The sequence below is a fragment of the Schistocerca cancellata genome, chromosome 11 (assembly GCF_023864275.1).
Source record: "Schistocerca cancellata isolate TAMUIC-IGC-003103 chromosome 11, iqSchCanc2.1, whole genome shotgun sequence".
In the NCBI taxonomy this organism is placed as follows: Eukaryota; Metazoa; Arthropoda; class Insecta; order Orthoptera; family Acrididae; genus Schistocerca; species Schistocerca cancellata.
The window spans coordinates 27,180,474-27,252,562 of record NC_064636.1 but is presented as its reverse complement, the minus strand read 5'-3'; the positions used below and the strand labels follow the sequence as shown (position 1 = coordinate 27,252,562).

Genomic DNA, 72,089 nt, shown 5'->3' with positions numbered 1-72,089 from the left:
ATATATAAATAAAAAATTGCAAAAATATGTTGTGAATTTTCATTACAATTGAATAAAAATCATCTTTAATAACTGAACTAAAATTTTGTAAAATCCCTGTGTTAAGTTGTAGCCCATATTCCAATAAATAATCTGTAAAAAGTTCAACTTCCTACCTCAAATACTTTGTGAGGAAAGATGTAATTTATAAGCGTTATTTTAACATTGCAAGTATAGGGCGTTCCGGAGCCCCTTAAAAGATGCTCTGAACGTTCTAAAACACGAGGAAAGAATTCGAATTCCTGAAAAAGCATTGTTCTGTGGAACTCTGAGCTCCTTCTCTAGCGCCTCGGATGACCCGAAACTGCGCGCCTGCACCAACTCGATACCACCCGTGGTGTCTGCGTATGGCTAGAAGCACTCCACAGCCACAATACAGAGTTATTACAAATGATTGAAGCGATTTCACAGCTCTACAATAACTTTATTATTTGAGATATTTTCAAAATGCTTTGCACACACATACAAAAACTCAAAAAGCTTTTTAAGGCATTCACAAATGTTCGATATGTGCCCCTTTAGTGATTCGGCAGACATCAAGCCGAAAATCAAGTTCCTCCCACACTCGGCGCAGCATGTCCCCATCGATGAGTTCGAAAACATCGTTGATGCGAGCTCGCAGTTCTGGCACGTTTCTTGGTAGAGGAGGTTTAAACACTGAATCTTTCACATAACCCCACAGAAATAAATCGCGTGGGGTTAAGTCGGGAGAGCGTGGAGGCTGTGACATGAATTGCTGATCATGATCTCCACCACGACTGATCCATCGGTTTTCCAATCTCCTGTTTAAGAAATGCCGAACATCATGATGGAAGTGCGGTGGAGCACCATCCTGTTGAAAGATGAAGTCGGCGCTGTCGGTCTCCAGTTGTGGCATGAGCCAATTTTCCAGCATGTCCAGATACACGTGTCCTGTAACGCTTTTTCTGCAGAAGAAAAAGGGGCCGTAAACTTTAAACCGTGAGATTGCACAGAACACGCTAACTTTTGGAGAATTGCGAATTTGCTGCACGAATGCGTGAGGATTCTCTACCGCCCAGATTCGCACATTGTGTCTGTTCACTTCACCATTAAGAAAAAAATGTTGCTTCATCACTGAAAACAAGTTTCGCACTGAACGCATCCTCTTCCATGAGCTGTTGCAATCGCGCTGAAAATTCAAAGCGTTTGACTTTCTCATTGGGTGTCAGGGCTTGTAGCAATTGTAAACGATAAGGCTTCTGCTTTAGTCTTTTCCGTAAGATTTTCCAAACCGTCGGCTGTGGTACGTTTAGCTCCCTGCTTGCTTTATTCGTCGACTTCCGCGGGCTACGCGTGAAACTAGCCCGCACTCGTTCAACCGTTTCTTCGCTCACTGCAGGCCGATCCGTTGATTTCCCCTTACAGAGGCATCCAGAAGCTTTAAACTGCGCATACCGTCGCCGAATGGAGTTAGCAGTTGGTGGATCTTTGTTGAACTTCGTCCTCAAGTGTCGTTGCACTGTTATGGCTGACTGATGTGAGTGCATTTCAAGCACGACATACGCTTTCTCGGCTCCTGTCGCCATTTTGTCTCACTGCGCTCTCGAGCGCTCTGGCGGCAGAAACCTGAAGTGCGGCTTCAGCCGAACAAAACGAGTTTTTCTACGTATCTGTAGTGTGTCGTGACCATATGTCAATGAATGGAGCTACAGTGAATTTATGAAATCGCTTCAATCATTTGTAATAGCCCTGTACGTTAGCTTTGCGTCAGCAGGCGTCGGTACGTGTAGGAGAAAGATAATTCTTTCGCTTCGAATCTTGGTTCTTGTGTGGAGTATTGTCTTTTGCTTGTTTATTTGTGATCCTCTATTATACAGTTCTGTATTTCAAGTAAGAACGAGTGCAAGAAAGTGTACTCCAGCAGATGAGGGACGAAGAGATCGTATCGAATGCGGCCTCGAAGCAGGACGGCATCAAAGCGTTCAAAGAGCAGACGTGAGGATGAGAGCAGTTCGGAAGGAATCAGCGGTTCTGCTAGGAATTTGAAAAGACAGTGACGAGGATTTTGATGTGAATTACGGATTGAGCTACACGATTATAAATTTTCTTGCCTATTCCTCCGTTATTTCTCAACACGTGAAATGTAAAGCACTTCACATTGCAGTAACGAAGTCTTCGAGATTTTCGCTCCACGATAATTATTGCTTGTTCAAACTGCCAAGAAGTTGTTATACCAAGTAGTTAGTTTACGCGGAACGCGTATGAAATCAAGCGCCGAATCGTCCTAGCAATGTACCTACTTCGCGGTAGGACTAAACGGAATTGAAAAGTTTTTTGCGTTCATGGAAGTGGCACGACCGATATTTCAAATGTTCTATGATAAACTAGTGAGATGATTTCGCTCGCAACGGCAACCGTTCGACAGGGCAATCCTGGGATAGCGGATTAATGGTAAGAATTTTCCAAAAGTAGAATTTTTTCACTTCTTCGTGTATATAACACATTTCAAAACTTCAGGCGCGTTTTTCTCGGAATATGATTTTTCAAAACGGCACGCAGCATGACTGCGACAATTTTCAATTTTCTCATTTGAAAACTTAACGACAACTATGAAATTGCATTCCGAAGTGAACCACGTAGAGGATTTTCGTGTAGTTAATTTAAACAGCGCTTATTCCAAATGACTCTCCTTTTGTTGGTGAAAATTGAACGACTTGATTCAAACACTCTCCAATTGCACAAAAATCAATATTTTTTACGAGGGGAAGTGAAAAAGTAAAGGGACATTTCAGAAAAGAAATGTTTATTCTGTTGATGGGGAACCGAAACGTACATTATTTTTCTTTATAAACCCCCTGCACTACAACGCAATTTGTCCAGAATTTTTTGATTCCACAGGGAAATAAGTTTTTTGGTTGCAAAAAAAAAAAAAAATGGTTCAAATGGCTTTGAGCACTATGGGACTCAACATCTGTGGTCATAAGTCCCCTAGAACTTACAGGGTGATTCAAAAAGAATACCACAACTTTAAAAATGTGTATTTAATGAAAGAAACATAATATAACCTTCTGTTATACATCATTACAAAGAGTATTTAAAAAGGTTTTTTTTCACTCAAAAACAAGTTCAGAGATGTTCAATATGGCCCCCTCCAGACACTCGAGCAATATCAACCCGATACTCCCACTCGTTCCACACTCTCTGTAGCATATCAGGCGTAACAGTTTGGATAGCTGCTGTTATTTCTCGTTTCAAATCGTCAATGGTGGCTGGGAGAGGTGGCCGAAACACCATATCCTTAACATACCCCCATAAGAAAAAATCGCAGGGGGTAAGATCAGGGCTTCTTGGAGGCCAGTGATGAAGTGCTCTGTCACGGGCTGCCTGGCGGCCGATCCATCGCCTCGGGTAGTTGACGTTCAGGTTTCATAACTAACCTTTTTCGTAGGACTTTCCATACAGTTGATTGTGGAATTTGCAGCTCTCTCTGCTAGCTCTGCGAGTCGATTTTCCTGGGCTGCGAACAAATGCTTGCTGGATGCTTGCTACATTTTCATCACTCGTTCTCGGCCGTCCAGAACTTTTCCCTTTGCACAAACACCCATTCTCTGTAAACTGTTTATACCAATGTTTAATACACCACCTATCAGGAGGTTTAACACCATACTTCGTTCGAAATGCACGCTGAACAACTGTCGTCGATTCACTTCTGCCGTACTCAATAACACAAAAAGCTTTCTGTTGAGCGGTCGCCATCTTAGCATCAACTGACGCTGACGCCTAGTCAACAGCGCCTCAAGCGAACAAATGTACAACTAAATGAAACTTTATAGCTCCCTTACTTCGCCGACAGATAGTGCTTAGCTCTGCCTTTCGTCGTTGCAGAGTTTTAAATTCCTAAAGTTGTGGTATTCTTTTTGAATCACCCTGTAGAACTGCTTAAACCTAAAGAACCTAAGGACATCAGACACATCCATGCCCGAGGCAGGATTCGATCCTGCGACCGTAGCGGTCACGCGGTTCCAGACTGAAGCGCCTTTAACCGCACGGCCACACCGGCCGGCTTTCTGGTTGCACCTGTAGCCAATTTAGCACCCCAGTGACTTCTGCTCTCCCCCCGAGCGCCTCCATCAGTGGTGCAAATGTGTGGAACTCCCCTGGAGCCATGTCCGGACCGTGTGGCGGGTGGGCGTTCCAGCAGTTCGAATCCCAACTCACCAATTGTTTCGGCCGTCTGTTATCTTGCTGCAGGGTGACATCTTTTCGCAGTTTTCTGCGACGTTTCGATCTGATAAGCAGGTTTCAGTTTAGTTCGCAACACATCACAGTAATTGTCACTGCTCACAGTTTGGTCACTTGGGGTGAAATGAATGGCTGAAAGCCAGGCCGGACAGAATGCGGCCCGGCCGTCCGGCCTGTGGCCTTGAACTGCAGCCGGCAGGCCGTACTGTTGAATCGCTCGTCACTGTACGGCGGCGGTCACGCAGAGTGCGCCTCCCACCTAGAGACAAGGCCGCGGCGCGAAATTCATAGCAGGTCGTGACGTCACTCCAAGCGGGCCACCATGTTGTGTTTCGAAGCGTTTGTTTATCTACACGTTTGTTGGATCGAGTGCTATATTCGTGCTCAAAACTAGCGATTACAGTGTTTACGTGTAGTGAAGCTACTGTGAACATGGTTTACAAGTGTTGTGTGCCAAGGTGTCGTGGGAATTACGGAACTCGACCGAAAGTAATGTTGTTTTCCTTTCCGAAAGATGCGAATCTGCCTTGGAAATGTCTTTCAGCGATTCATCGAGATAATTTCCAACCCACTGAGAACACGAAGGTATGTAAAAACTATATACCTAGTACAATTATTATTTTTTTCTGGTGGAATATCTTGCATTTTGGATACATTTTTCTAAAATTGTGAGCAAAAGTTCCCAGTAAATAGGCCTAGTATTCGTTATCAAGTGGCTTTATTTTGATTTTGAAAACGAAATATAAAATTGTGGCTCGTGTTACTTTTTATTCGTGTTTCAATTTCTCTGCAGTTCGTATTTTGTTACGCATTACCGATACGTTTTATTCTCTATTTGTGAGTGGGTGGTGTTTTTCACTCTCGCATTAGTTAGCATGAGTGCTAACGAATGTTGAAACTGCTGTTTTCATGTTTAAAAAGCGATCTCTCTGTATGAAGCATATCTGTTTTATTTTTCGATGTGTCAAACAATGGAACAAATTAATCTAGAAATAGGTTAAATTTATTATTGACGTTTTTAGCTTGACACATTGTCTCATTCCAACTGCTGCAAATGTCTGCTGAAGGTTTGTAGATTTTCACTGTTGACTTATGCTCAAAATCTGCCATATTTTTACAGGAAAGAAAATTTACATTACAATAAGAACGCATGATTGTTTTTGTGAGGTGAGTTAAAAGTGATTGTTTGCTTGGGGCATGTACTCAGCTTTCCTGAGGGAGCTCTGTAAACAGTTACACAATATTTATTTAGGATACTGAAGGCAGAGGAATTTAATATTATAGACTGTATTAGTGCAGAATTTTTCAAGTGAGTGTAAATAATAGTTGTCTGGTCCAGAAAGAATGTACTTTATCACAGTGCATTTTTCACAAATGCACCTTGTTTTATCATGTATATCGCAATATTATTTACATCCCGGACTCATACGTTTTCACTGGCTATTGATAAGTCTTATGCAATTACATTACCGGTAAAAAAGAATTATAAACTATAGTTTCTGCTATATCGCGATTGATAAAGTTACTTATTTTAACCATTCGCCAAAGTACTCTCCTCTTTGCGTGGTATCATTTGCCAAGATCTCGTTTCGTTTTCGGTTTACGAGATATGACAGGCGTTATGAATGTTTCATTCCCGCGCGTTGCGATCGGAAGTGAAGTTGCTGCAGATGCTCAATTTTTTCGAGATTGGAAGCAGATATTGATCCAAAGTTTTACGAAAATTTGAAAACCTCATCTGTATTTCATACTCAGCAATAGAATGTGTAATATGCATCAAACACAAATTCATAGCGACCCCTATTTTTGATGGCAACGTTCTCAAATTTGATACTCATCTGTGAAATACCACAATAGTTATGACCATTATCGAAATGATTGGCACTTCATCATGAAGCTGCCATATAAAGCTAAAAGTATTTCAGAAATTAATTAGTTTTTACGGAATAGGTTCCGTAAAACCGTTTGACAAAGATTTGCAGGCCGTGCGTCTCGATTCTTTAAGCGTAGCGCCAAGCCAACCCTGGCCCGCTTTGCGTGACGTCACAAGAGCGCGCCGCGGCCTTCTCTTTAGGTGGTGGTGGTCTGACGCACCGTCCGCCGCCGGGTTGTCACAGACTACAGATTCGCCGCAAGCCGGAGCGGCTGCTTGCCTCTGTTGGCGCACTCAGCCGCTCTGCTGTCACACTGGAAGCAGCGGCGTGAGGCGGCTTTTGTCTCGCAGCTCGTAGTGCACGCATCATGGACACAGAAAGACTTGCAGAGGAACTGAGAGAATACAACTTTTTGTCTGATACACGCGATCCTGATTTGGAGGCAGAATACAGGGCTATTACAAATGATTGAAGCGATTTCACAGCTCTACAATAACTTTATTATTTGAGATATTTTCACAATGCTTTGCACACACATACAAAAACTCAAAAAGTTTTTTTAGGCATTCACAAATGTTCGATATGTGCCCCTTTAGTGATTCGGCAGACATCGAGCCGACAATCGAGTTCCTCCCACACTCGGCGCAGCATGTCCCCATCAATGAGTTCGAAAGCATCGTTGATGCGATCTCGCAGTTCTGGCACGTTTCTTGGTAGAGGAGGTTTAAACACTGAATCTTTCACATAACCCCACAGAAAGGAATCGCATGGGGTTAAGTCGGGAGAGCGTGGAGGCCGTGACATGAATTGCTGATCGTGATCTCCACCACGACCGATCCATCGGTTTTCCAATCTCCTGTTTAAGAAATGTCGAACATCGTGATGGAAGTGCGGTGGAGCACCATCCTGTTGAAAGATGAAGTCGGCGCTGTCGGTCTCCAGTTGTGGCATGTGCCAGTTTTCCAGCATGTCCAGATACACGTGTCCTGTAACGTTTTTTTCGCAGAAGAAAAAGGGGCCGTAAACTTTAAACTGTGAGATTGCACAGAACACGTTAACTTTTCATGAATTGCAAATTTGCTGCAAGAATGCGTGAGGATTCTCTACCGCCCATATTCGCACATTGTGTCTGTTCACTTCACCATTAAGAAAAAAATGTTGCTTCATCACTGAAAACAAGTTTCGCACTGAACGCATCCTCTTCCACGAGCTGTTGCAACCGCGCCGAAAATTCAAAGCGTTTGACTTTGTTATCGGGTGTCAGGGCTTGTAGCAATTGTAAACGGTAGGGCTTCTGCTTTAGCCTTTTCCGTAAGATTTTCCAAACCGTCGGCTGTGGTACGTTTAGCTCCCTGCTTGCTTTATTCGTCGACTTCCGCGGGCTACGCGTGAAACTTGCCCGCACGCGTTCAACCGTTTCTTCGCTCACTGCAGGCCGACCCGTCGATTTCCCCTTACAGAGGCATCCAGAAGCTTTAAACTGCGCATACCGTCGCCGAATGGAGTTAGCAGTTGGTGGATCTTTGTTGAACTTCGTCCTCAAGTGTCGTTGCACTGTTATGACTGACTGATGTGAGTGCATTTCAAGCACGACATACGCTTTCTCGGCTCTTGTCGCCATTTTGTCTCACTGCGCTCTCGAGCTCTCTGACGGCGGAAACCTGAAGTGCGGTTTCAGCCGAACAAAACTTTATGAGTTTTTCTACGTATCTGTAGTGTGTCGTAACCGTATGTCAATGAATGGAGCTACAGTGAATTTATGAAATCGCTTCAATCATTTGTAATAGCCCTGTACTTTTGTCCTCGATATACTCTTGATAGAAAGCTGAATAGTGTTGTCACTGTGACGTCCATAACTTCCAATATCAACTACTGTAAACTCCGTAGTATGGATCAACGATCGCTGGGAGAACTAGCGAAAAGAACCGGGATCCACTATCCTTCGCGCATTTTAACCTGATAGCCTTTCCGTCTATGCATCCAAGGCAGTTCGGAAACCCCCAGTTCTATAAACCCTTCTTCAGATATCTTCCACATCTCTGTTGTAGGAGTAGGTAAATACTTGGGCTGTAGAACAGTCCATATTGCCTGGCACACTTGAGACTGTTGAACGTCCTAACCGAAAAGAAAAGACTATGGCCTGTAGTCAAGTATCTGGAAAAGAAGTAAAATCAATTATGCCGATAGAACGAATAGATAAGTTAACGACCAAAGATATGTTTGTTTAAATTCAATGAGAATGTTATCAATACAATGAAACAAAACAATCTATTAAGTAGAAAGTTCTCTCTAGCGGGACATACGGAACTAGATGTTACTATCGTTTGCTGTATTCGTAAACACTGCAGATAAATTTATCACTCCACTCGTAACTACCTTGTGGGATAGCACTTTCTTCCGCCGAACCTTTCATATGATACAGCAAAACTGAAATGGAATAATTTATATGAGTTCTATTTCAAGCACAAAGAGGCCACAAACGGTAAAACGTACCTCAAACAAACGGCTAGTCTTTGCCTTGAACCCCAATGAAAGTGTAAATAGTGTTATATGGTCGAGAATCCCCAAGACTGTATTTGTTGGAATAGAAACACTTCACTTTGGTGTGTATGATGCTGTTGCGACTTTCAATGATGGCAACATTGTAAGGTGCAAGGTATTTAGAAATATGGGAATGAAGATAGGTTCTAACGTGGTACGAGCGATGCTTGCTTTAGACAAGGAATGCCTTCGGGCTGCAGACAGGGCTGTAAAGAGTCTAGAAATTCAAGCATGAGGTAACAGGAGGAGGAACAAGAGGAAGCTGGAGGTGGAGTTTGAAGAGGATGAAGATAATCCATCCTATGGACCTGGAATGCACTAAAAAGTTAATCCAATCTTTGTCGCTCGATTCCCAAAACTTTTATTTTCTCATACTAATTACATGTTTTCTAAGGATCTTCCAAACATATTTGTTTCAAACTTTCAGTAAATGTTACACAGTACCTTCTGCATAATTTAACACAGCCTTTTTCCAAAAAAAACTGTATATTTTTGAATATATAAATAAAAAATTGCAAAAAATGTTGTGAATTTTCATTACAATTGAAAAAAAATCATCTTTAATAACTGAACTAAAATTTTGTAAAATCCCTGTGTTAAGTTGTAGCCCATATTCCAATAAATAATCTGTAATAAGTTCAACTTCCTACCTCAAATACTTTGTGAGGAAAGATGTAATTTATAAGCGTTATTTTAACATTGCAAGTATAGGGCGTTCCGGAGCCCCTTCCACGCGCACAATGGCGTTAGCATAACCTTACCAGCTGGTGGATGACTTTTAAATTGCTTAACTCGTGGTGATGATGGGTGTTTCCAGACCATGCTCGCAGCCTTACTTTCCGGTTCGCGATGATGCACCCACGTTTCTTCTACAGTAACGATTTGCTGTAAAAATCCATCTCCCTGGCGCTGATAAGGGGCCAAATGTTTACGACAGATTTTCATCCTTCGCACCTCATGGTGCGCTGACAACTCTGTCGGTACGCACCTTGCACACACTTTCCGAAAATTTATCCTGTCGTGTAAGACGGAATACGCCGAACCACGACTGACATGTAAAGTACTCGCGATTTCGCCCACTGTGATTCGTCTGTTTTCCGTCGTCATACCCTCAACGACTTCCAAAATTGTACTCAGTTGTTGGCTTCGGTGGCCTGCCCCATCATTCCTCGTCACATAGAGAAGTTCTTTCCTGTTACAAGCGCTCTGTCCATTTGCTGTCGCCATTCCGCACTTGTTGTTGTTGTTGTTGTTGTGGTCTTCAGTCCTGAGACTGGTGTGATGCAGCTCTCCATGCTACTCTATCCTGTGCAAGCTTCTTCATCTCCCAGTACCTACTGCAACCTACATCCTTCTGAATCTGCTTAGTGTATTCATCTCTTGGTCTCCCTCTACGATTTTTACCCTCCACGCTGCCCTCCAATGCTAAATTTGTGATCACTTGATGCCTCAAAACATATCCTACCAACCGATCCCTTCTTCTAGTCAAGTTGTGCCACAAACTTCTCTTCTCACCTATCCTATTCAATACCTCCTCATTAGTTACGTGATCTACCCACTTTATCTTCAGCATTCTTCTGTAGCACCACATTTCGAAATCTTCTATTCTCTTCTTGTCCAAACTGGTTATCGTCCATGTTTCACTTCCATACACGGCTACACTCCATACAAATACTTTCAGAAACGACTTCCTAACACTTAAATCTATACTCGATGTTAAGAAATTTCTCTTCTTCAGAAACGCTTTCCTTGCCATTGCCAATCTACATTTTATATCCTCTCTACTTCGACCATCATCGGTTATTTTACTCCCTAAATAGCAAAACTCATTTACTACTTTAACTGTCTCATTTCCTAATCTAATCCCCTCAGCATCACCCGATTTAATTTGACTACATTCCATTATCCTCGTTTTGCTTTTGTTGATGTTCATCTTATATCCTCCTTTCAAGACACTGTCCATTCCGTTCAACTGCTCTTCCAAGTCCTTTGCTGTCTCCGACAGAATTACAATGTCATCGGCGAACCTCAAAGTTTTTACTTCTTCTCCATGATTTGCATTCGACGAATAATTTCCGAAGGGTTTAACGCCTTCCGCGCCAACGGCTTTGCCGCAGTGGTAACACCGCTTGCCGTCAGATCACCGAAGTTAAGCGCTGTCGGGCTTGGCTAGCACTCGGATGGGTGACCGTCCTGGTCTGCCGGGCTCTGTTGGCAGGCGGGGTGCACTCAGCCCTTCAGATGCCAATTGAGGAGCTACTTGAGTGAGAAGTAGCGGCACCACTCACACACACTGACAACGGCCGCGAGAGCGGTGTGCTGGCGACGTGCTCTTCCGTGTCCGCATCGAGTGACACCAAAGTGCTATGGACGACACGACGGCCGATCGGTGCCGTTGGCTTTTCAAGGTATATTCCGACACTGTGTGATTTCGTATAAAGCATCTGCACAACGATTGGAATTCACGATATCCAGTTCTATGGCTCTGTACGATAAGTTCGTTGATTTCAATAAAGCGTACGGGGCCTGAAGATGTCAAAATCAACAGCCTAAACCGGTTGTTTTCAGAATAAAGTAAAATGTCTTAAAGTGTGCGGCTGCTGGTAACGTTAATTGACATGGAAAATTACATACCAACCGATGTCCCCTGGTCATAATGGACCAACTGAGACTGTGTGTTGTTTTAACACCTTCCGCAAACAAAAGGCGAATCACTTCCCTCATTTCTTTTTTGGGGCAGATCGGCAAAGGAGCTGTCACGTATCACGGCCTGCTACAATAGAACGTCTATCGCGGGGATAAGAGCTGTTGTGGATTGGCAAGAGAGCCAACCCACTATGAGAGGAAGCCGAAAGGCACGCGTTTTAGCTCACGCAGGCTGGCGTGAGGTCTGGAACAGGTCAAGGAAATGAGACTAGCAAAAAAAGGACGTAGCTGTGGAGTAACTGGTAATGGCGGCTTGCTAGGTCGTAGCAAATGACGTAGCTGAAGGCTATGCTAACTATCGTCTCGGCAAATGAGAGCGTATTTTGTCAGTGAAGCATCGCTAGCAAAGTCGGCTGTACAACTGGGGCGAGTGCTAGGAAGTCTCTCTAGACCTGCCGTGTGGCGGCGCTCGGTCTGCAATCACTGATAGTGGCGACACGCGGGTCCGGCGTATACTAACGGAGCGCGGCCGATTTAAAGGCTACCACCTAGCAAGTGTGGTGTCTGGCGGTGACACCACAAGAGCGACACGTTGTTTAGAACTGCTGCAGACGACAATACTTCAGCCCTGGATGATAGCAGACAAACTTGCTGACTCCTCACAAAATCCTTTCGTGGTACACTAGCTACATTCGCGCAGATTAAGTAGGCTTCTCCTGGTTTTTTTTTTTCGGGTTTAGACTGACAGGAGTTACAAGGCGTGCCGCAGGTCGCCTCAAATTCAATATATCTTGGGAGAATTGCTGCGGTGTCGCCATTTTGTAATATTCCCCATACAATTTTTTGTAATGTACTTTAGCCTCAATAATAATCCCGAGCATTATTTCTCCATCGCCTTTCCTTCCATTAAAACGCTTTTTTCAGGACGTTACAGAGATAATATACCTTAAGAACGATGTGTTGAGATCTTGTAACGCCGGAAATGCATATCCTCCTATTTCCATCTATTGTACTATAATTTTTTTTCCTTGTTTTGTTACCTCAAGATATGACATTTCTGTCTCTTTATATAATTGTTTTACTGTTTGTATATATATATATATATATATATATATATATATATATATATATATATATATATATATATATATATATATATTTATGGATTTATGTTGGTTTGTTTTGTGAACATTACTTGTATTTGTACGCTGGGTCTGGACTAGGGAAAACTATGCTATCGGACGAATACATCGATAGGTCGTGTGGAGAACCAAAGTGTTTAGGATCTTTGGTAGTGTTAACTCTGTCGCGTGGAGCGCGGGCAGAGGGGGAGTCTGGCTGGGGTGGTGCAGTGGAGCAGGTGTGTTGTGTGAAGCTCCCGCGAGTTGCCGCGCTTTCGGGGTTTGGCAGCATGTAATTGCGCTCGACTTGCGATGATAGTTTCTGACACGGTGTCGCGGACGGGAAGCGTTAGCTGGCGCTCATCAAGAGCCCGTTTCGTGTGGTGACCGTGTCGAGAAGAAGGCACGCCAACATCCAGCTTCTGCAACAGCGACGGCCGACAACGAGTGACTGTCGCCACCTCCTCGATCGACGGCTTCAAACCTTCAATCAACCGACAAGGAAGACTGGAAGCACGTAAAGTTTTAGAACTGTATGGCAGACCTCAGCTTTTCAAACTTTTAAAATCGTTACATCAGAAAATTACAGCAACTTAGCATGAACCTTTGTTGCTCATTGTCCCAATTGCATTACCAAGCAGGGTCCCTTCCTTTTCCGGAATGAACCCAAGTGTCGTTGAAATTCAAACGCCAATTTCAAAGTTCAGTTAAGGTATTCATAGCTGGCTACAATATTTAGATTACACAAGCACAAATTAAGAGTGCGAGTTTTGTTACCGTATTTTAGCTCACCTGTGACTGCAGCTCAGCTTGGTACGTACTAAATTTTACTATTGTTAATTGTTCAGTATCATTTAATTCAAGTTCAAAGTTAAATCTCTTATTTCTAAATTGCGTAGATTCAAGTAGCTTTTGAAATGATTGTTGAAGTAGTCCAAGACTAACCGTATTTTACTGAATTTCGATGTGCTTCAGAAAGAAAGCTCGCTATTAACTTCAGTCACTAAATTAACTTTCGATTTTCCGGTTTTATTAATTCTTTTGCTAAATTAAGTCAGAGTGTAGCGAAATTTATTACTTCTGACAAACTTTCAGTTTTCACACTACACGTGTCACCTTCAGTTGCCACACTTCTAGTGCTAATTATATGTGTAATAACCTTTCTTTTTCAGTTACTATAGTAATTGTCCTTAGGACTGGCGACCGTAATTTCCCCCAAATCTCAAATATCTAATTATCGCTAGTTAATTGTTAACGTAACGACCGCACATTTAGTTTCTTTATTAACTTTACCCCATTTCAAAATTAATTTCCACCAGTTTCATTTGCATCTTTCCTTTCATTTACATGTAACCCTTCCCTCCCTCTTTACCGACAAATTAACTTCGGTGACGATTGCTTTTCCCAAATTTCCATTAGGTCCTCGCGGTTTAATTTTTCACTGTCATTAAGGTCGATAAGTGAAGGGGAGGTTACAATCTGTCTGCAAGGAACTGTTAAATCCGGTCTGAAATATGGTCCAGTACTCGGTAAGCTCGTATTCCTTTCCACTAGGTGGCAGTGCATGATAACGTCTGCTTTCCTAAAGCCAGTGACCACGGAATCCTCCCGAGTACCGATGTCTAAGACATTGTGCATTCATGGAGGAACAGAAGGAGCCGAGTTTCGCAGTTTCTCTGTAGCAGGGATCCGTGTCGAGCTTCATAGAGAGTAAATTTTTCGTTCTCTAAAAACGTCATAATACCTGAGCACGAAACATGCTGCAGGATCTTACAACAGTCTGACGTCAACGATTTAGGTCCGTAATTTTGTCGATCAATCTTAGGAACCTCCTTGAAAACGGGAAAATGTCTGCCTCACTCAACCTGTGTAGAATCCTACGGGTATCTCATCGGCCTCAGTCGACATTCTACTACTAGGCGATGGTAGTAGCTACTCTGTTACGCTATCGCTGTCTGCCATTTCGGCGTTCGTCCGATGTTTGAAAGGAGGTACCGCCGTGAAACAGGTTTCTAATGCCGAATTCAGTATTTCGGCCTTCTCAGTGTCATCTCCCGTTTGACTGCCAGTGAATGACAGTATAGGCCAGGGGCGGGCAGGAATCCTGCACGTGTGCGGTGCACGTGCACGTGTGCAGTTAACAGGTGTTCTGCGTGCACACAGGGGCAAGCTGGCCACCCGCTTCTCACCCCTCCCCACCGTACCGTCTCTCCGCTTCTTCCCACTGTAATGCGTTTTGTTTCCTGGCCTGCTTTATTAAATGAAGGAATAAGGTTAGTAGGAGTGCTTGAAAGTAATCGTGGTTTGAAAGAGTACCTATTACCTACGATACGTTTTATTTAATTATCACAGGTGGATTTTACAATACGTTTAATGTCTGGAACAAAATTTCTACATACAGACAAACGCAAACAGCTACGTAAATTTTCATTACTGATGTTTGCTCTTAACCGAGACTTATTAATTTTCACAACAGAAAAAAAATCTCTCACAAAAGTATGTCGAGCCCAACATTGACTATCTTCATGGCTTCACGATGGAGACGAGGAAACTCTTGCTGTGGAAAGTCGTGATAGAAATCTATTACACGTCTTGCAGAAAGGAACTTGTCTCTCAGACGAGAATGACACTGTAGATCTATTAATTCCATTTGCAAACTGAGATGAATATCATCTACAGAATCCAGATTCTCTCGAGAACTATTCAAAACCTTGGGATAAGTAAGATATATCCCCAAATCGCTTGAGAAATTCCTCTTTTACTGCACTAAGAACGGCAACGTACTGAAATTTATTATAATGGCGTTCAATATTAAAGTTCCGCTCACCAGCGAGAATACTGTCACATATTATACATTTCCAATTTTCACGTTTTTCCACAGAGAACGAATGATTCTCCCATTCCTTTTTAAAAGATAGCAAATCTCCACTTCTCCGTTTCCTTGATTCACTCTGCATTTTCCGGTTCTTGAAATGCAACGTTCACTACGTAGTGGTCGCTTCGGTTCAACGTCCGCAGCTTAGCCTGGCACTACACTGCCGCACCCTGCCGGCTGTCGCCACAGCCCCATTCGACGCCTGCACGCGAGCAGCACACGTGCAGCGCTGTGCGCTCATGAGCCGCGTGCAACGTTTCCCCGCCCCTGGTATAGGCTATCCGACTCGCCAAACAGATTTTGCCTTTCGGTCGGATTACTTGGCAGAATTTTATCTCGCGGGTCACCCTGAACGCCGCGGCTGTCACGTGCGCGTGGAGTGCCGATAACCTCCAGTGTTGACCGCCACTGCCCCACACACACGCGCCGGCCTTGGCGTCTGCTGTGTGAGAAGTTAGGCAGAAATACGTAGGACGTCATACGTATGCAAGCACTGTGGTGGGGGAAGGAGGGTGGGAGACCCGAGGTGGAGGGGAGACTGAGTGGGAGGTTACAGCCAGCTGCGGCCAGGAAAAGGATAAAAGGATAAATGGCAGGATTCGCGACCCGCCGCAGCACATGCTGGTACGGTGTGTACCGGAGCGCGACGTCTTTGGTAAGTCTCTGTGCGCGGAATTCCTTTCATCGGCGTGCGGTGTTGCAGGCATATCGCTTAGCCTCAACTTGACAGTCGGTTGTTTACACAGTTGTTGTTGTTGTTGTGGTCTTCAGTCCTGAGACTGGTTTGATGCAGCTCTCCATGCTACTCTATCCTGTGCAAGCTTCTTCATCTCCCAGTACCTAATGCAACCTACATCCTTCTGAATCTGCTTAGTGTATTGATCTCTTGGTCTCCCTCCACGATTTTTACCCTCCACGCTGCCCTCCAATGCTAAATTTGTGATCCCTTGATGCCTCAAAACATGTCCTACCAACCGATCCCTTCTTCTAGTCAAGTTGTGCCACAAACTTCCCTTCTCCCCAATCCTATTCAATACCTCCTCATTAGTTATGTGATCTACTCACCTTATCTTCAGCATTCTTCTGTAGCATCACATTTCGAAAGCTTCTATTCTCTTCTCGTCCATACTAGTTATCGTCCATGTTTCACGTCCATACATGGCTACACTCCATACAAATACTTTCAGAAACGACTTCCTGACACTTAAATCTATACTCGATGTTAACAAATTTCTCTTCTTCAGAAACGATTTCCTTGCCATTGCCAGTCTGCATTTTATATCCTCTCTACTTCGACCATCATCAGTTATTTTACTCCATAAATAGCAAAACTCCTTTACTACTTTAAGTGTCTCATTTCCTAATCTAATTCCCTCAGCATCACCCGACTTAATTCGACTACATTCCATTATCCTTGTTTTACTTTTGTTGATGTTCATCTTATATCCTCCTTTCAAGACACTGTCCATTCCATTCAACCGTTCTTCCAAGTCCTTTGCTGTCTCTGAGTTAGTGACTCATAAAAGCGTTGCCCATGAAACTCGGGGAAAAAGTAAAGTACGAACCGCCACTTTTTCTCAACTTCTTTCGAGGACCTGTAGCGCAACAGTTTTTCCGATGCATTCCTGTACCACTTCACGTGAGCTCTGCAGTTAGCAGATGACTGTTGCCGGCCGCTGTGGCCGTGCGGTTCTAGGCACTTCAGTCCGGAACCGCGCTGCTGCTTTGGTCGCAGGTTCGAATCCTGCCTCGGGCATGGATGTGTGTGATGTCCTTAGGTCAGTTAGGTTCAAGTATCTCTAAGTCTAGGGGACTGATGACCTCAGATGCCAAGTCCCATAGTGCTTACATCCATTTGAACAAGATCACTTTTTCTTGCATCATAAGTCAAATAATAGCGCAGTTTCTTTTTTCCCTTAGTCTTCTGACTGGTTTGCTACGATGCGCCATTAGTTCCTCTCTTGAGCCAAACTCTTCATCTCAGAGTAGCACTTGTAACCTACATCCTCAATTATTTGCTAAATGTTTTGCAATTTCCGTCATTGAGGTTACTCCGTGATATCTTAACAAATGTCCAACCATCCTGCACCTTCTTCTTCTCGGTGTTTCCCAAAATGGTTCAAATGACTCTGAGCACTATGGGACTTAACTTCTGAGGTCATCAGTCCTCTAGACTTAGAAGTACTTAAACCTAACTAACCTAAGGACATCACACACATCCATGCCCGAGGCAGGATTCGAACCTGCGACCATAGCGGTTGCTCGGTCCAGACTGTAGCGCCTAGAACCGCTCGGCCACTCCGGCTGGCCGGTGTTTTCCATGTATCCCAAATATCCCTATGTCTCAAATGCTTCGATTCTCTTCTTTCCCAGTTTTCTCCCACAGTCCATGTTTCATTACCATACAGTACTGTGCTCCCTACGTATATTCTCAGAAGTTTCTTCGCAGATTAACGCCCATGTTTGATGCTAGTACACTTCTCTTCGTGAGGAGTGCTCTTGTTACCAGTGCTAAACTTCTTTTTATGTCCTCCTTGCTCAGTCTGTCATGGGTTATTGTTAAGTTTCTCATTGTTCTCATTTCAGCTACATTTCATTACCTTAGTGTTTACTCTGCCGCGCGGTGAATGGGCGTCTTGCCACGGTTCGTGCGGCTGCTTCCGTCTGAGGTTCGAGTCCTCCCTCGGGCATGGGTGTGTGTGTTGTCCTTAGCGTAAGTCAGTCTGAGTTGTTTTAAGTAGTGTGTAAGACTAGGGACCGACGACCTTAGCAGTATTGTCCCTTTGCAATTCACACACATTTGAACATTTTTTAGTGTTTACTCGACTTAAAAAATGGTTCAAATGGCTCTGAGCACTATGGGACTTAACTTCTGAGGTCATAAGTCCCCTAGAACGTAGAACTAGTTAAACCTAACTAACCTAAGAACATCACACACATCCATGCCCGAGGCAGCATTCGAACCTGCGACCGTAGCGGTCGCGCGGTTCCAGACTGCAGCGCCCAGAACCGCTCGGCCACTCCGGCCGGGTACTCGGCTTACTCTGACTCCTTATTCTGTACTCATGACATCGTTCATTCCGTTCAGCGCATCCTTCAGTTCTCTTTCACTGAGGACAGCAACGTCATCAGAGATTCTTGTTATTGATATCCGTTCACACTGAATTTTCATTCCCTCGGTCGCTGCTTCTTCGATGTATACATTGAACATTAGGGGCGAAAGGCCAAATCCCTGTCTCATACCGTTTTTAGTCCGAGCGCTGCGTGCTTGGTCTTTCACGCTTATTGTTCCCTCTTGGCTCTTCTACATATTGTACGAGTATATTACCCGTCTCTCCCTATACCTTACCCCTATCTTCCCCAGAATTTCGAACATCTTGCACCATTTGACACTGTTGAACACTTTCTCCATGTCCACAGATCCTGTGAACGTGTCTTGATTTTTCTTTAGTCCTCCTTGCGTTATCAACTGCAGCGTCAGAGCCGGCCGCGGTGGCCGTGCGGTTCTAGGCGCTTCAGTCCGGAACCGCGAGACTACTACGGTCGCAGGTTCGAATCCTGCCTCGGGCATGGATGTGTGTGATGTCCTTAGGTTAGTTAGGTTTAAGTAGTTCTAAGTTCTAGGGGACTGATGACCTAAGATGTTAAGTCCCATAGTGCTCAGAGCCATTTTCTTGCAACGTCAGAACTGCCTCTCTGGTGCTTTACTTTTCCTGAAGCCTGACTAATTTTCTCCTAACACATCCTCAATCATTTTTTCCAACCTCCTGTACATTGTTCTTGTCAGCAACTTTGATGCATGACCTGTTAATTCTCGCACTTGTCGGAAGTGTGTGGGAGAAAATGGTTCAAATGGCTCTGAGCACTATGGGACTTAACTTCTGAGGTCATCAGTCCCCTAGAACTTAGAACTACTTAAACCTAACTAACCTAAGGACATCACACACATCCATGCCCGAGACAGGATTCGAACCCGCGACCGTAGCGGTCGCGCGGTTCCAGATTGTAGCGCCTAGAACCGCTCGGCCACCCCGGCCGGCTGTGTGGGAGATGTTTTTCCGGAAGTCAGATAGTATACCGCCAGATTCAGATATTATAAACATCAACGTGAATAGTAGTTTTGTTGCCACTTTCCCCAGTGTCTTTTGAAATCCTGATGGAGTGGTATTTATCCCTTCTCGCTTATTCGATCTTAAGTCTTCCAAATTTCTTTTGAATTCTCATTCTAATACTGGGTGCGCTATCCCTTCTATGTCTATTCTTGTTTCTTCTTCTGTCACGTTATCAGACAAGCCTTCGGCCTCATAGAGGCGTTCAACATAATCTTTCCGGCTAACCACTCTCTCGTCTGCATTTAACAGTGGAATTTCCATTACTCTGTTAATGTTACCATCGTTGATATTAATTTCACCGAAATTTGTTTTGACTATATGATGTTCTGAGTCAGTCCTTCCGACAATCCTTTTTTTCCGATATCTTCACATTTTTCATGAAGCCATTTCGCCTTACCTTCCTGCACTTTCTGTTTATTTCATTCCTAAGTGACTTGTATTTACGTATTCCTGAATTTCCCTGAACGTTTTTGTATTTCCTTCTTTCATCGATCACCTAAACTCTTCCTTTTCTTACCCACGGTTTCTTCGCAGTTGGCTTCTATCTACCGTGTTCTATCCAGCTTCTGTGGTTACCCTTTTTTATAAATGTCCATTCCTCTTCAACTGAACTGCCTAATGGGCTATTCGTTATCGCAATACGTATAGTCTCAGAGAAATTGAAGCTTGCCTCTTCATAGCTTTCTACTTCCATATCGCACTTCTTTGCGCACTGATTCTCCCTACACTTCGTGAGTCCTAAATTGTGACTTGAGTCTACTAGCAATATTTATTATTGTTACAGGTTGTTTTTGGTACGGAGTCTAAACGAATGTCACGTTTGACGTAAGCTTGTTGGATGCGAACGACCATATAAACTTTAGAGGCACGTTGGAAACCTTCCTTAAAGTAGCGAAACACGTAAGTCACATTCCCTATTTGACAGAACTTCAAGTTCTCTCGTTTTATCAATGTTTTACTAACACTTTCAACACTGCCCTCTTTACACCCGGCACTTGGCTGTGAACTGGCACATTTAATGGATGTTTGAAATTAGACTGCAAAGAACAGAAAAATGATAGGAATATGGTTCTTGCATCATTTAAAAGGAAAAAGTAAGAGCTTTACATGAATGTGAGTTTATATTACAATATAAAATAAAAAGGCGTGTTATAATTAAAAAGAAAAGACACAAAAATATCGTGGGTAAAAAACTTTTTACATGATCTCTCTCTTGAGTTGTGCCATTATTACTGTATCTAAATTTAAAACAAAATATCACTGGACTGTCTAACTGCAGGTACCTGTAAACTAGAGTATTTTAATAGTTCAGATGTAGTTAGCCTTTGTGTGAAAATCCTGGAAACTCTGTGGGACGCAAAGGCCAACGCCACAGTCTTCGCACCACCATCTACTTTCCTTCCTGGTGCGCTTACCCGTCTCTTTCTTCTCCCTGTCTGAACATACTTTTCAATACCTAGCAGTGTCACCTTGTTTGCAGTGGGTGGGACCTTCTCTGGAAAGTGCCTTGCAAATGTCCTCTCAATTTGTGAGGATGAAGCGGCTTGTTGCTGAAAAATATTTCCGCCATTCTCAGCCAATTGGCCCTCACTTGAATACTACTGCTGGTAGACTTATGCTTTGTGGAAAGAAAAAAAAAATCTCGTTTTCACTTCCACTTCACTTCCAAGAGATGGTGTTTCCTTTGAAAAACTATCTTTTTTTTTAGTTTTAGTGTTCTGAATATTCGTCGCAAACCTTTCCTGTTTTTCATTACAGTTCCCACACCAAGAGCTTTATTTTCCCACAACATGTCCAAAGAAGATGGACTGGTGTAGTACCTATCCATATAAATGCTATGTCCTTTGCCAAAGTACTGTGAACACAACCTTTTTACAAGATCCTGGATACTATTGTCAACATTGCCTGCAGAACCCGTATATACATCACAGTTTAGCATACAACCAGTTGATGAATCGCAGAGAGCATACAATTTTATTCCATATTTATTGGGTTTGTTTTTCATGTGTACTCTGAAGCTTGTTCTACCACGAAAGGAACACATTGCCTCATCCATTGTCAGATTCATGCCTGGACGAAAAGTAATTTTGCTTTTATTCACAAAGAAATTTTTGTGGACTGGCAAGATAGCCAATCCACTAGGACGGGAGGCCAAAGGGCACGCGTTTAAGCTCACGCAGGATGGCGTGAGGTCTGGAACAGGACAAGGTCTTTATAGAAGCGAAAATAGTACGTAGCTTCTGGAATACTTAACTTTAATCTATAATTGGTGAACATCGGTCTGACGGTACATGCATCACAAGATAAATAGCCAATGATAATGGCGCCTTGCTAAGTCGCAGCAAATGACGTAGCTGAAGGCTATGCTAACTATCGTCTCGGCAAATGAGAGCGTATGTAGACAGTGAACTATCGCTAGCAAAGTCGGCTGTACAACTGGGGCGAGTGCTAGGAAGTCTCTCTAGACCTGCCGTGTGGCGGCGCTCGGTCTGCAATCACTGATAGTGGCGACACGCGGGTCCGACGTATACTAACGGGCCGCGGCCGATTTAAAGGCTACCACCTAGCAAGTGTGGTGTCTGGCGGTGACACCACAGAAATCAAACAAAGGCCTCACTTTGTGAAGTGGGTCGTGCTTCTCTTCGCCTCTGCTAATGAACGTAGCACTGTCATTCAAGTGTAACATCGACAATGTAGCGCAAAATCGATCGCGACTCAACAATTTACTCGCAAATTCTGCCTGCGGAAATGGGTCTGTTGACCAATAGTCACTGATTTTCGGCAATTTTACGACGCACGTATGCAAAATAATACTGAGAGACCAGTAAATCTCTTGCAATTTTACTGCAGACCACTTATTCCAAACAGAGTTTATTTTCAGGCTGCCTTTGCGTTTCATTGTCGTAATAACGTTACCAGCGTACAGATTCGTTTCACTTTTGATGAGCGGAATAAGGTCGTCATCAAAGAAATAACTAAAATATCGAAGCTCCTCAGTGGCATCTGAAAAATGCGATGCTACGCCGACCACTTCCTGGAAATCCGGCAGTGCTGGCTGATCGTCTGGTTCCGGCCAATCTTGCTCTTTGTGCTCATGAGCCACACACGACCAGGTACCACAGATCATGACTGATGGTCTGTACCACTGTCTGCACAGAAAAAATATAATGCTAAGATTGGTACTAAAAGGTACTAAATGCAAGTGAAGTAATGAACATTACTCACAGTACAAAATGCGGTAATGATCCTTCACTTTATGAACAATTGAGACATATACAGGGCTATTACAAATGATAAAGCGATTTCATAAATTCACTGTAGCTCCATTCATTGACATATGGTCACGACACACTACAGATACGTAGAAAAACTCATAAAGTTTTGTTCGGCTGAAGGCGCACTTCAGGTTTCTGCCGCCAGAGCGCTCGAGAGCGCAGTGAGACAAAATGGCGACAGGAGCCGAGAAAGCGTATGTCGTGCTTGAAATGCACTCACATCAGTCAGTCATAACAGTGCAACGACACTTCAGGACGAAGTTCAACAAAGATCCACCAACTGCCAACTCCATTCGGTGATGGTATGCGCAGTTTAAGGCTTCTGGATGCCTCTGTAAGGCGAAATCAACGGATCGGCCTGCAGTGAGCGAAGAAACGGTTGAATGCGTGCAGGCAAGTTTCACACGTAGCCCGCGGAAGTCGACGAATAAAGCAAGCAGGGAGCTAAACGTACCACAGCCGACGGTTTGGAAAATCTTACGGAAAAGGCTAAAGCAGAAACCTTACCGTTTACAATTGCTACAAGCCCTGACACCCGATGACAAAGTCAAACGCTTTGAATTTTCGGCGCGGTTGCAACAGCTCATGGAAGAGGATGCGTTCAGTGCGAAACTTGTTTTCAGTGATGAAGCAACATGTTTTCTTAATGGTGAAGTGAACAGACACAATGTGCGAATCTGGGCGGTAGAGAATCCTCACGCATTCGTGCAGCAAATTTGCAATTCACCAAAAGTTAACGTGTTTTGTTCAATCTCACGGTTTAAAGTTTACGGCCCCTTTTTCTTCTGCGAAAAAAACGTTACAGCACACGTGTATCTGGACATGCTGGAAAACTGGCTCATGCCACAACTGGAGACCGACAGCGCCGACTTCATCTTTCAACAGGATGGTGCTCCACAGCACTTCCATCATCATGTTCGGCATTTCTTAAACAGGAGATTGGAAAACCGATGGATCGGTCGTGGTGGAGATCACGATCAGCAATTCATGTCATGGCCTCCACGCTCTCCCGACTTAACCCCGTGCGATTTCTTTCCGTGGGGTTATGTGAAAGATTCAGTGTTTAAACCTCCTCTACCAAGAAACGTGCCAGAACTGCGAGCTCGCATCAACGATGCTTCCGAACTCATTGATGGGGACATGCTGCGCCGAGTGTGGGAGGAACTTGATTGTCGGCTTGATGTCTGCCGAATCACTAAAGGGGCACATATCGAACATTTGTGAATGCCTAAAAAAACTTTTTGAGTTTTTGTATGTGTGTGCAAAGCATTGTGAAAATATCTCAAATAATAAAGTTATTGTAGAGCTGTGAAATCGCTTCAATCACATGTAATACCCCTGTACATACGTGAATCATCACTTGTACTTTCGTCTGGAGAGTACGAATCCTCTTTGTCAGAATGGTCAATTTCAGATCCTGCATCCTTATAAAGAATATCTAAGATCTCTGCCTCCGTCAAGTCGCTGCGCGATATTTTCACGATCGTGAACACCTGTGAATGAACTGCAGGTAACTTCGTCTTTGCAGTGCTCGCAGCCGCTCCCAGGATGAGATAGCCGATAAGTGCTTGCCCCTTGCGGAAGAAGAATGAAATACCTCCACATTAGTTGACGAAACTGCTTCGGAGACGCGCCAAACGCGCTTACGGAGCCAAATAAAGGCTCGCCCGTAAGACAGGGTGCGCCCGTATGGCGTACGGGCACCGTGCTGTAAGCGTTAAAGCAAGCTAGATAAGGAGCAAAATCGGCCGTTGAATTTATTACGTTACACAGGCAGATTCAAAAAGTTGTGTGGAAGGAGCCGAGGTACAGGTATGGATTTGCGGTTACGGTGTTGGAAGTAATGCTGAGGCACCGAGAGATTTCCGATGTCAGGATTTATGTAAGTTACCAACAACAGTTCTGCCAGTACTGATCTCTGTGTGGGACCTCGCATGTCATGTTCCGCCCACTGTGAGGTATGCTCCTTGCCCGTGACACACTATGAGTTCCGTTCTGAAAGTAGGACTCCATCTATGGGAGAAGGGTGCCATTAACGCTACAAGTCACTGTGTACCAAGTGGAATTTTGTCGTCCGCAAAGTAAAAAGGTCACAAAATATAATGACAAATCTATGTTTCGTAGCTCCGCGATAACGTAATTTGTGCGGTCTTGTATTGCGTTCTCTGATTGGATTGGATTGTTTTTGGGGAAAGAGACCAAACAGCGAGGTCATCGGTCTCATCGGATTAGGGAAGGAAGTCGGCCGTGCCCTTTCAGAGGAACCATCCCGGCATTTGCCTGGAGCGATTTAGGGAAATCACGGAAAACCTAAATCAGGATGGCCAGACGCGGGATTGAACCGTCGTCCTCCCGAATGCGAGTCCAGTGTGCTAGCCACTGCGCCACCTCTCTCGGTGCGTTCTCTGAGAAAAAGTCTTTAGGAAAATCAAACTTGGGGCAATTAACAGGTTTTGCTCTGCTAAATGAGGTAGTGTCCTGTTGTTGTTGTTGTGGTCTTCAGTCCTGAGACTCGTTTGATGCAGCTCTCCATGCTACTCTATCCTGTGCAAGCTTCTTCATCTCCCAGTACCTACTGCAACCTACATCCTTCAGAATCTGCTTAGTGTATTGATCTCTTGGTCTCCCTCTACGATTTTTACCCTCCACGCTGCCCTCCAATGCTAAATTTGTGATCCCTCGATGCCTCAGAACATGGCCTACCAACCGATCCCTTCTTCTAGTCAAGTTGTGCCACAAACTTCTCTTCTCCCCAATCCTATTCAACACCTCCTCATTAGTTACGTGATCTACGCACCTTATCTTCAACATTCTTCTGTAGCACCACATTTCGAAAGCTTCTATTCTCTTCTTGTCCAAACTAGTTATCGTCCATGTCTCACTTCCATACATGGCTACACTCCATACAAATACTTTCAGAAACGACTTCCTGACACCTAAATCTATATTCGATGTTAACAAATTTCTCTTCTTGAGAAACGCTTTCCTTGCCATTGCCAGTCTACATTTTATATCCTCTCTACTTCGACCATCATCGGTTATTTTACTCCCTAAATAGCAAAACTCCTTTACTACTTTAAGTGTCTCATTTCCTAATCTAATTCCCTCAGCATCACCCGACTTAATTTGACTACATTCCATTATCCTTGTTTTGCTTTTGTTGATGTTCATCTTATATCCTCCTTTCAAGACACTGTCCATTCCGTTCAACTGCTCTTCCAAGTCCTTTGCTGTCTCTGACAGAATTACAATGTCATCGGCGAACCTCAAATATTTTACTTCTTCTCCATGAATTTTAATACCTACTCCGAATTTTTCTTTTGTTTCCTTTACTGCTTGCTCAATATACAGATTGAATAACATCGGGGAGAGGCTACAACCCTGTCTCACTCCTTTCCCAACCACTGCTTCCCTTTCATGTCCCTCGACTCTTATAACTGCTATCTGGTTTCTGTACAAATTGCAAATAGCCTTTCGCTCCCTGTATTTTACCCCTGCGACCTTCAGAATTTGAAAGAGAGTATTCCAGTCAACATTGTCAAAAGCTTTCTCTAAGTCTACAAATGCTAGAAACGTAGGTTTGCCTTTTCTTAATCTTTCTTCCAAGATAAGTCGTAAGGTCAGTATTGCCTCACGTGTTCCAACATTTCTACGGAATCCAAACTGATCTTCACCGAGGTCCGCTTCTACCAGTTTTTCCATTCGTCTGTAAAGAATTCGCGTTCCTGTTACAAACACTATATCACAGACTTTTCAAAACACAGCAAGCAGCGAAATTGGTGGTCGTGTGACTAGGGCCTCCCGTTGGGTAGACCGTTTGCACAGGTGCAAGTTTTTCGATTTGACGCCACTTCGGCTACGTGTGCGTCGATGGAGGTGAAATGATGATGATTAGGACAACACAACACCCAGTCCCTGAGCTGAGAAAAATCTCCGACCCACCCGGGAATCGAACCCAGTCTCTTAGGACTGACATTCTGTTGCGCTGACCATTTTTTTTTTTTTTTTTCGTTACTGATCGGTGTGTTTGGTCGTTGCGGACGTCGCAGGACATCCTGTTCAAGTTCGGCGTTTGACCCGTCGACTCAGTTTTCTATTACAGAGGCCAACTGGCTCTCTGACCGAACACGCTGAGTTACCGTGCCGGCATCCACTGAGCTACCGGGGGCGGGACGAAACAGGTGGTACTGAATGTACATTGCTTATCTCTTCCTTTACATATCGTTGTTCGTAAACATACGCTGTTTACAGACAGAGGGAGGTAAAAATAAATCAGTCCATTATTTAGATGCATAGGAAATCAATAAATTGAAAATCAAGTAAAATATTCGGTGTTGAAAAACTCAGGCATGTAAGAATAAAGTCTGTCAGGGAATGTACAGTGAAGAACATCTACATCTACATCTATACTCCGCGAGCCACCTTACGGTGTGTGGCGGAGGGTACTTATTGTACCACTATCTGATCCCCCCTTCCCTGTTCCATTCACGAATTGTGCGTGGGAAGAACGACTGCTTGTAAGTCTCCGTATTTGCTCTAATTTCTCGGATCTTTTCGTTGTGATCATTACGCGAGATATATGTGGGCGGTAGTAATATGTTGCCCATCTCTTCCCGGAATGTGCTCTCTCGTAATTTCGATAATAAACCTCTCCGTATTGCGTAACGCCTTTCTTGAAGTGTCCGCCACTGGAGCTTCTTCAGCATCTCCGTAACGCTCTCGCGCTGACTAAATGTCCCCATGACGAATCGCGCTGCTTTTCGCTGGATCATGTCTATCTCTTCTATTAATCCAACCTGGTAAGGGTCCCATACTGACGAGCAATACTCAAGAATCGGACGAACAAGCGTTTTGTAAGCTACTTCTTTCGTCGATGAGTCACATTTTCTTAGAATTCTTCCTATGAATCTCAACCTGGCGCCTGCTTTTCCCACTATTTGTTTTATGTGATCATTCCACTTCAGATCGCTCCGGATAGTAACTCCTAAGTATTTTACGGTCGTTACCGCTTCCAATGATTTACCACCTATGGCATAATCGTACTGGAATGGATTTCTGCCCCTATGTATGCGCATTATATTACATTTATCTACGTTTAGGGAAAGCTGCCAGCTGTCGCACCATGCATTAATCCTCTGCAGGTCTTCCTGGAGTACGTACGAGTCTTCTGATGTTGGTACTTTCTTGTAGACAACCGTGTCATCTGCAAATAGCCTCACGGAGCTACCGATGTTGTCAACTAAGTCATTTATGTATATTGTAAACAATAAAGGTCCTATCACGCTTCCTTGCGGTACTCCCGAAATTACCTCTACATCTGCAGATTTTGAACCGTTAAGAATGACATGTTGTGTTCTTTCTTCTAGGAAATCCTGAATCCAATCACAAACCTGGTCCGATATTCCGTAAGCTCGTATTTTTTTCACTAAACGTAAGTGCGGAACCGTATCAAATGCCTTCCTGAAGTGCAGGAATACGGCATCAATCTGCTCGCCAGTGTCTACGGCACTGTGAATTTCTTGGGCAAATAGGGCGAGCTGAGTTTCACATGATCTCTGTTTGCGGAATCCATGTTGGTGATGATGAAGGAGATTTCTATTATCTAAGAACGTCATAATACGAGAACACAAAACATGTTCCATTATTCTACAACAGATTGACGTAAGCGAAATAGGCCTATAATTATTCGCATCTGATTTATGACCCTTCTTGAAAATGGGAACGACCTGCGCTTTCTTCCAGTCGCTAGGTACTTTACGTTCTTCCAGCGATCTACGATAAATTGCTGATAGAAAGGGGGCAAGTTCTTTAGCATAATCACTGTAGAATCTTAAGGGTATCTCGTCTGGTCCGGATGCTTTTCCGCTACTAAGTGATAGCAGTTGTTTTTCAATTCCGATATCGTTTATTTCAATATATACGGAGCGAGGTAACAAGTCAGTACTGATATTTAACTCTAAGGCCAGAACATGTAACCCTACTGTGTTGTGCAACTATTGACGCATCCTGCACCAGCAGCGTGTTTTCTTGTTGTTGTTGTTGTTGTTGTTGTTGTTGTTGCCTTTGGTCCAAATGTTGGTGTGATACAGCTCTCCATGGTGGTCTGTCCCATGCACCTCTCATCCTCTCTCTATGCCGACTGCCACCTACATCCATTTGATCCTGCTCACAGTATTCAAGTGTTCATCTGCATCTACAAATTTTACATGCGACATTTCCCTCCATTACCAAACTGACGACTGCTCGATGTCTCAGGATATGCCCTCTGAACCGTCCTCTTGATTTAGTCAAGACCTGCCATAAATTTCCAATTTTCTCTAATTATATTGAGTACCTCCTCATTAGTTATCAACCTGTCTGTCTAATCTTCAACGTTCTTGTGCAACACCACGTATCCAGAGGTTTTATTATCTTCTTATCTGAACTGCTTGTCGCCCACGTTTCACTTTTGTGTTATGATACTCTCAATATATCATGAAAAAAAATCGTAACACTTAAATTCATATTCGATGTTAATAATTTTTTTTTTCAGAAATCCATTTCTTGCTATGCCGAACCTGCCTTTTATATGTTTCTACCTACGCAGTAAACAGTAATTTTGCTGTCCAAACAATAAAATTTTAGTGTTTTATTTCCTAATCTCATTCTCTAAGAACAGTTCGGTTTAATTCGACTGCATTCCAATAGCATTGTTCTAATTTTGGTGTAGTTCATCTTACAATCGGTTTTCTGGGGAGTGTACATCCAGTTCGACTGATCACCCAAGTCTTTTGTTGTCTCTGACATAATTACAATGTCATCGGCAAACCTCAGAGTTTTCATTTCTTCTCCCTGACGTTTTATTACCTCTACAGAATTTCTCCTCCTCTCAATCAAGTAGAGCTCACCATTGGCCTCACGAAGCTCAGTCCACCACGTACCAGTTCCCTTACCGATAAAAAAATCCTGGCACTACCGGGAATCGGACACACGTCGTTCGCATGAAATACCGCTGTGTCGACTCTCGGCTATGGAGGCGCGCCCCTCAGAGCTACACATTACATTAAAACAATCTTACACAAGGAGCTCGGAAATTCCCGTTACAAAGCTCTAAGGATTGTCGGGTGAAATGCTCTCCCTCTACAAGCATTTGAAAACATGTTAGCAACACGACCACTTTTACAAGTGATTGATTAGGTGAGACCCTTTGTTTTACAATTCTACTCATTAACAGCCAAACACGTTGCTCGTGTACTTGCAGATGCGTTCGCCTCGAGGTGATGCAGTACCGCCTCGTCCAGTTAGTGCGTGCAGAGCCTCCTTCGAGCACAACAAGTGGTTCAAAATGGTTCAAATGGCTCTGAGCACTATGGGACTTAACTTCTGTGGTCATCAGTCCACTAGAACTACTTAAACCTAACTAACCTAAGGACATCACAAACATCCAAGCCCGAGGCAGGATTCGAACCTGCGACCGTAGCGGTCGTGCGGCTCCAGACTGTAGCGCCTAGAACCGCTCGGCCACTCCGGCCGTCGAGCACAACAGTCACGCTTGCTTAGATTAGATTAGATTAGATTTACTTTCATTCCAATTGATCCGTAGTGAGGAGATCCTCCAGGATGTGGAACATGTCAGAAAAACAACAATACATGACAAATATTTACAACTAAAACAAATAAGCTAATGTACCATTCCACAGGTCCCAAGTGGAATGATCGTCATTTTTTAATGAACACTAAGAGTCATTTTACAAATACTAATGCACTGAATTTAAAATAAAAAAGTTTTTTATTTATTTATAAGGTAATAAACATGTAATACAACTACTGGAATACTTATTTACAATAAACACATTACTGCACTGAAATGGTGCAGAAGTTAGATTATACTTACACACACACACACACACACACACACACACACACACACACAAATTTTCAGTGAACACATTACTGCACTGAAATTGTGCAGAAGTTATGTTGTACTTATATACAAATCAATTGGTTTTACTAAGAAATTCATCAATGGTGTAGAAGGAGTTGGCCACCAATAAATCCTTTAGGCTTCTCTTAAACTGAATTTCATTGGTTGTTAAGCTTTTTATGGCTGCTGGCAAGTTATTGAAAATGTGTGTTCCTGAATAATGCACACCTTTTTGTACAAGACTGAGTGACTTTAAATCCTTGTGAAGATTATTCTTATTTCTAGTATTGATTCCATGAATTGAGCTGTTGGTTTGAAAAAGTGATATATTTTTAATGACAAATTTCATTAAGGAATAAATATATTGGGAAGCTGTAGTTAGTATCCCTAGTTCCCTAAACAGGCTTCTGCAGGATGTTCTTGAGTTCACACCACATATAATTCTTACTGCACGTTTTTGTGCCCGGAAAACTTTAGCTTGGCTTGATGAATTACCCCAAAAAATAGTCCCATATGACATTATGGAATGAAAGTAAGCATAGTATGCCAGCTTTTTCATTTTTATATCCCCTATGTCTGACGGTTAAGGTACTCTTTCTCAAAGCCGTTGCGTCATTGTGGCGAAAAGGGTATGCGATGGGTCCGGACGTTCTGGAGAACGATCTTGACAAAGGCGACGAGTATCTCCTTCGCCATCCAGGAGGATCACACCTGTATATTATGCAAACGTCACTCAACCATATTGCTGTAATAGACTCGTGAATGTGGCTCGAACTAGGTCAGAGAGATAGGACATACGTCAAATGACATCAGCCACTTTGCACATGGCTGCCCTGTCGCACACCTACCTACGAAACATGTTTCGTGGCACAATAACGGTACGTTTCTGGACCTGAGTTCCTTCTCAACATGTTCCTCACTCCCCTCTACAAGTTGTAGAACGTTGCAACGGGAGTTTCCGAACACCCTATATTCATTATTGCCATTCTGTGGTCTCCCAAGTTACAAACGACAGATTATTACACAAGATATAAAAAAAAAATGTAAATCATGCTCACAGTAACTTTGATGCGCACTCAAAAGTATGCTGTGCATGTACAAGTATATATGGGCAGGATAGAAGAGTATCAGTCCACCCTCCGTTTATTTCTGCTTCTATATTTTGCGTATGTACCCCATTAATTTTTTATTTTGCATTTTTACAATTGGTCATTTACATAACCAGTAAACTAATAATTATAATTATCATTTGATGTCCTGGAATAATTAGGGGTGACGTGGGTAACTGATGCTATCTTCGTATTACGTGTGCTTGTGGCAAAATGAGAGTAATAAATAATGTTATAAGATTGGCTGCAAATTTTAGAACATCAAAAATAAATGATATGCAACTTCTGCCGCGTTTATTGACATATCTGACTCGCATTTTATACCTCACACGTTTGTCATTCATTAGTTTTCAATTGCCTGTCACAGTATTCACAATTACAAACATTTGTAACAGTTGCAAAATTATTATAAAATTACGAACTATTTAGCAATTAGCTCCTCTCATCGCCACAATTTGTGTAGTATCTTCGCTCGCACTGTATCTTTTTACGAAATAGCAACAGCTGTGTTTGACTCACCGGAGCCGGCCGGTGTGGCCGAGCGTTTCTAGGCGCTTCAGTCTGGAACCGCGCGACCGCTACGGTCACAGGTTCGAGTCCTGCCTCGGACATGGATGTGTGTGATGTCCTTAGGTTAGTTAGGTTTAAGTGGTTCTACGCTCTAGGGGACTAATGACCTCAGATGTTAATTTCCATAGCGCTCGGAGCCATATGAACCATTCGACTCAGCCGTCAGTAGCCGCCTTATACCGCTAAGGCCACAGCTTCCCACACCGCCAATCTGGGAAGCGCCTACAAGCCTGCCCTTATCTGCCTGAGGCTCGTTTAGCTGGCTAATGCTGCTGCTATGGCCGAGACACACACTCACCCCTGTCTCACTTTTCGTGAAACATCACGAGCCTCCTGCCGCGGGAGGTTTGCCGTGCGGTTCAGGGCGTCTTGCCACGGTTCGAGCGGCTTGCCCCGTCGGAGGTTCGACTCCTCCCTTGGGTGTGTGTGTTGTCCTTAGCGTAAGTTAGTTTAAGTTAGATTAACCTTTTGTTTCCTGACATAAGAAAAAATTTACTTTTTAACATTTTCTTTGCAGAATTTATGCTATTGTGGCCTCGATTTTTTCTAAAATTTTATTTGATTTTTCACAACTTTTTTCTCTCCTGGTACTCAGAAGTACCGTCAGACTCCATGGACAGAATCACAATATGCGCAGAAAAGTGCTCCAATTTTTATAACTTGTACTTTATTCCACATAAATATTAAATATTTTTACATTAGAAAATTAATTAACAGAAATATGATATTTTTGAATGTTTTTTTTTAAATTTCGCATAAGTTTATTCTAGAGCAACTTCACAATACATAGTAACTTAGCTATACATTTATGACAGTATAAAACAAGGCCCCGGGAGTAGACAACATTCCATTTGAACTACTGATGGCCTCGGGAGAGCCAGTCATGACAAAACTCTACCATCTGGTGAGCACGATGTATGAGACAGGAGAAATACCCTCAGACTTCAAGAAGAATATAATAATTCCAATCCCAAAGAAAGCAGGTGTTGACAGATGTGAAAATTACCGAACTATCAGTTTAATAAGTCACAGCTGCAAAATACTAACGCGAATTCTTTACAGACGAATGGAAAAACTGGTAGAAGCTGACCTCGGGGAAGATCAGTTTGGATTCCGTAGAAATATTGGAACACGTGAGGCAATACTGACCTTAAGACTTATCTTAGAAGAAAGATTAAGGAAAGGCAAACCTACGTTTCTAGCATTTGTAGACTTAGAGAAAGCTTTTGACAACGTTAACTGGAATACTCTCTTTCAAATTCTAAAGGTGGCAGGGGTAAAATACAGGGAGCGAAACGCTATTTACAATTTGTACAGAAACCAGATGGCAGTTATAAGAGTCGAGGGGCATGAAAGGGAAGCAGTGGTTGGGAAAGGAGTAAGACAGGGTTGTAGCCTCTCCCCGATGTTATTCAATCTGTATATTGAGCAAGCAGTAAAGGAAACAAAAGAAAAATTCGGAGTAGGTATTAAAATTCATGGAGAAGAAGTAAAAACTTTGAGGTTCGCCGATGACATTGTAATTCTGTCAGAGACAGCAAAGGACTTGGAAGAGCAGTTGAACGGAATGGACAGTGTCTTGAAAAGAGGATATAAGATGAACATCAACAAAAGCAAAACGAGGATAATGGAATGTAGTCTAATTAAGTCGGGTAATGCTGAGGGAATTAGATTAGGAAATGAGACACTTAAAGTAGTAAAGGAGTTTTGCTATTTAGGGAGTAAAATAACCGATGATGGTCGAAGTAGAGAGGATATAAAATGTAGACTGGCAATGGCAAGGAAAGCGTTTCTCAAGAAGAGGAATTTGTTAACTTCGAGCATAGATTTAAGTGTCAGGAAGTCGTTTCTGAAAGTATTTGTATGGAGTGTAGCCATGTATGGAAGTGAAACATGGACGATAACTAGTTTGGACAAGAAGAGAATAGAAGCTTTCGAAATGTGGTGCTACAGAAGAACGCTGAAGATAAAGTGGGTAGATCACGTAACTAATGAGGAGGTATTGAATAGGATTGGGGAGAAGAGAAGTTTGTGGCACAACTTGACTAGAAGAAGGGATCGGTTGGTAGGACATGTTTTGAGGCATCAAGGGATCACAAATTTAGCATTGGAGGGCAGTGTAGAGGGTAAAAATCGTAGAGGGAGACCAAGAGATGAATACACTAAGCAGATTCAGAAGGATGTAGGTTGTAGTAGATACTGGGAGATGAAGAAGCTTGCACAGGATAGAGTAGCATGGAGAGCTGCATCAAACCAGTCTCAGGACTGAAGACCACAACAACAACATACATATCACATATTTAGTGTTAGTGATACCTCATGAAATTGTAGGTAACAGTTCTTTTCTCATTGTAGCACAAATACACTTTACATGTGCTACATTGTGAATGTGCTGTCAACTGAATTTTATTTTTCGCACACATTTCGCATCGTCCTCTTTTACAACTGAACACTACAAAATGGTTTTCTCAGTTGCCAAGACGTACATTCTTCGGAACAGAAAAGTTATCCTTCCTTCTCTTTGGGGGAGTTATTTCATCTTTACCAGAGTTTCTCTTTTTGAGATTTGGCACTTGCTGTTCATTCATTAGCCCTAGTGCCACAGCACTCCTGAATTCCAGCAGTGGCAGTGCCCCATGTAGATCACTGAAAATTACGTAAGCATTGGCAAAAGCAATTTCTATTGCTCCCCAGGAGAGACGGTGCCACCATTTCTTCGGTCGCCTGTCAAGACCATAAGTTGAACGTAATCTGTCTGCATGATTCACACCACCCATGTGTTTATTGTAATCACATACAATAACTGGTCATGGTATAGTCACACTAGTTCCATCTTTCTGTTTTCTTGTCACTACGCTCTGTTCAGTGCCATGGAAGTTTGACGCAAAATACACTACTTTATTTTCCCTTCATTGAAATACTGTTAGGTCTAACGATGAATCTCTGTGATTTGATTCCCCACGGTTTAGACATTTTAGGTAAATTACCTGGCAAACCTTTCCTGTTTGTTCTAATTGTTCTACAGGCAAATGTATTTACGGATTTCTGTGTGAGAAAAAGTGGACAGAACAACTAGTGAGAGGTAACGCATTGTTGCTACAATAAAGTGTTCGCACAACCTGACGGTACAAATAAGTCCGCCTTATAATTTCCACTTTATCTCATTCACTTCTAACGTAATGCTTCAAACTCTTATAAAAAAACAAAGAAGGTAAGTACGTACAATGGAAAACTCAACGGAAGTTTCAATAAATTGCACACAAATTCAGGCAACACCATGGAAACAAGCACATACAATCTTCTGTTTTCACAGCAGCGCGCGAAAAGCAATTTCAAACTCTGACCGCCAGAGAGGTCTATGTATTGCACAATAACATCTATGAAACAGTAGAGCAGAGTTACTGTTACGTACCGACAGGCTTTCAGATCACGAAACTGCACCACGAGAAAATAATGAGAGTCAAAACTTACTGGTACTTTTAAGTACCGTCAGGCAACAAAGGGTTAAGTAGTGTGTAAGCTTAGGGACCGATGACCTCCGCAGTTTGGTCCCATAGCGCTTACCACAAATTTTCATTTCATGAGCTCCTAATGTTATATAATACAGCTACATTCGAAAAAGCGAACTTGATACCGATATCAATACAAATGATTTGGGTGTGACAAAACACCATACACAGTTTGGAAAGCACTTTCTCACAATTAATACGATGTAAACGGAATTAAAAATTTATGAAACGATTTTGGAAATCAGCCAGTATAGATATTGCGTTAAATGAAGTGATCTCAGACTTGTAAATTGCCGGCCGGGGTGGCCGAGCGGTTCTAGGCGCTACAGTCTGGAACCGGGCGACCGCTACGGTCGTAGGTTCGAATCCTGCCTCGGGCATGGATGTGTGTGATGTCCTTACGTTAGTTAGGTTTAATTAGTTCTAAGTTCTAGGCGACTGATGACCTCAGAAGTTAAGTCGCATAGTGCTCAGAGCCATCTGAACCATTTGAACTTGTAAATTACGTGAAACTTCCTGAAAGATTAAAACTGTGTGCTGGACCGAGACTAGAACTCGGGAGAAGAGCTTCTGGGAAGTTTGGAAGGTAGGAGACGAGTTTCTGGCAGAATTGAAGCTCTGAGGACCGGTCCTGAGTCGTGCTTGGGTAGCTTTGCCCGAGAAAGGCAAAGGCCCCGAGTTCGAGTCTCGCTCTGGCACACAGTTTTAATCTGCCAGGAAGTTTCATATCAGCGCACACTCCGCTGCAGAGTGAAAATCCCATTCTTGTGAATTATGTAGTCGAAATTAGACTAAAGCACAGATTTACACTAATTGATCTCCTGTAGACCTTGGTGAAAGAAAATGAGATTTGTAACTACATTTATTGATAAAATTACAGGTTGTTGATCAGCGTGCAACTTTTCTGAAGATATTTTGAAGCAAAAGTTCTTTACTTGGCCCAACACATTTGACCTTGCATTATGTTCTACAGAAGCATTTGCTGGTTCACGTGCATTTTTGTGGCAGTGGTCATAGCTTCTGACTACAATGATACAGATGTCATTACAGGTAAAGATTTTTCTTATTTCAGCTGCCTGTTATAATTTTGGGTGTGATAGTGAATAGTAAATTTATAATAAGTACTGAAATACGTGCCAAATTTATGCAGTGAAATTTATATGAATTTCTTTTTCAGGATTTGATTCGCCAGTCACAGTCAATCATTTAAGAACCAGTAGTACAGGTATGTATTTTTTCGCGTAATTTCCAAACACATTCCTTGTTTCAAGTAATGCATTTGGTGGTAACTAATCATATTGTGGTAGATTTATTTCGTGATTTAATAACTGTTTTGAGTGACAGTCATGGCACTATCATGAACGAAATCTGTACGGTGGCGGATACAGAAAAACCTCAATCAGGGGGCGCTAAGGATGTCTTGAGCTACCTTTACTTATTTATTAGTAAACATATTGTTACCAGTCTCGTAGCAATACTTTTACTGAGAAACTACTGTGAATTACTGTTATTAATACTTCACAATCAACTGATCACTCTTACTCTTGACTAATCTTCACACTTGCACTTGCTACAATCAGGACTTTTTACTTATTGATTCTTCAGTCTTAATACTTCTGCTTCTGAATGTAAACTAGCTTCCTACTCGGCGAATAGTCCGTATCTATAACGCTACGCATTGAAAGTTCTCTGTACAAGAAAACATTAGAATGTTTACGATTTTTCCCCAACAAATGCCAGATAGAATAATGTATCGAGATCACTAGAATGGCCGCGAATTTTCTCGTAGGTATATGTTAGCTATCTATGTGACAGACAGAAACGTATAAAATACGATGATGCGGACGCGAGTGCTACACAGGAAAGTACAACTAACTTGCCCCACAAGGGTGGGGTGGGGGGGGGGGGGAAGGGGGGAGGGGTGCGCCCCACATATGTATCCGCCACTGAATCCGTAACATCATTGCTTTTGGTTCTGTACCCTATATTACTTAGAGTGACATTTACTTACCTGTTGCATACCTGTTCCACACATCATTACAGCGTTAATCGTAGCCTGACTGTAGAATGTATCACTGCCATTTTCTCAAAGATTTATTTATGGAGTATATATATGAACAGACAACAGCTAAATTTATGAACTCAATGCTGGCATACACACGTTTGAAATATCTCTCAGCATTACAGCAGAACACACAAAATATACAGGGTGATTCAAAAAGAATACCACAACTTTAGGAATTTAAAACTCTGCAACGACAAAAGGCAGAGCTAAGCACTATCTGTCGGCGAATTAAGGGAGCTATAAAGTTTCATTTAGTTGTACATTTGTTCGCTTGAGGCGCTGTTGACTAGGCGTCAGCGTCAGTTGATGCTAAGATGGCGACCGCTCAACAGAAAGCTTTTTGTGTTATTGAGTATGGCAGAAGTGAATCGACGACAGTTGTTCAGCGTGCATTTCGAACGAAGTATGGTGTTAAACCTCCTGATAGGTGGTGTATTAAACGTTGGTATAAACAGTTTACAGAGAATGGGTGTTTGTGCAAAGGGAAAAGTTCTGGACGGCCGAGAACGAGTGATGAAAATGTAGCACGCATCCAGCAAGCATTTGTTCGCAGCCCAGGAAATTCGACTCGCAGAGCTAGCAGAGACCTGCAAATTCCACAATCAACTGGCGCCTCCACATTGGCACTTATCTGTCCGTAACTACCTGAACGTCAACTACCCGAGGCGATGGATCGGCCGCTAGGCAGCCCGTGACAGAGCACTTCATCACTGGCCTCCAAGAAGCCCTGATCTTACCTCCTGCGATTTTTTCTTATGGGGGTATGTTAAGGACATGGTGTTTCGGCCACCTCTCCCAGCCACCATTGATGATTTGAAACGAGAAATAACAGCAGCTATCCAAACTGTTACGCCTGATATGCTACGGAGAGTGTGGAACGAGTTGGAGTATCGGGTTGATATTGCTCGAGTGTCTGGAGGGGGCCATATTGAACATCTCTGAACTTGTTTTTGAGTGAAAAAAAACCTTTTTAAATACTCTTTGTAATGAAGTATAACAGAAGGTTATATTATGTTTCTTTCATTAAATACACATTTTTAAAGTTGTGGTATTCTTTTTGAATCACCCTGTATTCCAAGGCATTTGCAACAAGCGACTACAGGCGATAGATTAAAGCCTGGGGGAAATTTCTTTCTTCAGAGACAAAATGTTCGCTGATGTTTCCCAGTGTCGCTAGGAGTCCTTTCGTATTCTCTGGTACTGAGACGATGAGATTTCATGAAGACAGCGATATTCAAGTAGAGAAGCATAAGAATGAGTGTCTCTAAGCCGAGAATGATATTTTGGAAGTGAATCAGGAACTTCAGCTACGCTCGGCCTACTGCCTTTCACGAGGGGCAGAAAACAGGATGATAAGCCAGACACACTGCACGTAGACACCGCGGGGTGCCTGTGTCCTGTCGTCTCTCAGAGGCATAAACAGCCTTAAAGGACGCCTCATGCTGGTGGGAGGAGGTAGCAAACATTTGTGCCCCAGTCACATGGCGCATTGTCATCCATAAAAAGTCGGTCGTCGTTTTGGAACATGAACTCCACGAATGGCTGCAAATAGCCTGCAAGTAGCTGAAAATCCAGGGGAACCGATCCATTCTGGGTAAACACAACCCAGACCATCCAGGGCCACCATCAGTTTGCACAGTGCCTTGTTGACAATGTAGCTGAACATCCAGGGGAACCAATCCATTCTGGGTAAACACAACCCAGACCATCCAAGGGCCACCATCAATTTGCACAGTGCCTTGTTGACAATGTAGCTGAACATCCAGGGGAACCAATCCATTCTGGGTAAACACAACCCAGACCATCCAAGGGCCACCATCAGTTCGCGCAGTGCCTTGATGACAATGTGGATCCATGGCTTCACGGGGTCTGCGCCAAACCCGATCGCAACCATCAGCTCTTATCGACTGAAATCGGGACTCATCTGACCAGACCACGGTTTCCTAATCACGTAGGGTCTAACCGATATGGTCACGACCCCTGGAGAGGCGCTGTAGACGATTTCGCGCGGTCAGAAAAGACACAAGCGTCGGTCGTCTGCTGCCAAAAAAAAATTCCCAACCTAACCTCGTGTTGGGCTACGCTACAGATCAATGTGTCTTGTGAATCAATAACTTTATTTATGAAAATATGCAGTACAGTCACCAACAAATTTAATGTATTCACATACTCCTTTCCCTTTAATCCAAACAAACACAGACTCGTTTACATTTATTTTTCTTTTACTACGTGTGTACAAGGATAGGGCAGAGGTAGACATATATGACGATTTACCAAAATCTTTATTAGCTAATTCCACAATGGATGGCTTACTGTAGCCATAGTGCGAGGTGGTACTGGTGTTCCCAATGTTCCTGGCCTGGAAAGTTTCGTCGACAGAGACATCATCGCCTACCGGACTTATCATATTGTGGAATTAGCTAATAAAGATTTTGGTAAATCGTCATATATGTCTACCTCTGCCCTATCCTTGTACACACGTAGTAAAAGAAAAATAAGTGTAAACGAGTCTGTGTTTGTTTGGATTAAAGGGAAAGGAGTATGTGAATACATTAAATTTGTTGGTGACTGTACTGTATATTTTCATAAATAAAGTTATTGATTCACAAGACACATTGATCTGTAGCGTAGCCCAACACGAGGTTAGGTTCGGAATTTTTTTTTGGGAGGGGGGTCAGGGGGGGGGGGGCGCAGCCCCCCCCCCCCCTGCAGCGCATAGAGGTTAGCGCGCGTTTGTAGCGGCCGCCACAGCGGTTGCGCAATCGGCGCATACGCTTCGCGTAGTCAACAGAGGCGAAGATGGTCGGAATGTGTAATAGGCAGACATCTATCCAGGCCGTCACACAGGAATTCCAAACTGCATCAGGATCCACTGCAAGTACTATGACAGTTGGGAGGGAGGTGAGTTAACTTGGATTTCATGGTCGAGCGGCTGCTCATAAGCCACACATCACGCCAGGAAATGCGACACGACACCTCGCTCGGTGTAAGAAGCATAAACATTAAACGACTGAACAGTGGGAGTGAAGAATAACGGTACACAATGTGACGATCCGATGGCAGAGTGTGGGTATGGCGAATGCCCGGTGCACGTCATCTGCCAGCGTGTGCAGTGCCAACAGTAAAATTCAGAGGTGGTGGTGTTATGGTGTGGTCGTGTTTTTCATGAAGGAGGCGTGCACCCCTTGTTATTTTGTGTGGCACTGTCACTGCACAGGCCTACATTGATGTTTTAAGCACCTTCTTGGTTCCCACTGTTGAAGAGCAATTTGCAGATGGCACATGGCGAACACGATCGAGCACCTATTCACAATGCGCGGCCTGTGGCGGAATGGTTACACGAGAATAACATCGCTGTAATGGACTGGCATGCACAGAGTCCTGACCTGAATCCTACAGAACACCTTCGGGACGTTTTGGAACGCCGACTTCGTGCCAGGCCTCACCGACCGACATGGATGCTTTTCCTCAGTGCAGCTCTCCATGAAGAATGGGCTGTCATTCCCCAAGGAACCTTCCAGTACCTGATTGGACGTATGCCTGTAAGAGTGGAAGCTGTTATCAAGTCTAAAGGGGGGCCAACACCATACTGAATTCCAGTATTACCAATGGAAGGTGCCACCAACTTGTGAGTTATTTTCAGCCAGGTATACACAAAGTGTATGAACATCGCTAACCCACGAGTTTTATCATCTCCGTGTCTTACTGTAGTTGTTAATATTGTGTTCGATCTCTATTTACACTCCTGGAAATGGAAAAAAGAACACATTGACACCGGTGTGTCAGACCCACCATATTTGCTCCGGACACTGCGAGAGGGCTGTACAAGCAATGATCACACGCACGGCACAGCGGACACACCAGGAACCGCGGTGTTGGCCGTCGAATGGCGCTAGCTGCGCAGCATTTGTGCACCGCCGCCATCAGTGTCAGCCAGTTTGCCGTGGCATACGGAGCTCCATCGCAGTCTTTAACACTGGTAGCATGCCGCGACAGCGTGGACGTGAACCGTATGTGCAGTTGACGGACTTTGAGCGAGGGCGTATAGTGGGCATGCGGGAGGCCGGGTGGACGTACCGCCGAATTGCTCAACACGTGGGGCGTGAGGTCTCCACAGTACATCGATGTTGTCGCCAGTGGTCGGCGGAAGGTGCACGTGCCCGTCGACCTGGGACCGGACCGCAGCGACGCACGGATGCACGCCAAGACCGTAGGATCCTACGCAGTGCCGTAGGGGACCGCACCGCCACTTCCCAGCAAATTAGGGACACTGTTGCTCCTGGGGTATCGGCGAGGACCATTCGCAACCGTCTCCACGAAGCTGGGCTACGGTCCCGCACACCGTTAGGCCGTCTTCCGCTCACGCCCCAACATCGTGCAGCCCGCCTCCAGTGGTGTCGCGACAGGCGTGAATGGAGGGACGAATGGAGACGTGTCGTCTTCAGCGATGAGAGTCGCTTCTGCCTTGGAGCCAATGATGGTCGTATGCGTGTTTGGCGCCGTGCAGGTGAGCGCCACAATCAGGACTGCATACGACCGAGGCACACAGGGCCAACACCCGGCATCATGGTGTGGGGAGTGATCTCCTACACTGGCCGTACACCACTGGTGATCGTCGAGGGGACACTGAATAGTGCACGGTACACCCAAACCGTCATCGAACTCATCGTTCTACCATTCCTAGACCGGCAAGGGAACTTGCTGTTCGAACAGGACAATGCACGTCCGCATGTATCCCGTGCCACCCAACGTGATCTAGAAGGTGTAAGTCAACTACCCTGGCCAGCAAGATCTCCGGATCTGTCCCCCATTGAGCATGTTTGGGACTGGATGAAGCGTCGTCTCACGCGGTCTGCACGTCCAGCACGAACGCTGGTCCAACTGAGGCGCCAGGTGGAAATGGCATGGCAAGCCGTTCCACGGGACTACATGCAGCATCTCTACGATCGTCTCCATGGGAGAATAGCAGCCTGCATTGCTGCGAAAGGTGGATATACACTGTACTAGTGCCGACATTGTGCACGCTCTGTTGCCTGTGTCTATGTGCCTGTGGTTCTGTCAGTGAGATCATGTGATGTATCTGACCCCAGGAATGTGTCAATAAAGTTTCCCCTTCCTGGGACAATGAATTCACGGTGTTCTTATTTCAATTTCCAGGAGTGTAGAATGACTTCCTGGGCAGGTAACAGTAGAGAAAAAACGAAGTCTGCATCAGTTCTGGAACTAGTTGTGCAAACGGAATGTGCTGAAACAAATGCCACCTCTTATAAACGGTACTGTTAAAGATTTGCAGCTGGTGACCTTTGGCGTCTTCTGGTGTGCTAAGGATCTCATGATCGACAACATTTACCGACTGTTGCTCAATAAAGATCTACCTGGGGGATGGGAAAGGGTAAGTAATCCTTCACTGACGCCCTGTTTCAGAGCTGCCTACGACAGAACGAGAGCTAGCCCACCAGCAGCCCAGCGTCACACCCCAGACGCCAGTGGCTGCAGAGCACGGCTCGCCAGGCGTGAAGTATGTCTGCGGGCAGCAGGTGGTCGGACAGCTGTCGGTGGAGAACGCTGCGGCAGCGGCTGTGCTCGCGCTGAGGCACTCTTGCTCCAGCCTCAAGCAGGCCGCCGTCGCGTTCATCAAGGCCCACACCCACCAGGTGGTGACGACGCAGGGCTGGGCGGATGCTACGGTCAGCCACCCGCACTCTGTTGTAGAACTGACTCGCCTGCTTGCAGAGCCACCCGCAGAAACCAGGTACGCATTAGAGTCCTGCATGACCGAGCAAGCGAGCACAAAATACGACGTGGGGCGAGCACACCCTAACTGTATAGGCTACAACTGTATAGGCTACAGCTCGCCCTATTTGGCCAAGAAATTCACAGTGCCGTAGACACTGGCGAGCAGATTGATGCCGTATTCCTGGACTTCAGGAAGGCATTTGATACGGTTCCGCACTTACGTTTAGTGGAAAAAATACGAGCTTACGGAATATCGGACCAGGTTTGTGATTGGATTCAGGATTTCCTAGAAGAAAGAACACAACATGTCATTCTTAACGGTTCAAAATCTGCAGATGTAGAGGTAATTTCGGGAGTACCGCAAGGAAGCGTGATAGGACCTTTATTGTTTACAATATACATAAATGACTTAGTTGACAACATCGGTAGCTCCGTGAGGCTATTTGCAGATGACACGGTTGTCTACAAGAAAGTAGCAACATCAGAAGACTCGTACGTACTCCAGGAAGACCTGCAGAGGATTAATGCATGGTGCGACAGCTGGCAGCTTTCCCTAAACGTAGATAAATGTAATATAATGCGCATACATAGGGGCAGAAATCCATTCCAGTACGATTATGCCATAGGTGGTAAATCATTGGAAGCGGTAACGACCGTAAAATACTTAGGAGTTACTATCCGGAGCGATCTGAAGTGGAATGATCACATAAAACAAATAGTGGGAAAAGCAGGCGCCACGTTGAGATTCATAGGAAGAATTCTAAGAAAATGTGACTCATCGACGAAAGAAGTAGCTTACAAAACGCTTGTTCGTCCGATTCTTGAGTATTGCTCATCAGTATGGGACCCTTACCAGGTTGGATTAATAGAAGAGATAGACATGATCCAGCGAAAAGCAGCGCGATTCGTCATGGGGACATTTAGTCAGCGCGAGAGCGTTACGGAGATGCTGAACAAGCTCCAGTGGCGGACACTTCAAGAAAGGCGTTACGCAATACGGAGAGGTTTATTATCGAAATTACGAGAGAGCACATTCCGGGAAGAGATGGGCAACATATTACTACCGCCCACATATATCTCGCGTAATGATCACAACGAAAAGATCCGAGAAATTAGAGCAAATACGGAGACTTACAAGCAGTCGTTCTTCCCACGCACAATTCGTGAATGGAACAGGGAAGGGGGGATCAGATAGTGGTACAATAAGTACCCTCCGCCACACACCGTAAGGTGGCTCGCGGAGTATAGATGTAGATGTAGATGTACCCGCACTAGTTCTTGTGACCGAGCATAGAAGCCGTGACCGAATACGTAGCACATAACTTCAAACATATTACACGTGTTATTATCCGTGTGACACTGCAGCCGGTACGGGCTTCTTATTTGTGGTGTGTCTCTCTCTGTTATCATGCAGCGCGAGGAAGCCAGTGTAATAAGACGTAAGACTGAAACCAATGTTTACACATTAAAGAAACGGGAAGGTCTAAAAACCCATGTATAGAGTACATTTCTGTTGGTTGTAGATGAAAACATTGCGTCTACTGGGTACGTATCGTGCATAAACTGCTCCACTTTATTGTTTTTCCAGTCGGGAACCACACATTTAAAGAAACACAGCTGCAAGAAACCTCACAAAGATCGTTTCTTTGGCCGTCCTTCCGTTATCTTAATATGCTTGAAATAAGTGAAAAGCAGGAAATTCTTAACAATGTGCGACAAATGTGTGCTACATACGCACGTACAACATTCAATCATTAACATAATCGTTTTTGCATAGTTAGTGGAAAGTGTAATATAGAGAAACGGGAAAGTTGTGACTCGTATAATATTTCATTAACGTAAAACATCTCGTTGTTATGGGAACGGGGGTCGGGTTGTTTGGGGGGGAGAGACCAAACAGCGAGGTCATCGGTCTCTTACGGGAATGTTTCGATGATTTCCATATAAGTTCTGTATTACTTGTCTCTTTTGTTTATCATCATAGATCCTTCAAGTACTGTGTCATCATCACCCAGAAAGAGAGCTCGTTTCAAGGAATGGAGGAACAACAGATCATCCGCAGCAGATGAAGTACATCTGTACATTTTAATGCACCCCGGAGATGATGATGACATCTTAAAGTGGTGGAGCAGACATGAAACAGATCTGCCAGGTTTGGCTGCAGTTGCAAGACGTATTTTATGTATCGCAGCAACAAGCGCACCTAATGAAAGGTGCTTTAGTAAAGCCGGCATGTTATTAACCAATTGCCGCAGCCAATTAAATTCGGAACGCGTTAGTGATTTCCTGCTGATCAACAATAACTATAATTTTGTTTATGTTGCAAACAATTGAAACGTATGACAAGTTACGTCTGTAAATGTTTAATGCTCTTTGTATGCTTTCTTTATGAAGATGGTTGTCTTCTAGATTACAGGGAAAGCACTTATTTAATGTTTCCTATAAAGAAAAGGAAAAATATCTCGTTTGTCTGGAAATGAGACTCGTCTTCTATCCGCGATTGTACTGAAATATCATTTTACTTTCCAGGTGCTTTATGAATTTAGCTGTGTCACGTACCCGTTCTTCGAAATGTTACTTTTGTATTGAGAGAGAGAGAGAGAGAGAGAGAGAGAGAGAGAGAGAGGCGTTGTATTTGTACAGTGCAGTGCAGTGAGCCGTGGCGAGGCGAGGTGAGACGTCAGCGGTGACCGGTCATGCTCGGTTTTCCGCGTGTCCGGAATCCGGACAACAGACATGGGGCGAGTACGTGACCGAGCCGAGTCGTGTGGGGCCGGACACGAGCGACTCGGTCCCCCCGTCAACAGGCGAGCCGTGACCGGTCAAACAGGGAGCGTTGCAGCACTCTAGTATGCATGCACTAGATATTCAACTACTCTCCCAGGTCTGTCTATGTCTGAGCCTACGAGTTTACAACCTCCAGCACGTCAATATCCCCCAGCCACTTAGTTTCCTTAGTGGTGTCTGTCCTGTGAAACGAGTGTTGATGGGCAGCTACAAAAGCCATGCCGGATATCTCTCAGAATTTATATCTATACTTGCCCTTCGTATTGCACAGTGGTTCTCCCCTAGAAAAAAACTGAAAACTCAAGGGCATTGAAAATGGCGATGAGGTCAGGTCGCCAAAAGATTTCGTCTGGAAAACTTAGGACATAGGCTGACTAGGCGTGCCATAGTCACCACGTAGGTAATACATATCAAATGTTATGAAATTTTGTATATACCACAGCGGTCTCTGATCACAAACATTTGTGTATTCAATTACCGGATCAAGAACAGAATGCCAGCGATAACCTGACATTATGGGTCATGACTTTTAGCATTTATGACGATGCCATTGATGGTTATATATTTTACTTGTTTACTCTGTTAACGTCATGAAGACAGGTATCTTTGCTAACGTTCCAGACTATGTATATCAAGACACTGTTCGTAATAACTGAGAGCCTACAATCAGTTAAAAAAATGGTTCAAATGGCTCTAACCACTATGGGACTTAACATCTGAGGCCATCAGTCCCCTAGACTTAGAACTACTTAAATCTAACTAACCTAACGACATCACACACATCCATGCCGGGGCAGGATTCGAACCTGCGACCATAGCATCTGTGCGGTCCCAGACTGAAGTGCCTAGAACCGCTTGGCCACAGTGGCCAGCTACTATCAGATACATTTCTTAAATAAATATCCACATTTTCTATTTTTAGATCAATATTAAGGTGATCATTTGCCCCGCATTTTTGAGACGTTTATATTCCTTCTTGCCTCCTTCATTTACTGCATTTTTATATTTTCTCGTTTCATAAATTAAATTCAATATCTCTTCTGTTACCCAAGGATTTCTACTAGCCCACGTCTTTTTCCCTACTTTATCCTCTGCTGCTTTCACTATTTCATCTCTCAAAGCTACCCATTTTTCTTCTACTGTATTTCCTTCCCCCATTCTTGTCAATCGTTCCCTAATGCTCTCTCTGAAACTCTCTACAGCTTCTGGTTCTTTCAGTTTATCCAGGTCCCATCTTCTTAAATTCCCACCTTTCTGCAGTTTCTTTAGTTTTAATCGACAGTTCATAAACTGTAGGTTGCTGCCCCTTGAAATGTCTTACAATTTAAAACCATGTTCCTGAATCTCTGTCTTACCATTATATAATCATCTGAAACCTTCCAGTGTGTCCAGGCCTCTTCCACGCATACGACCTCCTTTCATATTTCTTAAACCAAGTGTCAGCTATGAGTAAGTTATGCTCTGTGCAAAATTCTACCAGGCAGCTTCCTCTTTCATTGCTTGCCCTCATTCCATATTCAGCTACTACTTTTCCTTCTCTTCCTTTTCCTACTATCGAATTCCAGTCACCCATGACTATTAAATTTTCGTCTTCCTTCACTTTCGGTATAATTTTTTTATCTCATCATGTATATCTTCAATCTCTTCATTATCTGCGGGGCTAGTTGGCATATAAATTTTTACTACTGTGGTAGGTGTAGGCTTCATGTCTATCTTGGCTACAAAATGCATTCACTATGGTGTTCATAGTACATTACCTACATTCCTTCTATTTTATTCATTATTAAACCTTCTCCTGCATTACCTGTGAAGATGGTTAGTGTTTAACGTCCCGTCGACAACGAGGTCATTAGAGACGGAGCGCAAGCTCGGGTTAGGGAAGGATGGGGAAGGAAATCGGCCGTGCCCTTTCAGAGGAACCATCCCAGCATTTGCCTGAAACGATTTAGGGAAATCACGGAAAACCTAAATCAGGATGGCTGGAGACGGGATTGAACCGTCGTCCTCCCGAATGCGAGTCCAGTGTGTGCATTACCTGTATTTCATTTTGTATTTATAGCCTTGTATTCACCTGACAAAAGGTCTTGTTTCTCCTGCCACCAAACTTCACTAATTCCCACTATGTCTGACTTTGACGTATCCATTTCCCTTTTTAAATTTTCTAACCTACCTACCCGATTAAGGGATCTGACATTCCACACTCCGATCCATAGAATGCCAGTTTTCTTTCATCTGATAATGACCCCTTCTGAAGATCCGAATGGGGGACTATTTTACCTTTGGAATATTTTACCCAAGAGGACGGCATCATCATTTAACCATACAGTAAAGCTGCATGCCCTCGGGAAAAATTACGGCTGTAGTTTCCCCTTGGTTTCAGCCGTTCGCAGTACCAGCACAGCAAGGCCATTTTGGTTAATGTTACAAGGCCAGATCAGTCAGTTATCCAGGCTGTTGCCCCTACATTCCTTCTATTTTATTCATTATTAAACCTTCTCCTGCATTACCTGTATTTCATTTTGTATTTATAGCCTTGTATTCACCTGACAAAAGGTCTTGTTTCTCCTGCCACCAAACTTCACTAATTCCCACTATGTCTGACTTTGACGTATCCATTTCCCTTTTTAAATTTTCTAACCTACCTACCCGATTAAGGGATCTGACATTCCACACTCCGATCCATAGAATGCCAGTTTTCTTTCATCTGATAATGACCCCTTCTGAAGATCCGAATGGGGGACTATTTTACCTTTGGAATATTTTACCCAAGAGGACGGCATCATCATTTAACCATACAGTAAAGCTGCATGCCCTCGGGAAAAATTACGGCTGTAGTTTCCCCTTGGTTTCAGCCGTTCGCAGTACCAGCACAGCAAGGCCATTTTGGTTAATGTTACAAGGCCAGATCAGTCAGTTATCCAGGCTGTTGCCCCTACATTCCTTCTATTTTATTCATTATTAAACCTTCTCCTGCATTACCTGTATTTCATTTTGTATTTATAGCCTTGTATTCACCTGACAAAAGGTCTTGTTTCTCCTGCCACCAAACTTCACTAATTCCCACTATGTCTGACTTTGACGTATCCATTTCCCTTTTTAAATTTTCTAACCTACCTACCCGATTAAGGGATCTGACATTCCACACTCCGATCCATAGAATGCCAGTTTTCTTTCATCTGATAATGACCCCTTCTGAAGATCCGAATGGGGGACTATTTTACCTTTGGAATATTTTACCCAAGAGGACGGCATCATCATTTAACCATACAGTAAAGCTGCATGCCCTCGGGAAAAATTACGGCTGTAGTTTCCCCTTGGTTTCAGCCGTTCGCAGTACCAGCACAGCAAGGCCATTTTGGTTAATGTTACAAGGCCAGATCAGTCAGTCATCCAGACTGTTGCCCCTGCAACTACTGAAAAGGCTGCTGCCCATCTTCAGGAAGATGTAATATGTCACAAAATCGAACTCAACTTTCTGAGCCGCAATTTTGTCTGAATTTCTTCTCGTGCTCTGCTGGAAAGCTGTTGTCCACGTGCCTACTGTCTATGCTTACTGTCTATACCTTCTACAGCCCTGTCCCTAACATACGAGCTACAGATACCTTAAGTACTGAGTCATAATGATAGTACCACATTAAATACATTAAAAGGATATTGCCATTCTAATTTATGTGATTTTTGATGTCATGCATTGAAACAGTCCTCTCCAGTACTACTTATGTCACTCCAGCATAATTATTGACGATTGTAAAGGATGGATCAAATAAAAGTGGCCCAGATGAGTGGACACGATAGAACATACTACACTCCTGGAAATGGAAAAAAGAACACATTGACACCGGTGTGTCAGACCCACCATACTTGCTCCGGACACTGCGAGAGGGCTGTACAAGCAATGATCACACGCACGGCACAGTGGACACACCAGGAACCGCGGTGTTGGCCGTCGAATGGCGCTAGCTGCGCAGCATTTGTGCACCGCCGCCGTCAGTGTCAGCCAGTTTGCCGTGGCATACGGAGCTCCATCGCAGTCTTTAACACTGGTAGCATGCCGCGACAGCGTGGACGTGAACCGTATGTGCAGTTGACGGACTTTGAGCGAGGGCGTATAGTGGGCATGCGGGAGGCCGGGTGGACGTACCGCCGAATTGCTCAGCACGTGGGGCGTGAGGTCTCCACAGTACATCGATGTTGTCGCCAGTGGTCGGCGGAAGGTGCACGTGCCCATCGACCTGGGACCGGACCGCAGCGACGCACGGATGCACGCCAAGACCGTAGGATCCTACGCAGTGCCGTAGGGGACCGCACCGCCACTTCCCAGCAAATTAGGGACACTGTTGCTCCTGGGGTATCGGCGAGGACCATTCGCAACCGTCTCCATGAAGCTGGGCTACGGTCCCGCACACCGTTAGGCCGTCTTCCGCTCACGCCCCAACATCGTGCAGCCCGCCTCCAGTGGTGTCGCGACAGGCGTGAATGGAGGGACGAATGGAGACGTGTCGTCTTCAGCGATGAGAGTCGCTTCTGCCTCGGTGCCAATGATGGTCGTATGCGTGTTTGGCGCCGTGCAGGTGAGCGCCACAATCAGGACTGCATACGACCGCGGCACACAGGGCCAACACCCGGCATCATGGTGTGGGGAGCGATCTCCTACACTGGCCATACACCACTGGTGATCGTCGAGGGGACACTGAATAGTGCACGGTACATCCAAACCGTCATCGAACCCATCGTTCTACCATTCCTAGACCGGCAAGGGAACTTGCTGTTCCAACAGGACAATGCACGTCCGCATGTATCCCGTGCCACCGAACGTGCTCTAGAAGGTGTAAGTCAACTACCCTGGCCAGCAAGATCTCCGGATCTGTCCCCCATTGAGCATGTTTGGGACTGGATGAAGCGTCGTCTCACGCGGTCTGCACATCCAGCACGAACGCTGGTCCAACTGAGGCGCCAGGTGGAAATGGCACGGCAAGCCGTTCCACAGGACTACATCCAGCATCTCTACGATCGTCTCCATGGGAGAATAGCAGCCTGCATTGCTGCGAAAGGTGGATATACACTGTACTAGTGCCGACATTGTGCATGCTCTGTTGCCTGTGTCTATGTGCCTGTGGTTCTGTCAGTGTGATCATGTGATGTATCTGACCCCAGGAATGTGTCAATAAAGTTTCCCCTTCCTGGGACAATGAATTCACGGTGTTCTTATTTCAATTTCCAGGAGTGTACCTATAATTTGTGTTTAATGTGGAACAGTGTATTATGTGATATGATAAGCGGCTGCTATGTGGAATTCAGAAGAAGCAATATGTAAAGTAACTAACAGATCTTAGCAATAAGGTGTGTTCTATTGTCGTCATGGGCAATCCCTCAGCAGCACTGCCTGTAGTACGAGACCCTGGGCTCCCATGTGAGTACACTCGCCCACACAGTGTCTCTCTCTGTGCAGCACGGCGGCCACTCCAGGGGGCAGACCCACCACTGGCTCTCAGCCCCACGGTGACCGTGGCCGGACTCCTTATGTGGCTGCACTGCCTACGGCTAACCACCACACTCCTCCACCTGATGATGCCACCATCTCTCACATGCGGTGAGTTGTGTCACACATGTGCACGTTTTCCACACTCATAGTACCACTTACTGAGGTGACAACCGTGTGTTGAAGGAAAGATAAAGGTGTTTTCCTGTTTTTGAAATTTTGGGTAAAGCAGAGGTTACAACTGTGAGAAAAAACATTTTAAGTTATGATGGCGTGATAGTTGAAATTTGAGATTCTGTCCATAAGACAGATGCAGCATCTTTCTTTGGATTCTTAGTGATATCAATTTGCAGTTCAGAACCACTCAACTGCAGTTTACTTTGTATGATTGTAGTGTATCTTACACGTTAGTCCTGAAGGAAATGGGTGAGGAAGAAGAGTCTTGTTCACTTCCATTCAGTGGACCTTAGACGTTATGTGAATGAAAAGTTGTGGGTGTAAGTGCATCATGGTTCCCAGAAAGAAATAGTGAAGGAAGAGTATGCAGAAATCGAAGTCATATTTAAAGGAAGTGAATATTCAGCACAGATGTGAGGATATGGCTTGTTTCGAGTGTGTGATTAAAAGAGTTTATTGCACACATACATAAGCAGTGATGACTGAAAACCACAACAGGTTATCTAAAGCCGAAAAACACCATAAGGAAACGGTCAGAGGAGGATGATGAGGAAATGAGAGTCATAGCAGAAAGTAAAATTAATTAGGAAAATGAATTGAAGCAAAAGTTTGTTGGTAAAAGTAGTAAGAAAATCAGCTCAGAGAGCAGAATATATGTAGAGAAAGAGTATGTAGACATAGTGATAATACACTGATATGCCAAAACATCGTCACTACTGCCCACCGCGACGTTGGATTCCACATGGTGGCGATGTTGGCATGTGAAATGGTAACAAAAGTATGTGAGTGGAGCAGACAAGGACAGAGGGTCATCCTAGCAAAGATACAGGCTACAAATGGGGAAATCCATTGAGATCAACGACTTTGACAAAGGGCAGATTGTTATTATGCAGAGCCTGTGAACGAGTATCCCAAAAATGGAGAAGCTCGTCGAATGCTCATGCGCTACTGTCATGAGCATAATGGAAAGATGCAGAAGGCCAGTGAAACTATCACTGTGTACTAAAGGCTTAAACGCCCACCGCAGTTCACAGAACATGAACTGCTGGCTCTGTAAAATGGGACAGACGGTACTGCTGGCGTCTGCACCAAAAGAGCGCAGCGCTGGTGGATGCGTAAGTGTTTTGGAGGGCACCATTCATTGCACATTGTCAAACACGGAGTTCTGCTTCATAGTATCTCGTCTGGAGATGTACCACAATGCACGCATTTCCACTGAATGGTCAAAACACGCTCCTGTTGCACTAACTAAGGTCGCTCTGCTTCTACATGGGTTGCACAAGGTGGTGGATATGGCTTTCTCCGACTTCTGCTCAGTTCTTACTTAAATTGGGATGATCGTATGCGCGAAGCTGTAGAAATAGGAGCAGTTGCAAGATGTAAAGTAAGAGCATATGGACTATCAGACCAATTGTGTGATTGGATTGAGGAGTTCCTAGATAACAGGACGCAGCATGTTATTCTCAATGGAGAGAAGTCTTCTGAAGTAAGAGTGATTTCAGGTGTGCCGCAGGGGAGTGTCATAGGACCGTTGCTATTCACAATATACATAAATGACCTGGTGGATGACATCGGAAGTTCACTGAGGTTTTTTGCAGATGATGCTGTGGTGTACCGAGAGGTTGTAACAATGGAAAATTGTACTGAAATGCAGGAGGATCTGCAGCGAATTGACGCATGGTGCAGGGAATGGCAATTGAATCTGAATGTAGACAAGTGTAATGTGCTGCGAATATACAGAAAGATAGATCCTTTATCATTTAGCTACAAAATAGCAGGTCAGCAACTGGAAGCAGTTAATACCATAAATTATCTGGGAGTACGCATTAGGAGTGATTTAAAATGGAATGATCATATAATGCTGATCGTCGGTAAAGCAGACGCCAGACTGAGATTCATTGGAAGAATCCTAAGGAAATGCAATCCGAAAACAAAGGAAGTAGGTTACAGTACGCTTGTTCGCCCACTGCTTGAATACTGCTCAGCAGTGTGGGATCCGTACCAGATAAGGTTGATAGAAGAGATAGAGAAGATCCAACGGAGAGCAGCGCGCTTCGTTACAGGATCATTTAGTAATCGCGAAAGCGTTACGGAGATGATAGATAAACTCCAGTGGAAGACTCTGCAGGAGAGACGCTCAGTAGCTCGGTACGGGCTTTTATTGAAGTTTCGAGAACATACCTTCACCGAAGAGTCGAGCAGTATATTGCTCCCTCCTACGTATATCTCGCGAAGAGACCATGAGGATAAAATCAGAGAGATTAGAGCCCACACAGAGGCATACCGACAATCCTTCTTTCCAAGAACAATACGAGACTGGAATAGAAGGGAGAACCGATAGAGGTACTGAAGGTACCCTCCGCCACACACCGTCAGGTGGCTTGCGGAGTATGGATGTAGATGTAGATGAAGATGTAGATGTAGATGTGTAGAGACTGACTAAAACCAGGTTGTAATTTTACTGTAGCAGACAGGTTCGAGAAAGGTGACTCGTTTCGAGAGACGGGAGTGCCAAAAATATGACCGAGTAGTGGTTGTAATCATTAAATGACTTCTCCATATGATCGAATGCGGGTATGTGGTTGAATGGAGAGACTTGATTCCAAATCCCAGACAGCATTTCTAGCGGATAGCGTAGCATTAGAGATCTGAAAGTTAGTGTACATTTTCTTACGACCTCAATCACCACACCATCTTCTACTGTTTGTGATCCTTCTCAATCACTTATCACCTATAGCCCAGTGGATACATCACCGAACCTCTGACATGGGATCGAGACAGAATGCATGAGGGATTCGCAGATACCAGTTTCATAGCCAAATCACTTTCAGAATTGAGCGATTTTATGACGAGGTTGCATCGTGTGTTATGTGTAACCGGACTGCCGGTCTGATAATGATCACCGTCTTGATATTTGTCTGGAAAAACCATATGATTCATTGGTAATGTCGTACCTCAATTTGTAAAGCAAGTATAGCTTTTAACATGGATACTTGTGTGCACCTGTAGCACCAAGAATGCTTGTGACAGTAAAATACAGTAGTATGTTTCTTAACATCTGGCGGTTTGTAAGGCGATAACGCCTATCTTTCTAAGACACAGTGGTATCACTCACAAGAAAAACTTGGGGACATGTCCATCCATGGTTAATTTTCTGTCAGTATTATTTCGTATCGGAGGCAATCAGTTATTGACGAAGTATTATACTTAGCAATAGTAGGTGATGCGTGATAGGTTCATCTTGAGCATCAGGCTTATAAAGTATGTGTTTGTGTTCCGACATGTGCAAAGGAAAGGACTATGTCCAGTCATAAGGAAGGTGTGGATTTGATGTGGAGTACTGTGATAGCAAAGGGAAGAGTATACCAAGTTATAAGAATGGGTACCGATATTTTTATTTCCAGAGTCACAGCTGTCAGCAGGGTGTATTTCTGATACTTCGCTCACTGTCAAATGTCATTCAATTGAAACGGCAATGGTAGCATATAATTTTAAGTATAGCGATGAAACATAGATGTGAACGATTTCGTAGGATCATTCTGTCTATGCTTGCTTGGCGTGCAGCGCCGGTGACTTCTGGCAGGAAGGATTCACGTTTCCATTAACTGTAGGAGCTGTCTGAATGCATAGGCCTGTAGGAGTGTATGAATATAGCAGAGTTAACTGTTGTCCTTTAGACGGCCGAATAGCGACCTAACACTTAGTATGTGTTGGATAGCTTCCGTAAACATGTGAAAATTTGAGAAGAGTCAATAGATTTTTAGTTAAGGTGCAATCGATTGTGGTGTGTGCATCTAGCATGTGGAAGACATGTTTGCTGGTTCCTCAGACATCAGAAACACTTTAGTTGACCTTGTAAACTAAAGGGATGATTTGGAATCTACATCAGTGACATCGGTATTCAAGAGTGGAAATATCAGTTTTGTCTATTTTTTTCCGAGTTGCCGAGTAAACGTCTTCGCATATGTGACAAGTTTCTAGATAGTCACTGGTTTACAGCACTCACCACCTAGCTAAAGTTTCGGGTTTGTAGAGAAATCATTTCCAGTCTGTATCTCGGGAATTATGTTGCGCTAGCGATCAGTATGATGCTGTCAAGTGCTTGATATCGAAAAGTACCATGAAAATGATATAATATTATGGCAAACGATGCCAAAATACATGTGTTCTTGTAAACCCCGAGTCTGGAGATGGGTGTAGAAAAGCGTGCAAGCAAGGAAGCAGGTTCGGACCAGAAACAGTGGTGTGTTTGTGATGAGGGAAAACGAGTCCGAACTTGTAGAACAGTTCTGAGAGCGACTTCAGTTCGCTGAGGGTGCACTGGTCACGTGCTAAGTGTGCATGACTTGTGATCGTCGGCTGGGGAAAAATATCTAGCGCTGTGAGGAGTATATATGGTACTGTCCGTCTTCGCGGTATATGTGCGAACGATGTAAAAGGGGCGATTTTGTATGTGTATTACATCGACATGGTTAGAGATAGGTTTCATGCTCTAATATTCAAGCTTCTGTCCTCAGTATGCGAGCAGTGTAATTGAGTCTTTCCGTACTTGACGATATGTCGGGGCACTTGGCAGGGCTTAATTGTCGGTGCAATATGGTGATCTCTACAAAACACAATCATAATGTTCTATTAATTAACAAGACATGCTTTGTGCCAGGATGTAGCAGTGTCTACAACCTGAGTCGAATAAGAATGGAGGTAAGGTATGTATGGAAAGTTCTGAGAAAGCAAGTGTTCAAAGACAAGTTGAAGCAGACCATCCATCTCTGGCGAAGATGCCGTCACTCATACGCCACTGTGCCATTACGACACCTCCAGACCTGTAGCTGTAGGATACAGAAAATTTGGTACATTTTTCTCTTCTGTATGACAGTGCGAATTCTGTTTGCGTAATTGTTCTGAATTCCCCTGTGTGTGCTTAGACAGTGACTTCTTTCCAAACAGAAAGAATGCACTTATGATTAATGGTGTTTGCACATGATTGCACAGGCCTTTTGGCGGTGTGAACATTCAACGTTTCTGAGACGTATATTGACAGCAGCACAAACATTTCTCCCAGGAGCATTAGCCGCACTGGGTATTAGTGCACACTAGACACAGCTCGGAATTTCTGTTAGGATCGCGAGGGACAAAGCACCCTGTGTTATTCTGGGAAGCATTGGAGCATCTCTCTCGGTGCTGAACCGTACCACAGCGATGCTTGATCGCATATGGGACTTGGGTGAGCACGCCTTGGAGCTCTGTGACGTCAGTATAACACTCGAAGAATTCTAACTGTGTACACGAAAATAGACTCAACTTTCACCTGCAGTGGTTTGGGAGCGTTGGCTCGTGCTGGCTTGCGTCCAGTGTTGGCTTGCAGCGGCGGCGGAGGCTGTGGTGAGGGCGGCGGCGACGTCGGGCATCGAGTGCTGGGCTGTGTTCCTTATTAGAAATCTTTTATTTAAACTATTTTCCATCGATTTCACCAACAAATAGGATGCAGCGAATTAAAAAAAATCTAGCCCATACATGTGAAGAATACCGATTTAATTAATTTGCATAAATTTTTTATATCAATGTGGTGTTAGTGGTACAGTAGTTAATGGGAGGGAGAGCATGAGTGGAACTGCAGGTTAAGTGCATAACACTAGGTCAGTTTGCATAATCTTTATGTAAAATGCAGTAGAAATGTTTAAGGTGGTGTGTGGCAAAGAAGAATGCGGCAGAAGTGGCATTCAAAAGCATGTGAAATTCGAAAAGTGTACCAGAAAATGGTGGGAGGACATAACTAATTACTTAATTTGGTGTCAATGGCCATAGAATACTTTAAGGAAATGGGGGTGACATGGAAAACCACTTAACAGAACAATAGATTAAGTTCTGACAAAGACCCAACATTAGGTTAAGACACGCAGAGTACAGTGCCATACACAAGGTTATGCATCATGTTAGCTCCATGTCATTACTTCTTACAAGACCTACCTGTTTCCAGACAGCAGAAAATGATGAGCAAGAGAATTCCAACCCCCACAAACTGATTTCTTTTTATAAATAAACAATATACCCTTGAATTTCCTGTTATGAGATCCTTCCTCTCCGCCAGTTTCCATATATTGCATACAATGCCTTGAATCCCCTAAATTGTTTAAATAAACAATATTCCACACAGTGTCTAAATTGTTTAAACAATATCTCATACACTACAATCGAATATCCTCCAAATGATCGATCAACTGAGTCTTTTTCCCTCCAATTCCTAGGGAGAGGTGGCGGTCGGATGACTTAGGTTAGTGGAGGTGCCATTTTTCCCGCCATTTTCTTAGGTTAGTAGAAGCTGCATTGTCCTGATGGCATTTGAACTACCCACCAGGGGGCATGGCAGGGGGGCGTGGCACTGTCCCACCATAGACGTTAACTATTTGATCAGTTTAATTAAGTAGTCAATCAAACTGATAGTAGTGAGAGGGGAAGCCTGTTCCAATAACTCACACCTGAATGTGTACCTGTAGCAGAGAGGGGGGAGGGGTGGGGGAACAATAGGTTAAGTGTGGTGATATAGAAAACCACTTAACAGAACAATAGGTTAAGTACATGTCAATCAAAGGAGAACAATAGGTTTGCCATAGAGTGCACACCTACTTCTGATGTAGGCAACCCACAAAATGGCTTCATACCCCTGTAACCCCACTACTAACACATGTCTCTTTTCCTTATCAGTGTTTTCCACATATTTCTTTCCTCTCTGATTCTGCACAGAATCTCCTCATTCCTTACCTTATCAGTCCACCTAATTTTCGACATTTGTCTGTAGCACCACATCTCAAATGCTTCTATTCTCTTCCGTTCCAGCTTTCCCACACTCCATGTTTCACTACCATACAATGCTGTACTCCAGACGTACCTTCTCAGAAATTTCTTCCTCACATTAAGGCCGATATTTGATATTAGTAGACTTCTCTTGGCCAGGAATGCCCTTTTTGCCACTGATAGTCTGTTTTTGATGTCCTCCTTGCTCCGTCTGTCACTCGTTTTTTTACTGCCTAGGTAGCAGAATTCCTTAACTTCACCTACTTCGTGACCATCGACCCTGATATTAAGTTTCTCGCTGTTCTTGTTTCTACTACTTCTCATTATCTTCGTCTTTCATCGATTTACTCTCAACCCATACTCTGTACTCATTTGACTGATTATTCCATTCATCAGATCATGCAATTTTTCTTCACTTTCACTCAGGATAGCAATATCATTAGCGAATCGTATCATTGATATCATTTCACCTTGAATTTTAATTCCAATCCTGAACTTTTCTTTTATTTCGATCATTGCTTTCTCGGTGTACTGATTGAACAGTAGGGGAAAAAGTCTACATCCTTGTCTTACACACCTTTTAATTCGAGCACATCTTTCTTGGTCGTACACTCTTATTATTCCCTCTTGGCTATTGTACATACTGCACATGGCCCTTCTCTCCCTATAGCTTACCCCTATTTTTCTCAGAATTTCGAACATCTTGCACCATTTTACGTTGTCAAACAGTTTTTCCATGTCAACAAATCCTACAAACGTATCTTGATTTTTCTTTAGCCTTGCTTCCATTATTAATCACAACGTCACAATTGCCTCTCTCCTGCCTTTACCTTTCCTAAAGCCAAACTGATAGTCATCTATCGCACTCTCAGTTTTCTTTTCCATTCTTCTGTATATTATTCTTGCCAGCAACTTGGATGCATGGGCTGTTAAGCTGATTGTGCGACAATTTTCGCACTTCTCAGCTCTTGCCGTCTTCGGAATACTGGGGATGATGTTTTCCGAAAATCAGATTGTATGTCGCCAGACTCATAATACATTCTACACACCAACGTGAACAGTCGTTTTGTTGCTACTTCCCTCAACGATTTTAGAAATTCTGATGAAATGTTACAGTGTATGTATCTGGATGTTTTGTGCAGGAACTTTTCTAGGCAAGACAAGAACAGGCTGCTGATAAAGGCAGCTATGGTGGGGGCAACGGCGGACCTGAGGGCTCTGCTGGCAGCGGGAGCCGACGTGAGAGCGAGGGATGAGGCCTGGCAGGGCTGGACTGCCCTGCACTGGACAGCTGACAGGGGGCATGTGGAGGCGGCGAGGCTGCTGTTGGAGGCTGGGGCCGAGGTGAGAGCGAGGACCAGGCAGGATAGCACTGTTCTGCACCTGGCTGCCAGCAGTGGCCACGCAGCTGTGGTGCAGCTGTTTACGGACTCCACGATGTACTCCGTCAATCCTAACGCCGTAGATATCTCCTCCCAGACACCGCTGCACTGTGCGGCGTCGTGGGGCCGGGCAGAGGCGGCGTTTGCACTTCTGGTGGCAGGTGCTGACAGGGACGCTACAGATGCCAGTGACCTTACGCCGCTGGACATCGCTGTGAAACGGAATCGGCAGGAGGTGGTGCAGATGCTGTTACCAAGGTAGCAGTCCTCCAAATGTGAAGTAAAGGAATTGTTTTTAAAATAAAGAATACCAAAAAGTAATTCTACAGTCGTTGTTTGTACCGATCATTGTGTAGTTCACTGAGGTTCTCCAGTAGCACCACATCAAGAGTGATAGTGGAAGATATCAGTAAACAAATGTAAATGGCTTTCCTTTTTGGGAAGACAGTCTGAGAATAATTCTCAAACAATCTTTACAAAGCTCATGAACAAATGAAGAACGCTCCCTTCATTAACATCAATTCTCTGTCGCAGACTTCAGTTTCTCCCAGTGTATAAAAAAAAATGGTTCAAATGGCTCTGAGCACTATGGGACTTAACAGCTGAGGTCATCAGTCCCCTAGAACTTAGAACTACTTAAACCTAACTAACCTAAGGACATCACACACATCCATGCCCAAGGCAGGATTCGAACCCGCGAACATAGCGGGCGCGCGGTTCCAAACTGTAGCGCCTAGAACCGCTCGGCCACTCTGGCCGGCCAGTGTATAAAATATTCAAACAACCCACAGGAATGCAGCCAGGTGATGTCCCCAGAAACCTTTGATATTCGGGCAGGCGAACAACCAATCATTTTCAAGACATAATTGACAAAATATCACTGGTTGTCAATAATGCCATAGGCTGCATCTTCGTACGCTGTTCAGGCCAGTCGTGTACATTATGTTATTACTGAAAGCTAGTTGGTACATACATGTACGGTCCCATGTTAAACTACTGTAAATTGCACTGTACCCAGACTACTGTCATACAAGCTGTCCGATCTTGGACTGAATTTACTTTTGCGGTTGTGGTACATATGGTGCAATTGGTAGCAACATTCACACCATATGGACCTCTCATCTGGAATCATATTATCAGTTCACCTTTAATCAAAGAGAATTGAAGAATCACCTCAAATAATTCCACTCGCATGTGGCTGTAATGCTGCCATGACCACATCTGCCATGAGCATGCACCTTCACTCTCAAATTACAGAGCGCAAAAGCAAATTTTCCCACTTTGCACATTTCCCACGATCTTTAGCGCATTTCCCTCGGTGTATTGGCACCGCAGCGCCTGCATGGACCGCCGTCCAGCTCACCATGCAGCATCTCTGTCAAGACAGGCACCACTGCCGACAATGCCCCAACTGCTCGAGCTGCTCAACTATTGCTCGGCCAATCGTGTACACGTCATTTTGCTGTTGTGTGTACCATTCTTGCTGTGTGTTTACAGACTGATTTACTTAACTACTTTGTCGTTGTGCCTGCATTTCTGTTGCTCTATGGGGTACAGGTCTTCCCTCATAGATTAAGTCGATAGAGTCGAGCACTGACAAAAAAATACACTCCTGGAAATGGAAAAAAGAACACATTGACACCGGTGTGTCAGACCCACCATACTTGCTCCGGACACTGCGAGAGGGCTGTACAAGCAATGATCACACGCACGGCACAGCAGACACACCAGGAACCGCGGTGTTGGCCGTCGAATGGCGCTAGCTGCGCAGCATTTGTGCACCGCCGCCGTCAGTGTCAGCCAGTTTGCCATGGCATACGGAGCTCCATCGCAGTCTTTAACACTGGTAGCATGCCGCGACAGCGTGGACGTGAACCGTATGTGCAGTTGACGGACTTTGAGCGAGGGCGTATAGTGGGCATGCGGGAGGCCGGGTGGACGTACCGCCGAATTGCTCAACACGTGGGGCGTGAGGTCTCCACAGTACATCGATGTTGTCGCCAGTGGTCGGCGGAAGGTGCACGTGCCCGTCGACCTGGGACCGGACCGCAGCGACGCACGGATGCACGCCAAGACCGTAGGATCCTACGCAGTGCTGTAGGGGACCGCACCGCCACTTCCCAGCAAATTAGGGACACTGTTGCTCCTGGGGTATCGGCGAGGACCATTCGCAACCATCTCCATGAAGCTGGGCTACGGTCCCGCACACCGTTAGGCCGTCTTCTGCTCACGCCCCAACATCGTGCAGCCCGCCTCCAGTGGTGTCGCGACAGGCGTGAATGGAGGGACGAATGGAGACGTGTCGTCTTCAGCTATGAGAGTCGCTTCTGCCTTGGTGCCAATGATGGTCGTATGCGTGTTTGGCGCCGTGCAGGTGAGCGCCACAATCAGGACTGCATACGACCGAGGCACACAGGGCCAACACCCGGCATCATGGTGAGGGGAGCGATCTCCTACACTGGCCGTACACCACTGGTGATCGTCGAGGGGACACTGAATAGTGCACGGTACATCCAAACCGTCATCGAACCCATCGTTCTACCATTCCTAGACCGGCAAGGGAACTTGCTGTTCCAACAGGACAATGCACGTCCGCATGTATCCCGTGCCACCCAACGTGCTCTAGAAGGTGTAAGTCAACTACCCTGGCCAGCAAGATCTCCGGATCTGTCCCCCATTGAGCATGTTTGGGACTGAATGAAGCGTCGTCTCACGCGGTCTGCACGTCCAGCACGAACGCTGGTCCAACTGAGGCGCCAGGTGGAAATGGCATGGCAAGCCGTTCCACAGGACTACATCCAGCATCTCTACGATCGTCTCCATGGGAGGATAGCAGCCTGCATTGCTGCGAAAGGTGGATATACACTGTACTAGTGCCGACATTGTGCATGCTCTGTTGCCTGTGTCTATGTGCCTGTGGTTCTGTCAGTGTGATCATGTGATGTATCTGACCCCAGGAATGTGTCAATAAAGTTTCCCCTTCCTGGGACAATGAATTCACGGTGTTCTTATTTCAATTTCCAGGAGTGTATTCAGTGTGGTGCTCTGGCGTTGTGATTAATTTTTCTGTTATGTGCGATGGTAACCGACTTTTCAAAATTTTTGACACGTCTACCTGTGATATTGGGTTTGTCCAGTAGCGTCTCTTGTTCAGGTATTTTTCAAAGTATACACGTAGACTACCGTTTTTGCAAGTGAATGGTGCAGGATTGAAAACCTCGCGTCTGAGTATTCTTGCACTGCCTGACGCCAGTATTTGTCGGTGAAAAGTCGTTCAAATTGGGTATAAAGTGCTGCAACGTTCGGCCACTTCAGTTGCCCATAAGAGCACATCGTCTTGCGTATGTCCAACGATAAATCTGATTTTGCCGGCCGCGGTGGCAGAGCGATTCTGGGCGCTTCAGTCCGGAACCGCTCGACTGCTACGGTCGCAGGTTCGAATCCTCCCTTGGGCCTGGATGTGTGTGATAGGTTGGTTAGGTTTAAGTAGTTCTAAGTTCAAAAAGACAGATTACCTCAGATGTTAAGTCCCATAGTGCTCAGAGCCATTTGAACCAAATCTGATTTTCTGTGCTTCCGTCCAGTTGCGTGGAAATACGTGACGAAAAGCACTAATAAATACTATGGGATGCATTCTTTTGCCTTCGGTAGTAAATGTAGGATATTTTCGGTGTCTCAGAAAACCTTCGTCTGCAAAACTAGATGATAGGCTCGTGGCATTTTCGATCGTATTTATGTTGTTATTGTAGTTACTGGTAATTCTGGCTGGTGATTGTTGAGGTATTGGTGTTGTGGGTATGTTTATATTTTGCAATTCTACGCCATCTCGGCTGAATGCGTTTTCGCTAATGCTATCAACAATGGGCATATACTGTTCGGCCATGTTGTATGAATATCCAAAAAATAAAATTTTCATGAAAATGGTCAAATTCCATAAGCTCATTATTATACTTGATAAATCTAGTTTATTTGTTATTCGTCAGTTACAATGTGCAAACTATTGTACTGCAATCCTTTATATTTTCTGACAATATGTATTACACTGAAATATTCCTGTAAATTTCACGCAAATGAAATTCAAGGAAGAAAATAACGAGGAAAATGTCTCTATCTACATCAAAAGAGGTCTTACGAAGCGTAGTCATACAAGCAACTTGCGTAATCGTCCTACATTTGCTGCGCCGAACAAAACAGCTTATTTTGAAAAATTTTACGTAACCTGCGTCCAGTCCTGATTCCTTTCCAAAATTTCTCCTCAGTTTTTACCTTTTTGCAATACTTGCTCCCCGTCGCCATTCATGCAAACAAAAAATTTAGACAATTAGTTTTTATGACCAATAACAATGTCATAGAAATTTCTTAATATAAGAATAATTAACAGACTCCACTCACAACCGGTGCTCTGAAGTCCTGGCACAAAGGTGTTGTATCCAGATAAGGCAAAGGTCCCGAGTTCGAGTCTCGGTCCGGCACACAGTTTTCATCTGCCAGGAAGTTTTTAAATATTATTGTATATTCATATGAAGACACATTTTTGTAAGATATATAATACGATTGTGTTATTAAAAATGTTCCATGCTTATTTGTGTCCTTTGGCTATCAGACTTCACTTACATTTCAATTGTGGCTGCAGGCGGCAGACTCTTAGAACACCAGCTCTTATCATAATCAACAAAATCCTCCTTGTATGTATTTCACTTCACTTCAATAACTGAAAAGTACTTGTAGTGTTGTTCAATATATTATTATTCAATAAATAAGAAATACTTAATACTGTTGTTCAATATATGCACACATATGAAACACAGAACTCGTAATACTTCATATTTAAATCGCACTTCATCGTCCTTGCACATACTAGAGAGTGTTTAAAAACAAAAAACTTTACAAATAATGAATGAATGCTTTTTCCTTTGTCTACGCCTTACCACGCATACATAATTAACGTCTTTGCTAATGTATATGATCGATCGGTGTTTCAATTTTTAAAATAAATATTCACTTTACGGTATCCTGGGGGTCTTCCATCATCTACCTACGCAAGTGGGAATGTTACGTATTTGTGCAGACGATCCGGTCACAAAGCTAAATATGTTACATGAGACATGAAACTTACTCCGCTGCAAAGAAATAAAAACTAATGGAGTTAGTAATATTTTACCAAATTACAATGCAGATAGAAAGGAATTCGCAGTTTGCTAAAATACATTATGTGATCAAAAGCGTCCGCACACCTCGCTGAAAATGACTTACAAATTCATGGTGCCCTCCACCGGTAATGCTGGAATTCAATATGCTGTTGGCACACCCTTAGCCTTGGTGACAGCTTCCACTCTCGTAGTCATATGTTCAATTGATCAGGTGCTGGAGGGCTTCTTGGGAAATGGCAGCCCATTCTTCACGGAGTGCTGCGCTGAGGAGAGGTATCGATGTCGGTCGGTGAGGCCTGGCAAGAAGTCGGCGTTCCAAAACATCCCAAAGGTGTTATATAGGATTCAGGTCAGGATTGTGTGCATGCTAGTCCATTACAGAGATGTTATTGTCGTATATGCACTCCGCCACAGGCCGTGCATTATGAACAGGTACTCGATCGTGTTGAAAGATGCAGTCGCCATCCCCGAATTACTCTTCAACAGTGGGAAGCAAGAAGGAGCTTAAAACATCAATGTAGGCATGTGCTGTGATAGTGCCACCCAAAACCAAAAAGGGGTGCAAGCCCCCTCCATGAAAAACACGACCATACCATAACACCACCGCCTCCGAATTTTGCTGTTGGCACTGCACACGCTGGCAGATGTTCACTGGGCATTCGCCATACCCACACCCCGCCGTCGGATCGCCACGTTGTGTACCGTGATTCGTCACACCACACAACGTTTTTCCACTGTTCAACCGTGCAATGTTTACGGTCCTCACACGAAGCGAGGCGTCGTTTCACATCTACTGGCGTGATGTGTGGCTTATAGACAGCCGATTGACCATGAAATTGCACCTCCTTCCTAACTCTCAGAGTACTTGCAGTGGATCCTGTTTGGAATTCCTGTATGATGGTCTCGATAGATTTATGCCTACTACACATTACGACCCTGCCGGCCGGAGTGGCCGTGCGGTTCTAGGCGCTACAGTCTGGAGCCGAGCGACCACTATGGTCGCAGGTTCGAATCCTGCCTCGGGCATGGATGTGTGTGATGTCCTTAGGTTAGTTAGGTTTAATTAGTTCTAAGTTCTAGGCGACTGGTGACCTCAGAAGTTAAGTCGCATAGTGCTCCGAACCATTTCAACCATTACGACCCTCTTCAACCTTCAACGGTCTCTGTCAGTCAACAGACGAGGTCGGCCCATTCGCTTTTGTGCTGTACGTGTCCTTTCACGTTTGCACTTCACTCGTAAACACTGGACTTAGTGATGTTTAAGAGTGTGTAAACTTCACGTACAGACGTATGACAGGAGTGATTCCCAATCACCTGACCACGTTCGAAGTCCGTGAGTTCTGCGGAGCGCCCCATTCTGCTCTCTCACGATGTCTGATGACCACTGAGGTCGGTGATATGGAGTACCTCGCGGTAGGTGGCAGCACAATTCACGTAAAATAAAAACTTTTGTTTAGGGAGGGGGGGGGGGGGGGTCTGAATACTTTTGATCACATAGTGCATGTATGAAAAAAGGGATTCCCGCTGACTAACAAGTAATAACTAAACCTTATCTTACAAGCTGTGATAACATCAGCATTGTGATGTTGCCCTCTTCAAAATTTAGAAAAGGTGCCTACAGAATATTGAGATACTAAAGCAACCTACAATGAAGTATGTGCCGAAGATCCATTTTCTTTACTGTCAAATAGCTGAAGTGACCGGAAGTACTAATACAGTCATAATTTAAAGATAAATTTCTGCCATACGAGAAACAAGACAGCAGGATAAAATTGGTACCTCACTATCAAACCACAAGTAAGCAAAGTGCCGCTGAGCCCACTCTAGAATCGTAGCCATAGACGACATCATCATCTTACTACAGAGCTAGCAGTATGGGAGATGTATTAGACAGAACTACACTCCTGGAAATGGAAAAAAGAACACATTGACACCGGTGTGTCAGACCCACCATACTTGCTCCGGACACTGCGAGAGGGCTGTACAAGCAATGATCACACGCACGGCACAGCGGACACACCAGGAACCGCGGTGTTGGCCGTCGAATGGCGCTAGCTGCGCAGCATTTGTGCACCGCCGCCGTCAGTGTCAGCCAGTTTGCCGTGGCATACGGAGCTCCATCGCAGTCTTTAACACTGGTAGCATGCCGCGACAGCGTGGACGTGAACCGTATGTGCAGTTGACGGACTTTGAGCGAGGGCGTATAGTGGGCATGCGGGAGGCCGGGTGGACGTACCGCCGAATTGCTCAACATCGATGTTGTCGCCAGTGGTCGGCGGAAGGTGCACGTGCCCGTCGACCTGGGACCGGACCGCAGCGACGCACGGATGCACGCCAAGACCGTAGGATCGTACGCAGTGCCGTAGGGGACCGCACCGCCACTTCCCAGCAAATTAGGGACACTGTTGCTCCTGGGGTATCGGCGAGGACCATTCGCAACCGTCTCCATGAAGCTGGGCTACGGTCCCGCACACCGTTAGGCCGTCTTCCGCTCACGCCCCAACATCGTGCAGCCCGCCTCCAGTGGTGTCGCGACAGGCGAGAATGGAGGGACGAATGGAGACGTGTCGTCTTCAGCGATGAGAGTCGCTTCTGCCTTGGTGCCAATGATGGTCGTATGCGTGTTTGGCGCCGTACAGGTGAGCGCCACAATCAGGACTGCATACGACCGAGGCACACAGGGCCAACACCCGGCATCATGGTGTGGGGAGCGATCTCCTACACTGGCCGTACACCACTGGTCATCGTCGAGGGGACACTGAATAGTGCACGGTACATCCAAACCGTCATCGAACCCATCGTTCTACCATTCCTAGACCGGCAAGGGAACTTGCTGTTCCAACAGGACAATGCACGTCCGCATGTATCCCGTGCCACCCAAAGTGCTCTAGAAGGTGTAAGTCAACTACCCTGGCCAGCAAGATCTCCAGATCTGTCCCCCATTGAGCATGTTTGGGACTGAATGAAGCGTCGTCTCACGCGGTCTGCACGTCCAGCACGAACGCTGGTCCAACTGAGGCGCCAGGTGGAAATGGCATGGCAAGCCGTTCCACAGGACTACATCCAGCATCTCTACGATCGTCTCCATGGGAGAATAGCAGCCTGTATTGCTGCGAAAGGTGGATATACACTGTACTAGTGCCGACATTGTGCATGCTCTGTTGCCTGTGTCTATGTGCCTGTGGTTCTGTCAGTGTGATCATGTGATGTATCTGACCCCAGGAATGTGTCAATAAAGTTTCCCCTTCCTGGGACAATGAATTCACGGTGTTCTTATTTCAATTTCCAGGAGTGTATCAGCGACCCCAGTAGTCATTAGATATCGTGAAAAAGCAGAATGGGGCGCTCCACGGAAGTCACACACTTCGAATGTGGTCAGGTGATTGGGTGTCACTTTTGTCATACGTCTGTAAGCGAGATTTCCACACTCCTAAACACCCCTAGGTCCACTGTTTCTGATGTGATAGTGAAGTGGAAACGTGAATGGACACGTACAGCACAAAAGCGCGCAGATCGACATCGTCTGTTGACTGACAGAGACTGCCGACAGTTGAAGAGGGTCGTAATGTATAATAGGCAGACGTCTGTCCAGACCACCACACATGAATTCCAAACTGCATCAGGATCCGCCGCGAGTACTGTGACAGTTAGGCGGGAGCCCAGAACACTTGGCAATGGCAAGGAAAGCGTTTCTGAAGAAAAGAAGTTTGTTAACATCGAGTATAGATTTAAGTGTCAGGAAGTCGTTTCTGAAAGTATTTGTACAGAGTGTAGCCATGTATGGAAGTGAAACATGGATGATAAATAGTTTGGACAAGAAGAGAATAGAAGCTTTCGAAATGTGGTGCTACAGAAGAATGTTGATGATTAGATGGGTAGATCACATAACTGACTTTTCGTGTTGTGTGTTTACATGACATCAATCGAAATCCGTCCTCAGCTTGGGTGCTATCTGCTTCTCAGCAGATGTTTCTATTTTCCTCCCGTGTGCTTACTATTTGATTCTGAGTTTGTTGTTTTCTACATAAACTGATCAGGACGCAGTTGTGAGCTCCTGCACTGCCCCCTCATCTACGTGTTCACTGCTTTCAACGAAAATTTTCTCGGTAGCATACCTTAACGAGAATATTAAGGCCTTAGTCAACAATAACAAACATAGAAATAAGAGACTCAGCAGGTAGCTTGAAATACTGATGAGGCGAGTAGATTGGATGTCGGAGATAACACATATCCCTGGCACGCATTGACCCTGTGATGCGCTGAACGGCAATTTACTCTCTGTTTGATCCTCTCATCTGGGAGTGACTGAGAGAGTCGGTGCTGAGGCCGCAGTACAGTACACATCTGCTGGCCTTGACAGTAGTCCGAGTCTGGCGTTGGAGTCCACAAGTCTCTCCTGAGAGGCCACGTCCAGCCGAAGCCACTCCCCAGGTCCTGAAGAGCTACCAGATTGTGGCGATGTCGACTCGCACGTTTCACATTCCAGCCCAGACGTTATCTGTTGTTGTGGTCTTCAGTCCTGAGACTGGTTTGATGCAGCTCTCCATGCTACTCTATCCTGTGCAAGCTTCTTCATCTCTCAGTACTTACTGCAGCCTACATCCTTCTTAATCTGCTTAGTGTATTCATCTCTTGGTTTCCCTTTAAGATTTGTACCCTCCACACTGCCCTCCAATACTAAATTTGTGATCCCTTGATGCTTCAGAACATGTCCTACCAACTGGGCCCTTCTTCTTGTCAGATTGAGGAGGACCAGCCTGCAGTCGCTGAGGCAGATGGAAAACTGCCTTAGAAACCATCCACAGGCTGGCCGGCACACCAGACCTCGACACTAATCCGATAGGCGGATTTGTACGGGGGACCGGCACGCCTTCCTGCTCGGGAAGCAGCGTGCTAGACTGCATGACTAGCCAGGTGTGAAAACACCCAGAGGACAGCCCCTCACTGTTGAACTACTTGTCTATGCAGTGACGTCCAGTCAGTGCCATTGAACCTGGTGACGATGAAGCAGCTGCCACCACCACCTTCAAGGTTCAAAACTTCGATCACCACCCGATCATTTGGGCACTCGATGCTTGGTTGCCCAGCTGTGTCGTGGTAACACACAGCAGCAGCAGTGGCAGCACATGGTTTGTGCCACCACCAACTGGACTGGGCATTGAGGTCAACACTGAAAGACACTGTGGCACCATTCGGACAGCATCGAACACTGACTGACGTAAATAAACAGAAATAAGGGTTCCAGAATGAGATTTTCACTCTGCAGCGGAGTGTGCGCTGATATGAAACTTCCTGGCAGATTAAAACTGTGTGCCCGACCGAGACTCGAACTCGGGACCTTTGCCTTTCGCGGGCAAGTGGTAGAGCACTTGCCCGCGAAAGGCAAAGGTCCCGAGTTCGAGTCTCGGTCGGGCACACAGTTTTAATCTGCCAGGAAGTTTCAGAAATAAGGGTTTCTTATATCCAATAACTGCCTTTTTTCTCTGAATGCTCATCCATCACCAATGCAGCATCACCTTGTTGCAGTTTCAGATGGAGATAGTAACTTACCAGCAACAGACTGGGAGATTCGAGTGATTAGGATGGCTTATATGGACATCTGAAGAGAATGTCTTGGACCTGCTAGTGACAAACAGATCCTGAATTTTCAACTCAGTTAGTGTAGAGCAGGGAATCAGTGATCACTAAGCGGTCACAGCATTACTGAATGCAGCTGAAATAGGAATACAAAGAAAGATTTCCATTCTGATCAGCAAGAGCGACAGGAAACACATTTCGGATTACCTGAGTGATCAGCACGAAATTTCATCTCTAATATTTTCAACATCTCGCGCCCCTGCCAGCAACTGTATACATATGAATTTTAATTTTAATAACCAACAGCCTCTGTTTCGATGTTTACCTAGATTTCAGCCGGGATAACAAAAACTTCTTCAGAATAAAAGTAACTACCGTTTGCCCAAGTTGTACATCGTATAGTTAAAACTACAAATCCATAAATTATCGTCAGGCTGTAAAAACTTATCTGAAACTGTCTCGGCCCCACTTCACGACCGCGATGCAGCAGCCACGAGTGCTGCACTGGAACTGACCACAGCGTCATGAGGCCCGCCTAGGCAGACACAATACCTTGCGCCTGTGCGTAAACTGTGTGATAGTTACTTGTTGGGACAAGACGCGAACCTAACTCCTGACCTTGAATTTACTTGTAAAGCGAAATAAAACTTACAGCTGACAAACGGTAGTTACTTTTATTCTGAAGAAGGTTGGGTTATCCCGACTGAAACTTATGTGGATCTAGGTAAACATTGCAACTGAGGCTGTTGGTAATTAAAATTAAAATTAAATTCATTTCCGGCTCTTACAATGTTGAGTACCAATGGACAAAGCTGAAGAGCATTGTACAATATGCTTCAGGTAGGTACAGGGTGACAATTATTCAACTACATGAAATAAAATCATAATAACTGCCGAATGGTTTGCGTTAGGACGTTCAAACTGCACAGTTGGCCGCGGGGCGTGTTGCGAATTAGTATGCGCTTTATGGTTTGGTTTAGTGATGAAGCCCACTTTCATTTGGATTCGTTTGTCAATACCCAAAATTGGCGGATTTCGGGTTCTCAGAATCCGCATTTCGCGATCGAAAAGTGTGTTCACTCTCAAGAGGTGATTGTGTGGTGTGCAATCTCGAGTCACAGAATAATTGGTGCGGTATTCCTTAATAGCACAGTGACTACCGAATGG

The 72,089-nt window shown here is 44.5% G+C and overlaps 1 protein-coding gene across 3 annotated transcripts; it reads left to right on the top strand.

The window, feature by feature from the left end:
* Positions 1 to 15,848: 15,848 nt before the first annotated feature.
* Positions 15,849 to 60,516, top strand: LOC126108435 (serine/threonine-protein phosphatase 6 regulatory ankyrin repeat subunit A-like). Of its 3 annotated transcripts, XM_049913650.1 has the most exons (7): positions 15,883 to 15,954; positions 20,196 to 20,311; positions 36,658 to 36,827; positions 36,955 to 37,002; positions 43,267 to 43,594; positions 51,815 to 51,955; positions 59,956 to 60,516. In XM_049913650.1, the coding sequence occupies exons 3-7, from the start codon at positions 36,740 to 36,742 to the stop codon at positions 60,455 to 60,457; spliced, it is 1,107 nt and encodes a 368-aa protein (XP_049769607.1). In that variant the 5' UTR covers positions 15,883 to 15,954; positions 20,196 to 20,311; positions 36,658 to 36,739; the 3' UTR covers positions 60,458 to 60,516. The 3 variants fall into 3 exon arrangements, with proteins under 3 accessions (XP_049769608.1, XP_049769607.1, XP_049769609.1); XM_049913651.1 differs by lacking the exon at positions 20,196 to 20,311 and having other exon boundaries at positions 15,849 to 15,954; XM_049913652.1 differs by lacking the exon at positions 51,815 to 51,955.
* Positions 60,517 to 72,089: the final 11,573 nt, after the last annotated feature.

Coding starts and splice junctions, on each gene's coding strand:
- LOC126108435 (XM_049913651.1), top strand. CDS start 36,740: ATGTTCTACAGAAGCATTTGCTGGTTCACGTGCATTTTTGTGGCAGTG. Junction 36,828..36,954: donor TGATACAGATGTCATTACAG/GTAAAGATTTTT, acceptor TTTCTTTTTCAG/GATTTGATTCGCCAGTCACA. Junction 37,003..43,266: donor TTTAAGAACCAGTAGTACAG/GTATGTATTTTT, acceptor GCCCTGTTTCAG/AGCTGCCTACGACAGAACGA.